Raw genomic sequence first — 60,948 nt, forward strand, 5'->3', positions numbered from 1 at the left:
AGTCAGAGAGAGAGTCCCGTGGAGAGTAGTAAAGGGCAGTTAGAGGTCAGATCAGACAGTCAGAGAGAGTGTCCCGGGTAGAGGAGTAAAGGGCAGTTAGAGGTCAGATCAGACAGTCAGAGAGAGTGTCCCTGGGAGAGGAGTAAAGGACAGTTAGAGGTCAGATCTGACAGTCAGAGAGAGTGTCCCGGGGAGAGGAGTAAAGGGCAGTTAGAGCGCAGATCAGACAGTCAGAGAGAGTGTCCCTGGGAGAGGAGTAAAGGACAGTGAGAGGTCAGATCTGACAGTCAGAGAGAGTGTCCCGGGGAGAGGAGTAAAGGGCAGTTAGAGGGCAGATCAGACAGTCAGAGAGAGTGTCCCGGGAGAGGAGTAAAGGCAGTTAAGGTCAGATCAGACAGTCAGTGAGAGGTTAGAGGTCAGATCTGACAGTCAGAGAGAGTGTCCCGGGGAGAGGAGTAAAGGACAGTTAGAGGTCAGATCAGACAGTCAGAGAGAGTGTCCGGGGGAGAGGAGTAAAGGCCAGTTAGAGGTCAGATCAGACAGTCAGAGAGAGTGTCCTGGAGAAAGGAGTAAAGGGCAGTTAGAGGTCAGATCAGACAGTCAGAGAGAGTGTCCCGGGGAGAGGAGTAAAGGGCAGTTAGAGGGCAGATCAGACAGTCAGAGAGAGTGTCCCGGGGAGAGGAGTAAAGGACAGTGAGAGGTCAGATCTGACAGTCAGAGAGAGTGTCCCGGGGAGAGGAGTAAAGGACAGTTAGAGGTCAGATCAGACAGTCAGAGAGAGTGTCCCGGGGAGAGGAGTAAAGTAAAAGGAGAGACAGTCAGAGAGAGTGTCAGTTAGAGGTCAGATCAGACAGTCAGAGAGAGTGTCCCGGGAGAGTAGTAAAGGGCAGTTAGAGGTCAGATCAGACAGTCAGAGAGAGTGTCCCGGGAGAGGAGTAAAGGGCAGTTAGAGGTCAGATCAGACAGTCAGAGAGAGTGTCCCGGGGAGAGTAGTAAAGGCAGTTAGAGGTCAGATCAGACAGTCAGAGAGAGTGTCCCGGGAGAGAGGAGTAAAGGACAGTTAGAGGTCAGATCAGACAGTCAGAGAGAGTGTCCCGGGGAGAGGAGTAAAGGACAGTTAGAGGTCAGATCAGACAGTCAGAGAGAGTGTCCCAGGGGAGAGGAGAAAGGACAGTTAGAGGTCAGATCAGACAGTCAGAGAGAGTGTCCCGGGAGAGGAGGGCAGTTAAAGGGCAGTTAGAGGGCAGTCAGACAGTCAGAGAGAGTGTCCCGGGAGAGGAGTAAAGGACAGTTAGAGGTCAGATCAGACAGTCAGAGAGAGTGTCCCGGGGAGAGGAGTAAAGGACAGTTAGAGGTCAGATCAGACAGTCAGAGAGAGTGTCCCGGGGAGAGGAGTAAAGGACAGTTAGAGGTCAGATCAGACAGTCAGAGAGAGTGTCCCGGGAGAGAGGACAGTTAGAGGTCAGATCAGACAGTCAGAGAGAGTGTCCCGGGGAGAGGAGTAAAGGACAGTCAGACAGTCAGAGGTCAGATCAGACAGTCAGAGAGAGTGTCCCGGGGAGAGGAGTAAAGGACAGTTAGAGGTCAGATCAGACAGTCAGAGAGAGTGTCCCGGGGAGAGGAGTAAAGGACAGTTAGAGGTCAGATCAGACAGTCAGACAGTCAGAGAGTGTCCCGGGGAGAGGAGTAAAGGACAGTTAGAGGTCAGATCAGACAGTCAGAGAGAGTGTCCCGGGGAGAGGAGTAAAGGACAGTTAGAGGTCAGATCAGACAGTCAGAGAGAGTGTCCCGGGGAGGAGTAAAGGAGTAGATCAGAGAGGTCAGATCAGACAGTCAGAGTGTCCCGGGGAGAGGAGTAAAGGGCAGTTAGAGGTCAGATCAGACAGTCAGAGAGAGTGTCCCGGGAGAGGAGTAAAGGGCAGTTAGAGGTCAGATCAGACAGTCAGAGAGAGTGTCCCGGGAGAGGAGTAAAGGGCAGTTAGAGGTCAGATCAGACAGTCAGAAGAGTGTCCCAGGGAGAGGAGTAAAGGGCAGTTAGAGGTCAGATCAGACAGTCAGAGAGAGTGTCCCGGGGAGAGGAGTAAAGGACAGTTAGAGGTCAGATCAGACAGTCAGAGAGAGTGTCCCGGGGAGAGGAGTAAAGGACAGTTAGAGGTCAGATCAGACAGTCAGAGAGAGTGTCCCGGGGAGAGGAGTAAAGGACAGTTAGAGGTCAGATCAGACAGTCAGAGAGAGTGTCCCGGGGAGAGTTAGAGTAAAGAGGAGTTAGAGGTCAGATCAGACAGTCAGAGAGAGTGTCCCGGGGAGAGGTAAAGGACAGTTAGAGGGCAGATCAGACAGTCAGAGAGAGTGTCCCGGGGAGGGAGTAAGGACAGTTAGAGGTCAGATCAGACAGTCAGTTAGAGGTCAGATCAGACAGTCAGAGAGGAGTAAAGGACAGTTAGAGGTCAGATCAGACAGTCAGAGAGAGTGTCCCGGGGAGAGGAGTAAAGGGCAGTTAGAGGTCAGATCAGACAGTCAGAGAGAGTGTCCCGGGGAGAGGAGTAAAGTTAGGGCAGTTAGAGGTCAGATCAGACAGTCAGAGAGAGTGTCCCTGGAGAGGAGTAAAGGTTAGAGAGGACAGTAAAGGGCAGTTAGAGGTCAGATCAGACAGTCAGAGAGAGTGTCCCGGGGAGAGGAGTAAAGGACAGTTAGAGGTCAGATCAGACAGTCAGAGAGAGTGTCCCGAGAGGAGTAAAGGACAGTTAGAGGTCAGATCAGACAGTCAGAGAGAGTGTCCCGGGGAGATCAGAGGAGTAAAGGACAGTGAGAGGTCAGATCAGACAGTCAGAGAGAGTGTCCCGGGGAGAGGAGTAAAGGACAGTTAGAGGTCAGATCAGACAGTCAGAGAGAGTGTCCCGGGGAGAGGAGTAAAGGACAGTTAGAGGTCAGATCAGACAGTCAGAGAGAGTGTCCCGGGGAGAGGAGTAAAGGACAGTTAGAGGTCAGATCAGACAGTCAGAGAGAGAGTGTCCCGGGGGAGAGGAGTAAAGGACAGTTAGAGGTCAGATCAGACAGTCAGAGAGAGTGTCCCGGGGAGAGTAGTAAAGGACAGTTAGAGGTCAGATCAGACAGTCAGAGAGAGTGTCCCGGGAAAGGAGTAAAGGACAGTTAGAGGTCAGATCAGACAGTCAGAAGAGTGTCCCAGGGAGAGAGTCCCGTGTAAAGGGCAGTTAGAGGTCAGATCAGACAGTCAGAGAGAGTGTCCCGGGGAGAAAAGGAGTTAGAGGATCAGTGAGAGGTCAGATCAGACAGTCAGAGAGTGTCCCGGGGAGAGGAGTAAAGGACAGTTAGAGGTCAGATCAGACAGTCAGAGAGAGTGTCCCAGGGGAGAGGAGTAAAGGACAGTTAGAGGTCAGATCAGACAGTCAGAGAGAGTGTCCCGGGGAGAGGAGTAAAGGACAGTTAGAGGTCAGATCAGACAGTCAGTTAGAGAGATGTCCCGGGGAGAGGAGTAAAGGACAGTTAGAGGTCAGATCAGACAGTCAGAGAGAGTGTCCCGGGAGAGGAGTAAAGGGCAGTTAGAGGTCAGATCAGACAGTCAGAGAGAGTGTCCCGGGAGAGGAGTAAAGGGCAGTTAGAGGTCAGATCAGACAGTCAGAGAGAGTGTCCCCGGGGAGAGGAGTAAAGGGCAGTTAGAGGTCAGATCAGACAGTCAGAGAGAGTGTCCCGGGGAGAGGAGTAAAGGACAGTTAGAGGTCAGATCAGACAGTCAGAGAGTGTCCCGGGAGAGGAGAAAAAGGACAGTTAGAGGTCAGATCAGACAGTCAGAGAGAGTGTCCCGGGAGTAGAGGAGGTCAATCAGACGAGAGAGAGTGTCCCAGGGAGTTAAAGGGCAGTTAGAGGTCAGATCAGACAGTCAGAAGAGTGTCCCGGGGAGAGGAGTAAAGGGCAGTTAGAGGTCAGATCAGACAGTCAGAGAGAGTGTCCCGGGGAGAGGAGTAAAGGGATCAGACAGTTAGAGGTCAGATCAGACAGTCAGAGAGAGTGTCCCGGGAGAGGAGTAAAGGGCAGTTAGAGGTCAGATCAGACAGTCAGAGAGTGTCCCGGGAGAGGAGTAAAGGGCAGTTAGAGGGCAGATCAGACAGTCAGAGAGAGTGTCCCGGGGAGAGGAGTAAGGTCAGATTAGAGGTGTCCCGGGGAGATCAGACAGTCAGAGAGAGTGTCCCCGGGGAGAGGAGTAAAGGGCAGTTAGAGGTCAGATCAGACAGTCAGAGAGAGTGTCCCGGGAGAGGAGTAAAGGGCAGTTAGAGGTCAGATCAGACAGTCAGAGAGGTCCCCGTGAGAGGAGTCAGTTAGAGGTCAGATCAGACAGTCAGAGAGAGTGTCCCGGGAGAGGAGTAAAGGACAGTTAGAGGTCAGATCAGACAGTCAGAGAGAGTGTCAGGGGCAGTGAGGGCAGATCAGACAGTCAGAGAGAGTGTCCCAGGGAGAGGAGTAAAGGACAGTTAGATCAGATAGGTCAGATCAGACAGTCAGACAGTCAGAGAGTGTCCCGGGGAGAGGAGTAAAGGACAGTTAGAGGTCAGATCAGACAGTCAGAGAGAGTGTCCCGGGGAGACAGTCAGTCAGAGAGAGTGTCCCGGGGAGAGGAGTAAAGGACAGTTAGAGGTCAGATCAGACAGTCAGAGAGAGTGTCCCGGGAGAGAGTAAAGGGCAGTTAGAGGGCAGATCAGACAGTCAGAGAGTGTCCCGGGAGAGGTAAAGGACAGTTAGAGGTCAGATCAGACAGTGTCAGGGAGAGAGTGTTAGAGGTCAGATCCAGTCAGAGAGAGTGTCCCGGGGAGGAGTAAAGGGCAGTTAGAGGTCAGATCAGACAGTCAGAGAGAGTGTCCCGGGAGAGTAGTAAAGGGCAGTTAGAGGTCAGATCAGACAGTCAGAGAGAGTGTCCCGGGGAGAGGAGTAAAGGACAGTTAGAGGTCAGATCAGACAGTCAGAGAGTGTCCCGGGGAGAGGAGTAAAGGACAGTTAGAGGTCAGATTCAGAGGAGTGTCCTGGGGAGAGGAGTAAAGGGCAGTTAGTCAGATCAGACAGTCAGAAAGAGTGTCCCGGGAAGGGAGTAGTAAAGGGCAGTTAGAGGGCAGATCAGATCAGTCAGAGTGTCCCGGAGAGGAGGTAAGGGCAGTTAAGGGCAGATCAGACAGTCAGAGAGAGTGTCCCGGGGAGAGGAGTAGACAGTTAGAGGTCAGATCAGACAGTCAGAGAGAGTGTCCCGGGGAGAGGAGTAAAGGACAGTTAGAGGTCAGATCAGACAGTCAGAGAGAGTGTCCCGGGAGAGGGTAAAGGACAGTTAGAGGTCAGATCAGACAGTCAGAGAGAGTGTCCCGGGGAGAGGAGTAAAGGACAGTTAGAGGTCAGATCAGACAGTCAGAGAGAGTGTCCCGGGGAGAGGAGTAAAGGGCAGTTAGAGGTCAGATCAGACAGTCAGAGAGAGTGTCCCTGGGAGAGGAGTAAAGGACAGTTAGAGGTCAGATCAGACAGTCAGAGAGTGTCAGAGGAGTCAGTTAGAGGTCAGATCAGACAGTCAGAGAGTGTCCCGGGGAGAGGAGTAAAGGACAGTGAGAGGTCAGATCAGACAGTCAGAGAGAGTGTCCCCAGGGAGAGGAGTAAAGGACAGTTAGAGGTCAGATCAGACAGTCAGAGAGAGTGTCCCGGGGAGAGGAGTAAAGGACAGTTAGAGGTCAGATCAGACAGTCAGAGAGAGTGTCAGAGGAGTAAAGGGCAGTTAGAGGGCAGATCAGACAGTCAGAGAGAGTGTCCCGGGAGAGGAGTAAAGGACAGTTAGAGGTCAGATCAGACAGTCAGAGAGAGTGTCCCGGGGAGAGTCAGTTAGAGGTCAGTCAGACAGTCAGAGTGTCCCGGGGAGAGGAGTAAAGGACAGTTAGAGGTCAGATCAGACAGTCAGAGAGTGTCCCGGGGAGAGTAGTAAAGGGCAGTTAGAGGTCAGATCAGACAGTCAGAGAGAGTGTCCTGGGGGAAGGAGTAAAGGGCAGTTAGAGGTCAGATCAGACAGTCAGAGAGAGTGTCCCAGGGAGAGGAGTAAAGGGCAGTTAGAGGTCAGATCAGACAGTCAGAGAGAGTGTCCCGGGGAGAGGAGTAAAGGGCAGTTAGAGGTCAGATCAGACAGTCAGAGAGTGTCCCGTGGGAGAGGAGTAAAGGACAGTGAGAGGTCAGATCAGACAGTCAGAGAGAGTGTCCCGGGGAGAGGAGTAAGGGACAGTTAGAGGTCAGATCAGACAGTCAACAGGACCGGGGAGAGGAGTTTAGAGGTCAGATCAGACAGTCAGAGAGAGTGTCCCGGGAGAGTAGTAAAGACAGGTTAGGACAGTTAGGGTCAGATCAGACAGTCAGAGAGAGTGTCCCGGGGAGAGTCAGTTAGAGGGCAGATCAGACAGTCAGAGAGAGTGTCCCGGGGAGAGGAAAAGGGCAGTTAGAGGTCAGATCAGACAGTCAGAGAGAGTGTCCCGGGGAGAGGAGTAAAGGGCAGTTAGAGGTCAGATCAGACAGTCAGAGAGTGTCCCGGGGAGAGGAGTGTCCCTGGGAGTAAAGGGCAGTAAGGGCAGATCAGTTGTCCCGGGGAGAGGAGTCAGATCAGACAGTCAGAGAGAGTGTCCCGGGAGAGGAGTGTCAGAGAGAGTGTCGGGGGAGGAGTCAGATCAGACAGTCAGAGAGAGTGTCCCGGAGAGGAGTAAAGGACAGTGAGAGGTCAGTTCAGAGAGAGTGTCCCGGGAGAGGAGTCAGATCAGACAGAGTAAAGGACAGTTGAGAGTCAGATCAGACAGTTAGAGGTCAGAGACAGTCAGAGGATGTAAAGGGCCAGATCAGACAGTCAGAGAGAGTGTCCCAGGGAGGGAGAGGAGTAAAGGACAGTTAGAGGTCAGATCAGACAGTCAGAGAGTGTCCCCGGGAGAGTAAAGGACAGTAAAGGACAGTTAGAGGTCAGATCAGACAGTCAGAGAGTGTCCCGGGGAGAGGAGTAAAGGGCAGTTAGAGGTCAGATCAGACAGTCAGAGAGAGTGTCCCCCGGGGAGAGGAGTAAAGGACAGTTAGAGGTCAACAGTCAGAGAGAGTGTCAGTTAAAGGCCAGTTAGAGGTCAGATCAGACAGTCAGAGAGAGTGTCCAGTTAGAGGTCAGATCAGACAGTCAGAGAGTGTCCCAGTTAGGGAGAGGACAGTAAAGGGCAGTTAGAGGTCAGATCAGACAGTCAGAGAGAGTGTCCCGGGAGAGGAGTAAAGGACAGTTACAGAGGTCAGATCAGACAGTCAGTTAGAGGTCAGATCAGACAGTCAGAGAGGTAAAGGACAGTGATCTGACAGTCAGAGAGAGTGTCCCGGGAGGGAGAGAGGTCAGGACAGTCAGTCCCGGGAGAGGTTAGAGGTCAGATCAGACAGTCAGTGTCCCGGGGAGAGTAGTAAAGGACAGTTAGAGGTCAGATCAGACAGTCAGAGAGAGTGTCCCGGGAGAGGAGTAAAGGACAGTTAGGGCCAGATTCAGAGAGTCAGATCAGTCAGAGAGTGTCCCTGGGAGGAGTAAAGGCAGTCAGATCAGACAGTCAGAGAGAGTGTCCCGGGGAGAGGGAGTAAAGGGCAGTTAGAGGTCAGATCAGACAGTCAGAGAGAGTGTCCCGGGGAGAGGAGTAAAGGACAGTTAGAGGTCAGATCAGACAGTCAGAGAGAGTGTCCCGGGGAGAGAGGAGAGAGGTAAAGAGTTCAGACAGTCAGAGAGAGTGTCCCAGGGAGAGGTCAGATCAGACAGTCAGAGGAGTGTCCCGGGAGAGGAGTAAAGGACAGTTAGAGGTCAGATCAGACAGTCAGAGAGAGTGTCCCGGGAGAGGAGTAAAGTCAGACAGTCAGAGAGAGTGTCCCAGACAGGAGAGGTCAGATCAGACAGTCAGACCCGGGGAGTTAGTTAGAGGGCAGATCAGACAGTCAGAGAGAGTGTCCCTGGGAGAGGAGTAAAGGACAGTTAGAGGTCAGATCAGACAGTCAGAGAGAGTGTCCCGGGAGAGGAGTAAGGACAGTTAGAGGTCAGATCAGACAGTCAGAGAGAGTGTCCCGGGGAGAGGTAAAGAAGACAGTCAGAGAGAGTGTCCCGGGGAGATCAGTTAGAGGTCAGATCAGACAGTCAGAGAGAGTGTCCCGGGGAGAGGAGTAAAGGGCAGTTAGAGGTCAGATCAGACAGTCAGAGAGAGTGTCCCGGGAGAGGAGTAAAGGGCAGTTAGAGGTCAGATCAGACAGTCAGAGAGAGTGTCCCTGGGAGGAGGGACAGTAGAGGTCAGATCAGACAGTCAGAGAGAGTGTCCCGGGGAGAGGTAAAGGACAGTTAGATCAGATCAGTCAGAGAGTGTCCCGGGGAGAGGAGTAAAGTTAGAGGTCAGGACAGTCAGAGAGAGTAGAGGTAAAGGGCAGATCAGACAGTCAGAGAGAGTGTCCCGGGAGAGGAGTAAAGGACAGTTAGAGGTCAGATCAGACAGTCAGAGAGAGTGTCCCGGGGAGAGTGTCAGATCAGGTCAGAGAGAGTGTCAAGGGGGAGGAGTAAAGGGCAGTTAGAGGGTCAGATCAGACAGTCAGAGTAAAGGACAGTTAGTCCAGGTCAGATCAGACAGATCAGACAGTCAGAGTGAGTGTCCCGGGAAGGAGTAAAGGACAGTTAGAGGTCAGATCAGACAGTCAGAGAGAGTGTCCCAGGGAGAGGAAAGCAGTTAGAGGTCAGATCAGACAGTCAGAGAGAGTGTCCCGGGGAGAGGAGTAAAGGGCAGTTAGAGGTCAGATCAGACAGTCAGAGAGAGTGTCCCGGGAGAGAGTAAAGTCCAGACAGTCAGAGAGAGGTCCCAGGGAGTAAGGGCAGTTAGAGGTCAGATCAGACAGTCAGAGAGAGTGTCCCGGGAGAGGAGTAAAGGACAGTTAGAGGTCAGATCAGACAGTCAGAGAGAGTGTCCCGGGGAGAGGAGTCAGTTACAGATCAGACAGTCAGAGAGTGTGTCAGATCAGACAGTCAGGAGTGTCCCGGGAGAGGAGTAAAGGACAGTTAGAGGTCAGATCAGACAGTCAGAGAGAGTCAGACAGTCAGAGTAGTGTCAGATCAGACAGTCAGGAGAGTGTCCCGGGGAAAGGACAGTTAGAGGTCAGATCAGACAGTCAGAGAGAGTGTCCGGGGAGAGTAGTAAAGGACAGTTAGAGGTCAGATCAGACAGTCAGAGAGAGTGTCCCGGGAGAGGAGTAAAGGACAGTTAGAGGTCAGATCAGACAGTCAGAGAGTGTCCCGGGGAGAGTAGTAAAGGGCAGTTAGAGGGCAGATCAGACAGTCAGAGAGAGTGTCCTGGGAAAGGAGTAAAGGGCAGTTAGAGGTCAGATCAGACAGTCAGAGAGAGTTAGGGAGATCAGACAGTAAAGGGCAGATCAGACAGTCAGAGAGAGTGTCCCGGGGAGAGGAGTAAAGTCAGTTAGAGGGCAGATCAGACAGTCAGAGAGAGTGTCCCGGGGAGAGGAGTAAAGGACAGTTAGAGGTCAGATCAGACAGTCAGAGAGAGTGTCCCGGGAGAGGAGTAAAGGACAGTTAGAGGTCAGATCAGACAGTCAGAGAGAGTGTCCGGGGGAGAGGAGTAAAGGCCAGTTAGAGGTCAGATCAGACAGTCAGAGAGTGTCCCGGGGAGAGTAGTAAAGAGCAGTTAGAGGTCAGATCAGACAGTCAGAGAGAGTGTCCCGGGGAGAGGAGTAAAGGACAGTTAGAGGTCAGATCAGACAGTCAGTGAGAGTGTCCCGGGAGAGTAGTAAAGGGCAGTTAGAGGGCAGATCAGACAGTCAGAGAGAGTGTCCTGGAGAAAGGAGTAAAGGGCAGACAGATCAGACAGTCAGAGAGTGTCCCAGGGAGAGGAGTAAAGGACAGTTAGAGGTCAGATCAGACAGTCAGAGAGAGTGTCCCGGGGAGAGGAGTAAAGGACAGTTAGAGGTCAGTTAGACAGTCAGTGAGAGTGTCCCGGGAGAGTAGTAAAGGACAGTTAGAGGTCAGATCAGACAGTCAGAGAGAGTGTCCCTGGAGAGGAGTAAAGGACAGTTAGCAGATCAGACAGTCAGAGAGAGTGTCCCGGGAGAGGAGTAAAGGACAGTTAGAGGTCAGATCAGACAGTCAGAGAGAGTGTCCCGGGAGACAGTTAGAGGTCAGATCAGACAGTCAGAGAGTGTCCCGGGGAGAGGAGTAAAGGACAGTTAGAGGTCAGATCAGACAGTCAGAGAGAGTGTCCCGGGAGAGTAGTAAAGGGCAGTTAGAGGGCAGATCAGACAGTCAGAGAGAGTGTCCCGGAGAAAGGTAAAGGGCAGTTAGAGGTCAGATCAGACAGTCAGAGAGTGTCCCGGGGAGAGAGTAAAGTGCAGTTAGAGGTCAGATCAGACAGTCAGAGAGAGTGTCCCGGGAGTTTAGAGGTCAGATCAGACAGTCAGAGAGAGTGTCCCGGGGAGAGGGTAAAGGACAGTTAGAGGTCAGATCAGACAGTCAGAGAGTGTCCCTGGAGAGGTAAAGGACAGTTAGAGGTCAGATCAGACAGTCAGAGAGAGTGTCCCGGGGAGAGGAGTAAAGGACAGTTAGAGGTCAGATCAGACAGTCAGAGAGAGTGTCCCAGGGGAGAGGAGTAAAGGACAGTTAGAGGGCAGATCAGACAGTCAGAGAGAGTGTCCCGGGAGAGGAGTAAAGACAGTCAGACAGTTAGAGGTCAGATCAGACAGTCAGAGAGAGTGTCCCGGGGAGAGGAGTAAAGGACAGTCAGATCAGACAGTCAGAGAGAGTGTCCCGGGGAGAGGAGTAAAGGACAGTTAGAGGTCAGATCAGACAGTCAGAGAGAGTGTCCCGGGGAGAGGAAAGGGACAGTTAGAGGTCAGATCAGACAGTCAGAGAGAGTGTCCAGATCAGACAGTCAGAGAGTGTCCCGGGGAGAGGTAAAGGGCAGTTAGGGGCAGATCAGACAGTCAGAGAGAGTGTCCCGGGAGAGGAGTAAAGGTCCCGCAGTTAGAGGTCAGATTCAGAGAGTGTCCCAGGGAGATAAAGGGCAGTTACAGTCAGACAGTCAGAGAGAGTGTCCCGGGGAGAGGAGTAAAGGACAGTTAGAGGTCAGATCAGACAGTCAGAGAGAGTGTCCCGGGAGAGGAGTAAAGGACAGTTAGAGGTCAGATCAGACAGTCAGAGAGAGTGTCCCGGGAGAGGAGTAAAGGGCAGTTAGAGGTCAGATCAGACAGTCAGAGAGAGTGTCCCGGGAGAGGAGAGGCAGTTAGGAGGCAGATCAGACAGTCAGAGTCCTGGTAGAGTGTAAAGGGCAGTTAGAGGTCAGATCAGGGAGAGTGTCCCGGGAGTAAAGGCAGTTAGAGGTCAGATCAGACAGTCAGAGAGTGTCCCGGGGAGAGTAGTAAAGGGCAGTTAGAGGTCAGATCAGACAGTCAGAGAGAGTGTCCCTGGAGAGATCAGACAGTCAGGCAGTGTCCCGGGAGGTAAGGCAGTTAGATCAGATCAGACAGTCAGAGGTGTCCCCGGGAGAGGAAGTAAAGGGCAGAGGTCCCAGATCAGGTGTCCCGGGGTAAAGGGAGTTAGGGGTCGATCAGATCAGACAGTCAGAGAGAGTGTCCCGGGAGAGGAGTAAAGGACAGTTAGAGGTCAGATCAGACAGTCAGAGAGAGTGTCCCGGGAGAGGAGTAAAGGACAGTTAGAGGTCAGATCAGACAGTCAGAGAGAGTGTCCCGGGAGAGTAAAGGAAAGTAAAGGACAGTTAGAGGTCAGATCAGACAGTCAGAGAGAGTGTCCCGGGAGAGGAGTAAGGACAGTTAAGGTCAGATCAGACAGTCAGTTCCCGGGAGAGGTCAGATCAGATCAGACAGTCAGAGAGTGTCCCGGGGAGTTAGGACAGTCAGAGAGAGTGTCCCGGGGAGAGGAGTAAGGACAGTAAAGGTCAGAGAGAGTGTCCCGGGAGTAAAGGACAGTTAGAGGTCAGATCAGACAGTCAGACCCGGGGAGAGGAGTAAAGGGCAGTTAGAGGTCAGATCAGACAGTCAGAGAGAGTGTCCCGGGAGAGAGTAAAGGGCAGTTAGAGGTCAGATCAGACAGTCAGAGGAGAGAGGAGTAAAGGGCAGTTAGAGGTCAGATCAGACAGTCAGAGAGAGTGTCCCGGGGAGAGGAGTAAAGGACAGTTAGGAGGTCAGATCAGACAGTCAGAGAGAGTGTCCCGGGAGAGAGTAAAGGACAGTTAGAGGTCAAAGACAGTCAGAGAGTGTCCCGGGGAGTTTAGAGGTCAGATCAGACAGTCAGAGAGAGTGTCCCGGGGAGAGGAGTAAAGGACAGTTAGAGGTCAGATCAGACAGTCAGAGAGAGTGTCCCGGGAGAGGAGTAAAGGAGTTAGAGGTCAGATCAGACAGACAGTCAGAGAGAGTGTCCCGGGAGTATAAAGGACAGTTAGAGGTCAGATCAGACAGTCAGAGAGAGTGTCCCGGGGAGAGGAGTAAAGGACAGTTAGAGGTCAGATCAGACAGTCAGAGAGAGTGTCCCGGGAGAGTAGTAAAGGGCAGTTAGAGAGATCAGACAGTCAGAGAGAGTGTCCCGGGGAGAGGAGTAAAGGGCAGTTAGAGGTCAGATCAGACAGTCAGAGAGAGTGTCCCAGGGAGAGGAGTAAAGGACAGTTAGAGGTCAGATCAGACAGTCAGAGAGAGTGTCCCGGGAGAGGAGTAAAGGGCAGTTAGAGGTCAGATCAGACAGTCAGAGAGAGTGTCCCGGGAGAGGAGTAAAGGACAGTTAGAGGTCAGATCAGACAGTCAGAGAGAGTGTCCCGGGGAGTAGAGGAGACAGTCAAAGGTGTCAGTTTAGAGGTCAGATCAGACAGTCAGAGAGAGTGTCCCGGGAGAGGAGTAAAGGACAGTTAGAGGTCAGATCAGACAGTCAGAGAGAGTGTCCCTGGGAGAGGAGTAAAGGGCAGTTAGAGGGCAGATCAGACAGTCAGAGAGAGTGTCCTGGGAGAGGGACAGTTAGAAGATCAGACAGTCAGTGTCCCGGGAGAGGTCAGATCAGACAGTCAGAGAGAGTGTCCTGGGAGAGGAGTAAAGGGTTAGAGGTCAGATCAGACAGTCAGAGAGAGTGTCCCGGGGAGAGGAGTAAAGGACAGTTAGAGGTCAGATCAGACAGTCAGAGAGAGTGTCCCGGGGAGAGGAGTAAAGGACAGTTAGAGGTCAGATCAGACAGTCAGAGAGAGTGTCCCGGGGAGAGTAGTAAAGGGCAGTTAGAAACAGTCAGAGAGAGTGTCCCTGTGAGAGGAGTAAAGGACAGTTAGAGGTCAGATCAGACAGTCAGAGAGAGTGTCCCGGGGAGAGGAGTAAAGGGCAGTTAGAGGTCAGATCAGACAGTCAGAGAGAGTGTCCCGGGGAGAGTAGTAAAGTGCAGTTAGAGGTCAGATCAGACAGTCAGAGAGAGTGTCCCGGGGAGAGGAGTAAAGGACAGTTAGAGGTCAGATCAGACAGTCAGAGAGAGTGTCCCGGGGAGAGGAGTAAAGGACAGTTAGAGGTCAGATCAGACAGTCAGAGAGAGTGTCCCTGGGAGAGGAGTAAAGGACAGTTAGAGGTCAGATCAGACAGTCAGAGAGAGTGTCCCGGGGAGAGGAGTAAAGGACAGTTAGAGGTCAGATCAGACAGTCAGAGAGAGTGTCCCGGGAGAGGAGAAAGGAGTTAGAGATCAGACAGTCAGAGAGGGGAGAGGAGTAAAGGACAGTTAGAGGGGAGATCAGATCAGACAGTCAGAGAGAGTGTCCCTGTGAGAGGAGTAAAGGACAGTTAGAGGTCAGATCAGACAGTCAGAGAGAGTGTCCCGGGAGAGGAGTAAAGGGCAGTTAGAGGTCAGATCAGACAGTCAGAGAGAGTGTCCCGGGAGAGGAGTAAAGGACAGTGAGAGGTCAGATCAGACAGTCAGAGAGAGTGTCCCGGGAGAGGAGTAAAGGACAGTTAGAGGTCAGATCAGACAGTCAGAGAGAGTGTCCCGGGAGAGGAGTAAAGGACAGTGAGAGGTCAGATCAGACAGTCAGAGAGAGTGTCCCGGGGAGAGGAGTAAAGGACAGTTAGAGGTCAGATCAGACAGTCAGAGAGAGTGTCCCGGGAGAGGAGTAAAGGACAGTTAGAGGTTAGATCAGACAGTCAGAGAGAGTGTCCCGGGGAGAGTAGTAAAGGACAGTTAGAGGTCAGATCAGACAGTCAGAGAGAGTGTCCCGGGGAGAGGAGTAAAGGACAGTTAGAGGTCAGATCAGACAGTCAGTGAGAGTGTCCCGGGGAGAGTAGTAAAGGGCAGTTAGAGGGCAGATCAGACAGTCAGAGAGAGTGTCCTGGAGAAAGGAGTAAAGGGCAGTTAGAGGTCAGATCAGACAGTCAGAGAGAGTGTCCCAGGGAGAGGAGTAAAGGGCAGTTAGAGGTCAGATCAGAGAGTCAGAGAGAGTGTCCCGGGGAGAGGAGTAAAGGGCAGTTAGAGGGCAGATCAGACAGTCAGAGAGAGTGTCCCGGGGAGAGGAGTAAAGGACAGTGAGAGGTCAGATCTGACAGTCAGAGAGAGTGTCCCGGGGAGAGGAGTAAAGGACAGTTAGAGGTCAGATCAGACAGTCAGAGAGAGTGTCCGGGGGAGAGGAGTAAAGGCCAGTTAGAGGTCAGATCAGACAGTCAGAGAGAGTGTCCCGGGGAGAGTAGTAAAGAGCAGTTAGAGGGCAGATCAGACAGTCAGAGAGAGTGTCCTGGGGAGAGTAGTAAAGGGCAGTTAGAGGGCAGATCAGACAGTCAGAGAGAGTGTCCCGGGGAGAGGAGTAAAGGGCAGTTAGAGGTCAGATCAGACAGTCAGAGAGAGTGTCCCGGGGAGAGAAAGGGCAGTTAGAGGGCAGATCAGACAGTCAGAGAGAGTGTCCCTGTGAGAGGAGTAAAGGACAGTTAGAGGTCAGATCAGACAGTCAGAGAGAGTGTCCCGGGAGAGAGAGTAAAGGGCAGTTAGAGGTCAGATCAGACAGTCAGAGAGAGTGTCCCGGGAGAGGAGTAAAGGACAGTGAGAGGTCAGATCAGACAGTCAGAGAGAGTGTCCCGGGGAGAGGAGTAAAGGACAGTTAGAGGTCAGATTCAGAGAGAGTGTCAGATCAGATCAGACAGTCAGAGAGAGTGTCCCGGGGAGACAGTTAGAGGTCAGATCAGACAGTCAGAGAGAGTGTCCCGGGGAGAGGAGTAAAGGACAGTTAGAGGTCAGATCAGACAGTCAGAGAGAGTGTCCCGGGGAGAGGAGTAAAGGACAGTTAGAGGTCAGATCAGACAGTCAGAGAGAGTGTCCCGGGAGAGGAGTAAAGGACAGTTAGAGGTCAGATCAGACAGTCAGAGAGAGTGTCCCGGGGAGAGGAGTAAAGGACAGTTAGAGGTCAGATCAGACAGTCAGAGAGAGTGTCCCGGGGAGAGTAGTAAAGGACAGTTAGAGGTCAGATCAGACAGTCAGAGAGAGTGTCCCGGGAGAGGAGTAAAGGACAGTTAGAGGTCAGATCAGACAGTCAGTGAGAGTGTCCCGGGAGAGTAGTAAAGGGCAGTTAGAGGGCAGATCAGACAGTCAGAGAGAGTGTCCTGGAGAAAGGAGTAAAGGACAGTTAGAGGTCAGATCAGACAGTCAGAGAGAGTGTCCCGGGGAGAGGAGTAAAGGACAGTTAGAGGTCAGATCAGACAGTCAGAGAGAGTGTCCCGGGAGAGGAGTAAAGGACAGTTATAGGTCAGATCAGACAGTCAGAGAGAGTGTCCCGGGGAGAGGAGTAAAGGACGGACAGTGAGAGGTCAGATCTGACAGTCAGAGAGAGTGTCCCGGGGAGAGGAGTAAAGGACAGTTAGAGGTCAGATCAGACAGTCAGAGAGAGTGTCCGGGGGAGAGGAGTAAAGGCCAGTTAGAGGTCAGATCAGACAGTCAGAGAGAGTGTCCCGGGGAGAGTAGTAAAGAGCAGTTAGAGGGCAGATCAGACAGTCAGAGAGAGTGTCCCGGGGAGAGTAGTAAAGGGCAGTTAGAGGGCAGATCAGACAGTCAGAGAGAGTGTCCCAGACAGGGAGAGGAGTAAAGGGCAGTTAGAGGTCAGTTAGAGGTCAGATCAGACAGTCAGAGAGAGAGTGTCCCGGGAGAGGAGTAAAGGGCAGTTAGAGGTCAGATCAGATAGTCAGAGAGAGTGTCCCGGGGAGAGTAGTAAAGGGCAGTTAGAGGGCAGATCAGACAGTCAGAGAGAGTGTCCCGGGAGAGGAGTAAAGGACAGTTAGAGGTCAGATCAGACAGTCAGAGAGAGTGTCCCGGGGAGAGGAGTAAAGGACAGTTAGAGGTCAGATCAGACAGTCAGAGAGAGTGTCGAGGGGGGAGGAGTAAAGGGCAGTTAGAGGGCAGATCAGACAGTCAGAAAGAGTGTCAAGGGGGGAGGAGTAAAGGGCAGTTAGAGGTCAGATCAGATAGTCAGAGAAAGTGTCCCGGTGAGAGGAGTAAAGGGCAGTTAGAGGGCAGATCAGACAGTCAGAGAGAGTGTCCCGGGAGAGGAGTAAAGGACAGTTAGAGGTCAGATCAGACAGTCAGAGAGAGTGTCCCGGGAAGAGGAGTAAAGGACAGTTAGAGGTCAGATCAGACAGTCAGTGAGAGTGTCCCGGGAGAGTAGTAAAGGGCAGTTAGAGGTCAGATCAGACAGTCAGAGAGAGTGTCCCAGGGAGAGGAGTAAAGGACAGTTATAGGTCAGATCAGACAGTCAGAGAGAGTGTCCCGGGGAGAGGAGTAAAGGACAGTTAGAGGGCAGATCAGACAGTCAGAGAGAGTGTCCCGGGGAGAGTAGTAAAGGGCAGTTAGAGGTCAGATCAGACAGTCAGAGAGAGTGTCCCGGGGAGAGGAGTAAAGGGCAGTTAGAGGTCAGATCAGACAGTCAGAGAGAGTGTCCCGGGGAGAGGAGTAAAGGGCAGTTAGAGGGCAGATCAGACAGTCAGAGAGAGTGTCCCGGGGAGAGGAGTAAAGGGCAGTTAGAGGGCAGATCAGACAGTCAGATAGAGTGTCCCGGGGAGAGGAGTAAAGGGCAGTTAGAGGGCAGATCAGACAGTCAGATAGAGTGTCCCGGGGAGAGGAGTAAAGGACAGTTAGAGGTCAGATCAGACATCTTATGGAACAGCTCCTCCCCTTCCCCCACTCCACACCCACCTTCCTTACACCCCCACATCCTGTTTGCCGTACTTGGCTGCATATGATACCTGTTCTTGGCTCAAGGACTGGGGGACTGACGTGGGCACAGTCAGGGCTTTGTTGGTCCCGGCCGTACTTCTCACAGACCTCCCATTGTAACAGCTGGGCACTGCTGCCATGCATACCAACCCCCCTCACCTGCCCAGCGCGCCCACCCAGGTTGGGCCTGTGCCAGCCAAACTCTGGCTCTAGATCTAGGCCATGTCTCAGTTTGCCTGGGCCCAGTCAACATACAAGGGTCTGGGCCCCAACTCTCCTTCTTCCCCTTAAACCTACGACAGGGACGGAGTGTCCCCTTTCACATACAATCCTGATGTCTGACTGAGAGGGGCTTCAAAGAGAACTAGGTAAAGGCCTATAGGAGTATAAGCTCTTATTGTGTGGGGAGGCCGGGCTGGAATGAGGATATTGATTTCAGAGAGTTGGCACCGCTGGCACTCAGAGGTTTATCTGCTCAGAGGGTGACTCTTCCACCACATCAGACAGAGAGAAAGAGAGAGAAAGATGGAAGATGTAGGGAAGGAGAGAGGAGAGAGAGGGGGATAGGCAAAGAGAGATGGAGGGAAGCTGAGACACTCTAGACCTGACACATGGGCACCCACAGACAGGCCGTGATAGATGAAATCATCAGAGCACCCTATTGGCTGTACTGTGTGTGTGTATGTGGGTGTGTGTGGTGGTGGTGGTGGTGGGGGGGGGGGGGTACAGAGTAAGAGAGCTTGGATCCCTTTGATGTTGTTGGAATGGAATGGTTGTCTAAGGTTACTAATAGATAAAGATTCCTGGAACCCTGGCTACTGTTCCCAACTCTGTTTTCAACTCAGACCCAGGGTGTGTGTGTTTGTTTGTGTGTGTGAGTGTGTGTGGGTGTTCATGCATGTTTGTATACTATATGGTTGTGATTTAAAGGCCTAGTGCAACTGATGAAACTAACACTGTAAAAGTGTGAACAAATGTATCAGTGTTATCTCCTGATAGTTGCTGAATTAAAATACAATCTTCCACACAGGACCTTATAATTAGCAGGTTTTGTATGGGCGGGAGTTTGGGCTTTCCATGGTGGCATCACCGTGCAATAAATTGGTTAATAGACCAATTAAATTCTTGCTTGAGAAATAGTTTAGAATTTTTGCCCATTATAATGGAAATCTATTACAGTAATGTTCTTAAGTGTTACCCAGAAATGATTTGATATTGATATTAAAAAAAACAGTTACATTGGACCTTTAATGTATCTGTGTGGGGTCTGAGACTGATTGAAAAGAGGATAAGAGTGGGGTCAGGGTGTAGGGTTTGTATTCAGGACAGGAGGAGGTGTGGGTGAGATACAGGTAGTCCTGGGTGGGCAGAGACAAGCGGGTTAGGAGGGGGTGAGGAGAGGAGAGGTGTGGAGGGGGTCAGAGAGGATATAGGAACTGACTCATCACCACATCAGCTTTGTTCCTCCCCTGGGGAACGACAGCATTGTGATTTTTTTCCTTTCTCTTTCTGTCCCTTCCTTTCATCAAGACAGAAAGGGAGAGATATACAGACAGAGTGAAGAACAGTGAGGGGTCTCTTTCAGAGCAGAAATAGAGTCTCACTGTGAATTGCCTGCTATTGATACCACTCTATTCAGCCATCATTCTCTCTTCCTCTATCTCTCTTTATCATTTCCCCCTGTCCCTCTGTGTGCAATCGCATTTTGGGATCCTCACCCCCCCTGTGGTCCCCTAGTGGTTCTCAGCCAGGTCAGGGGAGTCCCTCCTCGTCTCTCTCTCAGCCCATTATGGTGACTCCGAGGTGGGACTGGGTTCAGTGTGTTGGTGCCGGTTTGTCTGAGGCACACTCTCACGTCCTGATCTGTTTAATCTGTCCCTGTGATTGTCTCCACCCCCTCCAGGTGTCGCTTATTTTCCAGTGTATTTATCCCTGTGTTTCCTGTCTCTCATTGCCAGTTCGTCTTGTATATTTAGTCAAGTCAACAGTGTGTTTTTCCCCGTATTCCTTTTCTATTCTCTTTTGCTTGTCTTCCCAGTTTTGACCCCTGCCTGACTCTGGACTACTTTCCCGCCTGCCTGATCATCCTGCCTGTCCTGACCTTGAATCTGCCCTTCGGTACCTATTGGACTCCAAACTGCTTTGACCTTTTCCCTGTATACGACCATTCTCTTGCCTATCCCTTTTTGGATTAATAAACATTATAAGACTCCAACCATCTACCTCCTGTGTCTGCATCTGGGTCTCGCCTTGTGCCTTGATACACACTGCCAGGCTCTGCGTGGCTGCACCGGGCTGGTTAACCCCTCACACTCTACACTTATATCAGTGCCTATATAAAGTACACTCACTGTGCTGTGGTCATTGCAGGGTGCTCTATGTTGAGGGAGCTGTGATGTGGGATATCTTATACACTACTGGTCATTTATTGTGTAAGAATTTGTGTGTATGCGTTCTCACACCACTACTCACATGAATCTTGTTCGTGTGTGTCCATGGCATTGGCCCTACGTGTTGTGTGGTGTGGTGTTAACCAGGGTTTTCATGTCCGTCCAGATGATAGAGTGCAGAGTGTGGGGAAGGTTTGTGGGCAGCCTGAGACAGGGGTGAAACATTTCATCAGCATCCTCTACAACCCACGCCACAACAACACCAGCCGAATCTACAGTACATCTCCTCGCACGCACGCACTCACGCGCACACACACACACACGCACACGCACACACACACACGCACACGCACACGCATGTACCCCTAAGCATTGTGTAAAAGAGCATTTCAATTTGTCATATCTCATTAAGTAACAATATACACTGTGTTATACTGTAAGGCTCTAGTAGCTCTTTGAGCAGAGTGTCTTTGTCTGTCTGTCTGCTGGACAGTGTATCTCTGTACAGCCATGCCTGATGTCTTCCTCAGACCTGCACTACTCATACTGTACATCATACTCCTGTTTCAGCCTCTATGACGGACAGATCATCTACAGGTCACAGTTCAAGGCAAGCCCCTTATACAGTCCTGTGCAGAGACACAAGTATATAGGAAAAGTAAATAATGAAACCCTAGAAATCATACAGTAGTGTTTTGATTAAATGTTTAATAGTGCTTTCTCAGATAAATAAAAAGCAGTTCACGAACAGGGGTTTACAACACCTTCAGAATAAATATATCAAAACAAGTTGAACACAAGACCAGGAAATATAGGATTGTCAATGTGTAGCGTCATGTCTTCTCATCTTACAGATATTGATTGTCACTGTCATATGTTGGATGTAAAACAATTAGTTAAGGACTTCAGCTCATATTTACATACCCAGCTCTCTCTCACTCTCTCAGCTTCAGTGAGGAAACATTCAATCTCCACCACAAGTGGCCATTTTCTCCTTTTCATGTCTCTGACCCTAATTTCTCACCTCCCTAAACCTTACCTGAACCATTCCCTTTCTGTCATCATAATTGATACAACTCTACCAAATGCATCCGTTCCTGCCATACCTGTATGTCTCGACTAAACTTCCCTCTCCTTTTAGTCCTTCTTTGTTCCTTGGTACTTCGTGCCTCACCCCTCCCAGCCCTATCCGCTGCCACACTCCCTCCTCCCTCTCTTCATTCCACCCTCTAAATCCCTCCCTTTCTCTCTCCCTCTCTAGAACTCGTACTGGGAGATGAACATGGTGATCTTGGTGATGTACCGCCCCAGCTGGACCCCTTTCTCCAGCTCAGTCATCTCCACCTCTGCCTCCAGTATAGCAGGGCCTTGCACCGGGCTCCCCAGCACCAGCTGGCCTGTCTGTCGGTCTGACCGCTGCACCGTGAAGTGGCGTCGGGCCTGCCCGCGGCCCAGCAGGGAGAAACGCAGTGTGTCGCCCATGAGGCGGAGGGCCGACACACGGAACATGGTGCGTGGTGCTGACAGGTTGGATACGACAGACAGGTAGTGGTTGGAGACGGAGTTAGGGGCCTGAGAGCACAGCTTGTTGTCCACAGAGCAGGGGTTACGCTCGCAACGCCTGGGGAACAGGGAAAGAGAAGATTATATAGGCATTGAGAGGTGTATTATTGCAAGAGAGTGATAAAGAGTTACATGTTATCAAATCTATTCTTGATTAACTATAAGAGAAGGTACTCACAGGGGTGAGGTTTTGCTGTAGGTGGCGTTTCGTATGCGGGGGCAGTCCACACGTACACACTGGAACCCTCCGTAGGTGTTTATACACATCTGGTCCCGGGTGCAGTTATTCAGTCTGGTGGCACACTCATCTATGTCTACAGGCCATGGAGAGAGAGGGAGAATAATGTGTGTAAAAGTGAGGGAGGGACAGATAGAAAAAGACAGAGAGAAAATAGAGAGAGCGAGACAGAGAAATAACTGATTTATTTTAGTTGCCTACAAAAACAAACATTTATTCAGACCAGATGTAGGGTTTGTTTAATTATTCAGCCAGTAGATAACAGAATTGCATGGAATTACAGATACAACGGATAGGAAATAATAGGAAACATTCATTATCATTCAGCCAAGTTATCTTCTTTCTCTTTGTGGTAGACTATTCAAATGTTTAGTATTCATCTGGCATAACTGGCATGTTTGGAGGCAGAGGATATGATGGTGTGTGTGTGTGTGTGTGTTCAGCATTTGAGACTTTGGTACAGTGTGTGTGTGTGTGTGTGTGTGTGGGTGGTCTCCTTTCACCTTTGCAGTTGCGTCCGTCGCGGGTGACATTGTATCCAGCAGGACAGGTACAGCGGTAGCCTCCAGGGGTGTTAACACAGGCATGTAAACACAGCCGGCCAGCCTGACCCATGTGGAACAACTCACACTCATCAATGTCTGAAACACACACACACACACACACACACACACACACACACACACACACACACACACACACACACACACACACACACACACACACACACACACACACACACACACACACACACACACACACACACACACACACACACACACACACACACACACACACACACACACACACACACACACACACACACATCAATTGCCATTGATGTCAGTTACAGTATATAACATTATGTGGTCAGACAGTGTGTCTTTTTATGTTACCATAGCAATGGTAGCTGATTGTGGTGTACCTGTGCAAGTGGTGCTGTCACGCCCAGAGATGGTGTATCCGGGGTCACAGGTGCAGTGGGTGGTGCCCTGGACCTGCGTACAGCGAGACGGACGGACAAATGGACCAACAGTCACAGCCGGGGGAGAGATGGCAGCAGCCGCAGAGGAGGTGGCAGATGAGGTGTTCGTCATGGTGACAAAGACTGGAGAAAAAAGAAAGAGGGAGAAAAAGAGAGGAATGAGGAGAAGAGTGAAAATAAGGATGATTCTCATTGATATGGAGGTTTCTGACTGCAGTCTGAGGGCCTGGCCATCTAAACATCTCCATCTTCAAATCAGTACAGTGCAGCTTATTTCTTTATAAAACACTATGGTTACCATGTGAACAAAGAGTTACAAATTAACTATTTGTTCCCAGGGTAACCACAGTGTTTGGAACAGTGTTGTGTTTGAGACCACCTAAAGCGAGACCAATTCATGACCAAGACCGGAGCAAATCTCGTCCGAGTCAAGCCCGAGACCGGAGGGGGACACGGTTACGAGACCGAGTCAAGACCAAGCCGGGAGGGGGACAAGGGTACGAGACCAAGTCAAGCCCAAGACCGGAGGGGGACAAGGGGTACGAGACCGAGTCCAGACTGAGACCAGAGGGGGACAAGGGGTACGAGACCGAGTCCAGACCAAGACCAGAGGGGGACAAGGGGTACGAGACCGAGTCCAGACCAAGACCAGAGGGGGACAAGGGGTACGAGACCGAGTCAAGACCAAGACTGGAGGGGGACAAGGGGTACGAGACCGAGTCCAGACCGAGTCCAGACCGAGACCAGAGGGGGACAAGGGGTACGAGACCGAGTCCAGACCGAGACCAGAGGGGGACAAGGGGTACGAGACCGAGTCAAGACCAAGACTGGAGGGGGACAAGGGGTACGAGACCGAGTCCAGACCGAGTCCAGACCGAGACCAGAGGGGGACAAGGGGTACGAGACCGAGTCCAGACCGAGACCAGAGGGGGACAAGGGGTACGAGACCGAGTCCAGACCGAGACCGGAGGGGGACAAGGGGTACGAAACCGAGTCCAGACCGAGACCAGACCGAGACCGGAGGGGGACAAGGGGTACGAGAACGAGTCCAGACCGAGACCAGAGGGGGACAAGGGGTACGAGACCGAGTCCAGACCGAGACCGGAGGGATACAAGGGGTACGAGACCGAGTCCAGACCAAGACCGGAGGGGGACAAGGGGTACGAGACCGAGTCAAGACCAAGACCGGAGGGGGACAAGGGGTACGAGACCGAGTCAAGACCAAGACCGGAGGGGGACAAGGGGTACGAGACCGAGTCCAGACCGAGTCCAGACCGAGACCAGAGGGGGACAAGGGGTACGAGACCGAAGTCCAGACCGAGTCCAGACCGAGACCAGAGGGGGACAAGGGGTACGAGACTGAGTCAAGACCAAGACCGGAGGGGGATAAGGGGTACGAGACCGAGTCAAGCCCGAGACCGGAGGGGGACAAGGGGTACGAGACCGAGTCCAGACTGAGTCCAGACCGAGACCAGAGGGGGACAAGGGGTACGAGACCGAGTCAAGACCAAGACCGGAGGGGGACAAGGGGTACGAGACCGAGTCAAGACCAAGACCGGAGAGGGACAAGGGGTACGAGACCGAGTCAAGACCAAAACCGGAGAGGGACAAGGGGTTCGAGACCGAGTCAAGACCAAGACCGGAGGGGGACAAGGGGTACGAGACCGAGACCAGAAAAATGGGAGTCCAATTCAAGACCATGATTGTAATTTTGTCAAATTGCCACAATAATAGCAGTTCAAAATGTCCAGTATTTCTGTGTTCATATTTCAGAAGAACATATGGATTCTTTATACATCTTTATACATACATTCTTTATACATACACACTGAGTGATAATAGAGCCACTCTACAATTTGTGAATAACCCAAACACAATGTGAAATAATGAGGGCCTTCTACGCCTTCAGAGAAGGGCTCAGGATTTATAAAATAACTATAATTAATTATATTATTATTTTTCAATTAAGTTCTTATTTAATCACTTCAGTTTTCGTTGGAAAGGAAACGAACACTGGAGAGAAAAAAATATCCAATCAGGATTTTTCTTTGCTGGTCTCTGGGGAGATACATCTAGCTCGCTAAGTCAGCCAATGGCTTGGCCATCAGATGCTAGATAGCCTCCAACACTCTACTCAACAAATTGGATGCAGTCTATCACAGTGCCATCCGTTTTGTCACCAAAGCCCCATATGCTACCCAACACTGCGACCTGTATGCTTTCGTTGGCTGGCCCTCGCTTCCTACTCGTCACCAAACCCACTGGCTCCAGGTCATCTACAAGTCATTGCTAGGTAAAGCCCCACCTTATCTCAGCTCACTGGTCACCATAGCAGCACCCACCCATAGCACGCGCTCCAGCAGGTATATTTCACTGGTCACCCACAAAGCCAATTCCTCTTTTGGCCACCTTTCCTTCCAGTTCTCTGCTGCCAATGACTGGAACAAACTGCAAAAATCACTGAAGCTGGAGACTCATATCTCCCTCACTAACTTTAAGCACCAGCTGTCAGAGCAGCTCACAGATCAATGCACCTGTACACAGCCCATCTGTAAATAGCCCATCCCTATACTGTATTTATTTATTTATTTATCTTGCTCCTTTGCACCCCAGTATCTCTACTTGCACATTCATCTTCTGCACATCTATCACTCCAGTGTTTAATTGCTATATTGTAATTACTTCGCCACCATGGCCTATTTATTGCCTTACCTCCCTTATCTTACCTCATTTGCACACAATGTATGTATAATTTTTTTCACTGTATTATTGACTGTATGTTTGTTTATTCCATGTGTAACTCTGTGTTGATGTATGTGTCGAACTGCTTTGCTTTATCTTGGCCAGGTCGCAGTTGTAAATGAGAACTTGTTCTCAACTAGCCTACCTGGTTAAATAAAGGTGAAATTAAAATCAAATAAAATAGATAGAAGGCATCTGCCATTCAACTGAATCAAGGCAACATTTTGGAGTGACAGTGGAATCAACCGATCACATTTTGACTTGTAATGGGTGGACCGTTTTTTACAAAACAAATCTGGAAACCTCTGCTTTCTGAAAGGTTGACAGGTCACTGCGCAATAGCAAGCAGTAGTTTTCCTATGATGTAACTTTTCCTATGATGTAAGTTGATGTAAGTTTTCCTATGCTAACTATCTTTTGTTGTAGGCTAGTTTTTAGCGGCTGCAGAAGGTGTTATAGAAGAGGATGTTGCTAATTTATTAGCTTCTCCCATTTCAAGAATAACTTCTTGAATAAGTTAACATTTATCCTCATCTTTTGAGTGGAACTGTTTATTTTATTTCAGCTCCCTTGCTGTTGTTAACCATCTCTTTGAAAATAACTTGTGTGTGAAACGTTGTTGCATTTAAACTTTAGGTCAACGGTTACTTTGTGTGCTAAACGTGAAATATTTTTTGCAATGAAAAGTAATAGTTGTACATTTTGATTAAGAAATGCTGAGCCTAATGGTTGTGTTTTAGTATTCTTATGATTGGAACCCACTGGCTTACTATGTCAGAGTGCTTATTCTTTAACATCATGCTGTGTGTGACTGCTGTCTTTCCATTGGCCCTATGCCGTGGTGTAGTGGAGCCTGGAGAAGTAGGTATCCTCATGGCCTGCCAAGCGAAGGAAAAATCTTATGTTTTTTAGATTTGCAATCTCTAAATCACACCGTTTTTCAAATAGAAAAACAACTCAAATGTGACGTTCTAAGTCCACAAATATGCTTTCGGAGGTCTGACAATATAAATAATATATATTTTTGTCATAATCATGTATTATTTTTCTGTTTTTGCTCAAACTTGATTGGGTGTCCACCCAGGCCCACCAATGCCTACGCCACTGATGCAAACAGGGTATGATGACTGAATGCTCATCACAATAGCCTACTGACCTTATTTGCATACTCATTGTTGCCTTAGTTAGCATTTACTGGTAGATCTCATACATTGAAAAGTATTTCCTACCTACCCTACTGGCTACCAATATCATTTTTCTTTGAGCTGCTCTTGACAAAAAAACAGTTGAGAGCTGTGCATTCTTGCTGCCTGCAGACGACATTCCGTTGAAACTAGGCTGTGTGTGCTGCGCACATGTGAATATACAGCTCTGGAAAAAATGAAGAGACCACTGCAAAATGATCAGTTTCTCTGGTTTGACTATTTATAGGTATGTGTTTGGGTGACTGAAAATCAGGGTTATTCCAACTTATTTTCTTTGCATTATTCAAGGTCTATTCAAGGTCTGACAACACTGCATATTTTATGTTATTTTGACCAGTTGTCATTTTCTGCAAATAAATGCTCTAAATTACAATATTTGTATTTGGAATTTGGGAGAAATGTTGACAGTAGTTTAGAGAAAACCCCCCAAAATGATCATTTTACCCAAACACATACGTATAAATAGTAAAACCAGAGAAACTGATCATTTTACCCCATCATACACCTATAAATAGTAAAACCATAGAAACGGATCATTTTACCCAAACACATACCTATAAATAGTCAAACCAGAGAAACTCATCATTTTGCAGTGATCTCAAAATTTTCCAGAGTTGTATGTCACGTACTTTGCGATTGTGTAGACTACTTTATGCATGGCTTCTTTATTGTTCTACATATTTGATAAGCCGTATATCTCCACTACACTAGTTTGATACGCATCACTGGGGATTAAGTGAGTATTACACAATGCCCATAAAAACATATAGCCTCCACTACGCCACTGGGGATTAAGAAGTGAGTATTACACAATGCCCATAAAAACATATAGCCTCCACTACTCCACTGGGGATTGAGTAGTGAGTATTACACAATGCCCATAAAAACATATAGCCTCCACTACTCCACTGGGGATTAAGAAGTGAGTATTACACAATGCCCATAAAAACATATAGCCTCCACTACTCCACTGGGGATTAAGAAGTGAGTATTACACAATGCCCATAAAAACATATAGCCTCCACTACGCCACTGGGGATTAAGAAGTGAGTATTACACAATGCCCATAAAAACATATAGCCTCCACTACGCCACTGGGGATTAAGAAGTGAGTATTACACAATGCCCCATAAAAACATATAGCCTCCACTACGCCACTGGGGATTAAGTAGTGAGTATTACACAATGCCCATAAAAACATATAGCCTCCACTACTCCACTGGGGATTAAGAAGTGAGTATTACACAATGCCCATAAAAACATATAGCCTCCACTATGCCACTGGGGATTAAGTAGTGAGTATTACACAATGCCCATAAAAACATATAGCCTCCACTACGCCACTGGGGATTAAGAAGTGAGTATTACACAATGCATATAAAAACATGTAGCCTCCACTACGCCACTGGGGATTAAGAAGTGAGTATTACACAATGCCCATAAAAACATATAGCCTCCACTACGCCACTGGGGATTAAGAAGTGAGTATTACACAATGCCCATAAATACATATAGCCTCCACTACGCCACTGGGGATTAAGAAGTGAGTATTACACAATGCCCATAAAAACATATAGCCTCCACTACGCCACTGGGGATTAAGAAGTGAGTATTACACAATGCCCATAAAAACATATAGCCTCCACTACTCCACTGGGGATTAAGTAGTGAGTATTACACAATGCCCATAAAAACATATAGCCTCCCCTACGCCACTGGGGATTAAGAAGTGAGTATTACACAATGCCCATAAAAACATAAAGCCTCCACTACTCCACTGGGGATTAAGTAGTGAGTATTACACAATGCCCATAAAAACATATAGCCTCCACTACCCCACTGGGGATTAAGAAGTGAGTATTACACAATGCCCATAAAAACATATAGCCTCCACTACGCCACTGGGGATTAAGAAGTGAGCATTACACAATGCCCATAAAAACATATAGCCTCCACTACGCCACTGGGGATTAAGTAGTGAGTATTACACAATGCCCATAAAAACATATAGCCTCCACTACTCCACTGGGGATTAAGAAGTGAGTATTACACAATGCCCATAAAAACATATAGCCTCCACTACGCCACTGGGGATTAAGTAGTGAGTATTACACAATGCCCATAAAAACATATAGCCTCCACTACGCCACTGGGGATTAAGAAGTGAGTATTACACAATGCCCATAAAAACATATAGCCTCCACTACGCCACTGGGGATTAAGAAGTGAGTATTACACAATGCCCATAAAAACATATAGCCTCCACTACGCCACTGGGGATTAAGAAGTGAGTATTACACAATGCCCATAAATACATATAGCCTCCACTACGCCACTGGGGATTAAGAAGTGAGTATTACACAATGCCCATAAAAACATATAGCCTCCACTACGCCACTGGGGATTAAGAAGTGAGTATTACACAATGCCCATAAAAACATATAGCCTCCACTACTCCACTGGGGATTAAGTAGTGAGTATTACACAATGCCCATAAAAACATATAGCCTCCACTATGCCACTGGGGATTAAGAAGTGAGTATTACACAATGCCCATAAAAACATATAGCCTCCACTACGCCACTGGGGATTAAGAAGTGAGTATTACACAATGCCCATAAAAACATATAGCCTCCACTACTCCACTGGGGATTAAGTAGTGAGTATTACACAATGCCCATAAAAACATATAGCCTCCACTACGCCACTGGGGATTAAGAAGTGAGTATTACACAATGCCCATAAAAACATATAGCCTCCACTACGCCACTGGGGATTAAGAAGTGAGTATTACACAATGCCCATAAAAACATATAGCCTCCACTACTCCACTGGGGATTAAGAAGTGAGTATTTCACAATGCCCATAAAAACATATAGCCTCCACTACGCCACTGGGGATTAAGAAGTGAGTATTACACAATGCCCATAAAAACATATAGCCTCCACTACTCCACTGGGGATTAAGTAGTGAGTATTACACAATGCCCATAAAAACATATAGCCTCCACTACCCCACTGGGGATTAAGAAGTGAGTATTACACAATGCCCATAAAAACATATAGCCTCCACTACGCCACTGGGGATTAAGAAGTGAGTATTACACAATGCCCATAAAAACATATAGCCTCCACTACTCCACTGGGGATTAAGTAGTGAGTATTACACAATGCCCATAAAAACATATAGCCTCCACTACCCCACTGGGGATTAAGAAGTGAGTATTACACAATGCCCATAAAAACATATAGCCTCCACTACGCCACTGGGGATTAAGAAGTGAGTATTACACAATGCCCATAAAAACATATATTAAGCCTCCACTACTCCACTGGGGATTAAGAAGTGAGTATTACACAATGCCCATAAAAACATATAGCCTCCACTACGCCACTGGGGATTAAGAAGTGAGTATTACACAATGCCCATAAAAACATATATTAAGCCTCCACTACTCCACTGGGGATTAAGTAGTGAGTATTACACAATGCCCATAAAAACATATAGCCTCCCCTACGCCACTGGGGATTAAGAAGTGAGTATTACACAATGCCCATAAAAACATATAGCCTCCACTACTCCACTGGGGATTAAGTAGTGAGTATTACACAATGCCCATAAAAACATATAGCCTCCACTACCCCACTGGGGATTAAGAAGTGAGTATTACACAATGCCCATAAAAACATATAGCCTCCACTACGCCACTGGGGATTAAGAAGTGAGTATTACACAATGCCCATAAAAACATATAGCCTCCACTACGCCACTGGGGATTAAGTAGTGAGTATTACACAATGCCCATAAAAACATATAGCCTCCACTACTCCACTGGGGATTAAGAAGTGAGTATTACACAATGCCCATAAAAACATATAGCCTCCACTACGCCACTGGGGATTAAGTAGTGAGTATTACACAATGCCCATAAAAACATATAGCCTCCACTACGCCACTGGGGATTAAGAAGTGAGTATTACACAATGCCCATAAAAACATATAGCCTCCACTACGCCACTGGGGATTAAGAAGTGAGTATTACACAATGCCCATAAAAACATATAGCCTCCACTACGCCACTGGGGATTAAGAAGTGAGTATTACACAATGCCCATAAATACACATATCCACTACGCCTCCAATGCCCATAAAAACGCCACTGGGGATTAAGAAGTGAGTATTACACAATGCCCATAAAAACATATAGCCTCCACTACGCCACTGGGGATTAAGAAGTGAGTATTACACAATGCCCATAAAAACATATAGCCTCCACTACTCCACTGGGGATTAAGTAGTGAGTATTACACCATGCCCATAAAAACATATAGCCTCCTCTACGCCACTGGGGATTAAGAAGTGAGTATTACACAATGCCCATAAAAACATATAGCCTCCACTACTCCACTGGGGATTAAGTAGTGAGTATTACACAATGCCCATAAAAACATATAGCCTCCACTACCCACTGGGGATTAAGAAGTGAGTATTACACAATGCCCATAAAAACATATAGCCTCCACTACGCCACTGGGGATTAAGAAGTGAGTATTACACAATGCCCATAAAAACATATAGCCTCCACTACTCCACTGGGGATTAAGTAGTGAGTATTACACAATGCCCATAAAAACATATAGCCTCCACTACCCCACTGGGGATTAAGAAGTGAGTATTACACAATGCCCATAAAAACATATAGCCTCCACTACTCCACTGGGGATTAAGTAGTGAGTATTACACAATGCCCATAAAAACATATAGCCTCCACTACGCCACTGGGGATTAAGAAGTGAGTATTACACAATGCCCATAAAAACATATAGCCTCCACTACGCCACTGGGGATTAAGAAGTGAGTATTACACAATGCCCATAAAAACATATAGCCTCCACTACGCCACTGGGGATTAAGAAGTGAGTATTACACAATGCCCATAAAAACATATAGCCTCCACTACGCCACTGGGGATTAAGAAGTGAGTATTACACAATGCCCATAAAAACATATAGCCTCCACTACGCCACTGGGGATTAAGAAGTGAGTATTACACAATGCCCATAAAAACATATAGCCTCCACTACGCCACTGGGGATTAAGAAGTGAGTATTACACAATGCCCATAAAAACATATAGCCTCCACTACTCCACTGGGGATTAAGTAGTGAGTATTACACAATGCCCATAAAAACATATAGCCTCCACTACGCCACTGGGGATTAAGAAGTGAGTATTACACAATGCCCATAAAAACATATAGCCTCCACTACGCCACTGGGGATTAAGAAGTGAGTATTACACAATGCCCATAAAAACATATAGCCTCCACTACGCCACTGGGGATTAAGAAGTGAGTATTACACAATGCCCATAAAAACATATAGCCTCCACTACGCCACTGGGGATTAAGAAGTGAGTATTACACAATGCCCATAAAAACATATAGCCTCCACTACTCCACTGGGGATTAAGTAGTGAGTATTACACAATGCCCATAAAAACATATAGCCTCCACTACGCCACTGGGGATTAAGAAGTGAGTATTACACAATGCCCATAAAAACATATAGCCTCCACTACGCCACTGGGGATTAAGAAGTGAGTATTACACAATGCCCATAAAAACATATAGCCTCCACTACGCCACTGGGGACTAAGAAGTGAGTATTACACAATGCCCATAAAAACATATAGCCTCCACTACCCCACTGGGGATTAAGAAGTGAGTATTACACAATGCCCATAAAAACATATAGCCTCCACTACGCCACTGGGGATTAAGAAGTGAGTATTACACAATGCCCATAAAAACATATAGCCTCCACTACGCCACTGGGGATTAAGAAGTGAGTATTACACAATGCCCATAAAAACATATAGCCTCCACTACTCCACTGGGGATTAAGTAGTGAGTATTACACAATGCCCATAAAAACATATAGCCTCCACTACGCCACTGGGGATTAAGAAGTGAGTATTACACAATGCCCATAAAAACATATAGCCTCCACTACGCCACTGGGGATTAAGAAGTGAGTATTACACAATGCCCATAAAAACATATAGCCTCCACTACCCCACTGGGGATTAAGAAGTGAGTATTACACAATGCCCATAAAAACATATAGCCTCCACTACGCCACTGGGGATTAAGAAGTGAGTATTACACAATGCCCATAAAAACATATAGCCTCCACTACTCCACTGGGGATTAAGTAGTGAGTATTACACAATGCCCATAAAAACATATAGCCTCCACTACCCCACTGGGGATTAAGAAGTGAGTATTACACAATGCCCATAAAAACATATAGCCTCCACTACGCCACTGGGGATTAAGAAGTGAGTATTACACAATGCCCATAAAAACATATAGCCTCCACTACTCCACTGGGGATTAAGAAGTGAGTATTACACAATGCCCATAAAAACATATAGCCTCCACTACTCCACTGGGGATTAAGAAGTGAGTATTACACAATGCCCATAAAAACATATAGCCTCCACTACTCCACTGGGGATTAAGTAGTGAGTATTACACAATGCCCATAAAAACATATAGCCTCCACTACGCCACTGGGGATTAAGAAGTGAGTATTACACAATGCCCATAAAAACATATAGCCTCCACTACGCCACTGGGGATTAAGTAGTGAGTATTACACAATGCCCATAAAAACATATAGCCCCCACTACGCCACTGGGGATTAAGTAGTGAGTATTACACAATGCCCATAAAAACATATAGCCTCCACTACTCCACTGGGGATTAAGAAGTGAGTATTACACAATGCCCATAAAAACATATAGCCTCCACTACTCCACTGGGGATTAAGAAGTGAGTATTTCACAATGCCCATAAAAACATATAGCCTCCACTACCCCACTGGGGATTAAGAAGTGAGTATTACACAATGCCCATAAAAACATATAGCCTCCACTACGCCACTGGGGATTAAGAAGTGAGTATTACACAATGCCCATAAAAACATATAGCCTCCACTACTCCACTGGGGATTAAGTAGTGAGTATTACACAATGCCCATAAAAACATATAGCCTCCACTACCCACTGGGGATTAAGAAGTGAGTATTACACAATGCCCATAAAAACATATAGCCTCCACTACGCCACTGGGGATTAAGAAGTGAGTATTACACAATGCCCATAAAAACATATAGCCTCCACTACGCCACTGGGGATTAAGAAGTGAGTATTACACAATGCCCATAAAAACATATAGCCTCCACTACTCCACTGGGGATTAAGAAGTGAGTATTACACAATGCCCATAAAAACATATAGCCTCCACTACTCCACTGGGGATTAAGTAGTGAGTATTACACAATGCCCATAAAAACATATAGCCTCCACTACGCCACTGGGGATTAAGAAGTGAGTATTACACAATGCCCATAAAAACATATAGCCTCCACTACGCCACTGGGGATTAAGTAGTGAGTATTACACAATGCCCATAAAAACATATAGCCCCCACTACGCCACTGGGGATTAAGTAGTGAGTATTACACAATGCCCATAAAAACATATAGCCTCCACTACTCCACTGGGGATTAAGAAGTGAGTATTACACAATGCCCATAAAAACATATAGCCTCCACTACTCCACTGGGGATTAAGAAGTGAGTATTTCACAATGCCCATAAAAACATATAGCCTCCACTACGCCACTGGGGATTAAGTAGTGAGTATTACACAATGCCCATAAAAACATATAGCCCCCACTACGCCACTGGGGATTAAGTAGTGAGTATTACACAATGCCCATAAAAACATATAGCCTCCACTACTCCACTGGGGATTAAGAAGTGAGTATTACACAATGCCCATAAAAACATATAGCCTCCACTACGCCACTGGGGATTAAGTAGTGAGTATTACACAATGCCCATAAAAACATATAGCCTCCTCTACGCCACTGGGGATTAAGTAGTGAGTATTACACAATGCCCATAAAAACATATAGCCTCCACTACTCCACTGGGGATTAAGAAGTGAGTATTACACAATGCCCATAAAAACATATAGCCTCCACTACGCCACTGGGGATTAAGAATTGAGTATTACACAATGCCCATAAAAACATATAGCCTCCACTACTCCACTGGGGATTAAGAAGTAAGTATTACACAATGCCCATAAAAACATATAGCCTCCACTACGCCACTGGGGATTAAGTAGTGAGTATTACACAATGCCCATAAAAACATATAGCCTCCACTACCCCACTGGGGATTAAGAAGTGAGTATTACACAATGCCCATAAAAACATATAGCCTCCACTACGCCACTGGGGATTAAGAAGTGAGTATTACACAATGCCCATAAAAACATATAGCCTCCACTACTCCACTGGGGATTAAGTAGTGAGTATTACACAATGCCCATAAAAACATATAGCCTCCACTACCCCACTGGGGATTAAGAAGTGAGTATTACACAATGCCCATAAAAACATATAGCCTCCACTACGCCACTGGGGATTAAGAAGTGAGTATTACACAATGCCCATAAAAACATATAGCCTCCACTACGCCACTGGGGATTAAGAAGTGAGTATTACACAATGCCCATAAAAACATATAGCCTCCACTACGCCACTGGGGATTAAGAAGTGAGTATTACACAATGCCCATAAAAACATATAGCCTCCACTACTCCACTGGGGATTAAGAAGTGAGTATTACACAATGCCCATAAAAACATATAGCCTCCACTACGCCACTGGGGATTAAGTAGTGAGTATTACACAATGCCCATAAAAACATATAGCCTCCACTACCCCACTGGGGATTAAGAAGTGAGTATTACACAATGCCCATAAAAACATATAGCCTCCACTACGCCACTGGGGATTAAGAAGTGAGTATTACACAATGCCCATAAAAACATATAGCCTCCACTACGCCACTGGGGATTAAGTAGTGAGTATTACACAATGCCCATAAAAACATATAGCCTCCACTACCCCACTGGGGATTAAGAAGTGAGTATTACACAATGCCCATAAAAACATATAGCCTCCACTACGCCACTGGGGATTAAGAAGTGAGTATTACACAATGCCCATAAAAACATATAGCCTCCACTACGCCACTGGGGATTAAGAAGTGAGTATTACACAATGCCCATAAAAACATATAGCCTCCACTACGCCACTGGGGATTAAGAAGTGAGTATTACACAATGCCCATAAAAACATATAGCCTCCACTACTCCACTGGGGATTAAGAAGTGAGTATTACACAATGCCCATAAAAACATATAGCCTCCACTACGCCACTGGGGATTAAGAAGTGAGTATTACACAATGCCCATAAAAACATATAGCCTCCACTACGCCACTGGGGATTAAGTAGTGAGTATTACACAATGCCCATAAAAACATATAGCCTCCACTACGCCACTGGGGATTAAGAAGTGAGTATTACACAATGCCCATAAAAACATATAGCCTCCACTACGCCACTGGGGATTAAGAAGTGAGTATTACACAATGCCCATAAAAACATATAGCCTCCACTACGCCACTGGGGATTAGGTAGTGAGTATTACACAATGCCCATAAAAACATATAGCCTCCACTACGCCACTGGGGATTAAGCAGTGAGTATTACACAATGCCCATAAAAACATATAGCCTCCACTACGCCACTGGGGATTAAGAAGTGAGTATTACACAATGCCCATAAAAACATATAGCCTCCACTACGCCACTGGGGATTAAGAAATGAGTATTACACAATGCCCATAAAAACATATAGCCTCCACAACGCCACTGGGGATTAAGAAGTGAGTATTACACAATGCCCATAAAAACATATAGCCTCCACTACGCCACTGGGGATTAAGAAGTGAGTATTACACAATGCCCATAAAAACATATAGCCTCCACTACGCCACTGGGGATTAAGAAGTGAGTATTACACAATGCCCATAAAAACATATAGCCTCCACTACTCCACTGGGGATTAAGTAGTGAGTATTACACAATGCCCATAAAAACATAAAGCCTCCACTACGCCACTGGGGATTAAGAAGTGAGTATTACACAATGCCCATAAAAACATATAGCCTCCACTACGCCACTGGGGATTAAGAAGTGAGTATTACACAATGCCCATAAAAACATATAGCCTCCACTACGCCACTGAGGATTAAGAAGTGAGTATTACACAATGCCCATAAAAACATATAGCCTCCACTACGCCACTGGGGATTAAGAAGTGAGTATTACACAATGCCCATAAAAACATATAGCCTCCTCTACGACACTGGGAATTAAGAAGTGAGTATTACACAATGCCCATAAAAACATATAGCCTCCACTACGCCACTGGGGATTAAGAAGTGAGTATTACACAATGCCCATAAAAACATATAGCCTCCACTACGCCACTGGGGATTAAGTAGTGAGTATTACACAATGCCCATAAAAACATATAGCCTCCACTACGCCACTGGGGATTAAGAAGTGAGTATTACACAATGCCCATAAAAACATATAGCCTCCACTACGCCACTGGGGATTAAGAAGTGAGTATTACACAATGCCCATAAAAACATATAGCCTCCACTACGCCACTGGGGATTAAGTAGTGAGTATTACACAATGCCCATAAAAACATATAGCCTCCACTACGCCACTGGGGATTAAGAAGTGAGTATTACACAATGCCCATAAAAACATATAGCCTCCACTACGCCACTGGGGATTAAGAAGTGAGTATTACACAATGCCCATAAAAACATATAGCCTCCACTACGCCACTGGGGATTAGGTAGTGAGTATTACACAATGCCCATAAAAACATATAGCCTCCACTACGCCACTGGGGATTAAGCAGTGAGTATTACACAATGCCCATAAAAACATATAGCCTCCACTACGCCACTGGGGATTAAGAAGTGAGTATTACACAATGCCCATAAAAACATATAGCCTCCACTACGCCACTGGGGATTAAGAAGTGAGTATTACACAATGCCCATAAAAACATATAGCCTCCACTACGCCACTGGGGATTAAGAAGTGAGTATTACACAATGCCCATAAAAACATATAGCCTCCTCTACGCCACTGGGGATTAAGAAGTGAGTATTACACAATGCCCATAAAAACATATAGCCTCCACTACGCCACTGGGGATTAAGAAGTGAGTATTACACAATGCCCATAAAAACAAATAGCCTCCACTACTCCACTGGGGATTAAGTAGTGAGTATTACACAATGCCCATAAAAACATATAGCCTCCACTACGCCACTGGGGATTAAGAAGTGAGTATTACACAATGCCCATAAAAACATATAGCCTCCACTACGCCACTGGGGATTAAGAAGTGAGTATTACACAATGCCCATAAAAACATATAGCCTCCACTACGCCACTGGGGATTAAGAAGTGAGTATTACACAATGCCCATAAAAACATATAGCCTCCACTACGCCACTGGGGATTAAGTAGTGAGTATTACACAATGCCCATAAAAACATATAGCCTCCACTACCCCACTGGGGATTAAGAAGTGAGTATTACACAATGCCCATAAAAACATATAGCCTCCACTACGCCACTGGGGATTAAGAAGTGAGTATTACACAATGCCCATAAAAACATATAGCCTCCACTACTCCACTGGGGATTAAGTAGTGAGTATTACACAATGCCCATAAAAACATATAGCCTCCACTACCCCACTGGGGATTAAGAAGTGAGTATTACACAATGCCCATAAAAACATATAGCCTCCACTACGCCACTGGGGATTAAGAAGTGAGTATTACACAATGCACATAAAAACATATAGCCTCCACTACGCCACTGGGGATTAAGAAGTGAGTATTACACAATGCCCATAAAAACATATAGCCTCCACTACGCCACTGGGGATTAAGAAGTGAGTATTACACAATGCCCATAAAAACATATAGCCTCCACTACTCCACTGGGGATTAAGAAGTAAGTATTACACAATGCCCATAAAAACATATAGCCTCCACTACGCCACTGGGGATTAAGTAGTGAGTATTACACAATGCCCATAAAAACATATAGCCTCCACTACCCCACTGGGGATTAAGAAGTGAGTATTACACAATGCCCATAAAAACATATAGCTTCCACTACGCCACTGGGGATTAAGAAGTGAGTATTACACAATGCCCATAAAAACATATAGCCTCCACTACTCCACTGGGGATTAAGTAGTGAGTATTACACAATGCCCATAAAAACATATAGCCTCCACTACCCCACTGGGGATTAAGAAGTGAGTATTACACAATGCCCATAAAAACATATAGCCTCCACTACGCCACTGGGGATTAAGAAGTGAGTATTACACAATGCCCATAAAAACATATAGCCTCCACTACGCCACTGGGGATTAAGAAGTGAGTATTACACAATGCCCATAAAAACATATAGCCTCCACTACGCCACTGGGGATTAAGAAGTGAGTATTACACAATGCCCATAAAAACATATAGCCTCCACTACGCCACTGGGGATTAGGTAGTGAGTATTACACAATGCCCATAAAAACATATAGCCTCCACTACGCCACTGGGGATTAAGCAGTGAGTATTACACAATGCCCATAAAAACATATAGCCTCCACTACGCCACTGGGGATTAAGAAGTGAGTATTACACAATGCCCATAAAAACATATAGCCTCCACTACGCCACTGGGGATTAAGAAGTGAGTATTACACAATGCCCATAAAAACATATAGCCTCCACAACGCCACTGGGGATTAAGAAGTGAGTATTACACAATGCCCATAAAAACATATAGCCTCCTCTACGCCACTGGGGATTAAGAAGTGAGTATTACACAATGCCCATAAAAACATATAGCCTCCACTACGCCACTGGGGATTAAGAAGTGAGTATTACACAATGCCCATAAAAACATATAGCCTCCACTACGCCACTGGGGATTAAGAAGTGAGTATTACACAATGCCCATAAAAACATATAGCCTCCTCTACGCCACTGAGGATTAAGAAGTGAGTATTACACAATGCCCATAAAAACATATAGCCTCCACTACGCCACTGGGGATTAAGAAGTGAGTATTACACAATGCCCATAAAAACATATAGCCTCCTCTACGCCACTGGGAATTAAGAAGTGAGTATTACACAATGCCCATAAAAACATATAGCCTCCACTACGCCACTGGGGATTAAGAAGTGAGTATTACACAATGCCCATAAAAACATATAGCCTCCACTACGCCACTGGGGATTAAGTAGTGAGTATTACACAATGCCCATAAAAACATATAGCCTCCACTACGCCACTGGGGATTAAGAAGTGAGTATTACACAATGCCCATAAAAACATATAGCCTCCACTACGCCACTGGGGATTAAGAAGTGAGTATTACACAATGCCCATAAAAACATATAGCCTCCACTACGCCACTGGGGATTAGGTAGTGAGTATTACACAATGCCCATAAAAACATATAGCCTCCACTACTTCACTGGGGATTAAGAAGTGAGTATTACACAATGCCCATAAAAACATATAGCCTCCACTACGCCACTGGGGATTAAGAAGTGAGTATTACACAATGCCCATAAAAACATATAGCCTCCACTACGCCACTGGGGATTAGGTAGTGAGTATTACACAATGCCCATAAAAACATATAGCCTCCACTACGCCACTGGGGATTAAGCAGTGAGTATTACACAATGCCCATAAAAACATATAGCCTCCACTACGCCACTGGGGATTAAGAAGTGAGTATTACACAATGCCCATAAAAACATATAGCCTCCACTACGCCACTGGGGATTAAGAAGTGAGTATTACACAATGCCCATAAAAACATATAGCCTCCACTACGCCACTGGGGATTAAGAAGTGAGTATTACACAATGCCCATAAAAACATATAGCCTCCTCTACGCCACTGGGGATTAAGAAGTGAGTATTACACAATGCCCATAAAAACATATAGCCTCCACTACGCCACTGGGGATTAAGAAGTGAGTATTACACAATGCCCATAAAAACATATAGCCTCCACTACGCCACTGGGGATTAAGAATTGAGTATTACACAATGCCCATAAAAACATATAGCCTCCACTACTCCACTGGGGATTAAGAAGTAAGTATTACACAATGCCCATAAAAACATATAGCCTCCACTACGCCACTGGGGATTAAGTAGTGAGTATTACACAATGCCCATAAAAACATATAGCCTCCACTACCCCACTGGGGATTAAGAAGTGAGTATTACACAATGCCCATAAAAACATATAGCTTCCACTACGCCACTGGGGATTAAGAAGTGAGTATTACACAATGCCCATAAAAACATATAGCCTCCACTACTCCACTGGGGATTAAGTAGTGAGTATTACACAATGCCCATAAAAACATATAGCCTCCACTACCCCACTGGGGATTAAGAAGTGAGTATTACACAATGCCCATAAAAACATATAGCCTCCACTACGCCACTGGGGATTAAGAAGTGAGTATTACACAATGCCCATAAAAACATATAGCCTCCACTACGCCACTGGGGATTAAGAAGTGAGTATTACACAATGCCCATAAAAACATATAGCCTCCACTACGCCACTGGGGATTAAGAAGTGAGTATTACACAATGCCCATAAAAACATATAGCCTCCACTACTCCACTGGGGATTAAGAAGTGAGTATTACACAATGCCCATAAAAACATATAGCCTCCACTACGCCACTGGGGATTAAGAAGTGAGTATTACACAATGCCCATAAAAACATATAGCCTCCACTACGCCACTGGGGATTAAGTAGTGAGTATTACACAATGCCCATAAAAACATATAGCCTCCACTACGCCACTGGGGATTAAGAAGTGAGTATTACACAATGCCCATAAAAACATATAGCCTCCACTACGCCACTGGGGATTAAGAAGTGAGTATTACACAATGCCCATAAAAACATATAGCCTCCACTACGCTACTGGGGATTAGGTAGTGAGTATTACACAATGCCCATAAAAACATATAGCCTCCACTACGCCACTGGGGATTAAGCAGTGAGTATTACACAATGCCCATAAAAACATATAGCCTCCACTACGCCACTGGGGATTAAGAAGTGAGTATTACACAATGCCCATAAAAACATATAGCCTCCACTACGCCACTGGGGATTAAGAAATGAGTATTACACAATGCCCATAAAAACATATAGCCTCCACAACGCCACTGGGGATTAAGAAGTGAGTATTACACAATGCCCATAAAAACATATAGCCTCCTCTACGCCACTGGGGATTAAGAAGTGAGTATTACACAATGCCCATAAAAACATATAGCCTCCACTACGCCACTGGGGATTAAGAAGTGAGTATTACACAATGCCCATAAAAACATATAGCCTCCACTACTCCACTGGGGATTAAGTAGTGAGTATTACACAATGCCCATAAAAACATAAAGCCTCCACTACGCCACTGGGGATTAAGAAGTGAGTATTACACAATGCCCATAAAAACATATAGCCTCCACTACGCCACTGGGGATTAAGAAGTGAGTATTACACAATGCCCATAAAAACATATAGCCTCCTCTACGCCACTGAGGATTAAGAAGTGAGTATTACACAATGCCCATAAAAACATATAGCCTCCACTACGCCACTGGGGATTAAGAAGTGAGTATTACACAATGCCCATAAAAACATATAGCCTCCTCTACGACACTGGGAATTAAGAAGTGAGTATTACACAATGCCCATAAAAACATATAGCCTCCACTACGCCACTGGGGATTAAGAAGTGAGTATTACACAATGCCCATAAAAACATATAGCCTCCACTACGCCACTGGGGATTAAGTAGTGAGTATTACACAATGCCCATAAAAACATATAGCCTCCACTACGCCACTGGGGATTAAGAAGTGAGTATTACACAATGCCCATAAAAACATATAGCCTCCACTACGCCACTGGGGATTAAGAAGTGAGTATTACACAATGCCCATAAAAACATATAGCCTCCACTACGCCACTGGGGATTAAGTAGTGAGTATTACACAATGCCCATAAAAACATATAGCCTCCACTACGCCACTGGGGATTAAGAAGTGAGTATTACACAATGCCCATAAAAACATATAGCCTCCACTACGCCACTGGGGATTAAGAAGTGAGTATTACACAATGCCCATAAAAACATATAGCCTCCACTACGCCACTGGGGATTAGGTAGTGAGTATTACACAATGCCCATAAAAACATATAGCCTCCACTACGCCACTGGGGATTAAGCAGTGAGTATTACACAATGCCCATAAAAACATATAGCCTCCACTACGCCACTGGGGATTAAGAAGTGAGTATTACACAATGCCCATAAAAACATATAGCCTCCACTACGCCACTGGGGATTAAGAAGTGAGTATTACACAATGCCCATAAAAACATATAGCCTCCACTACGCCACTGGGGATTAAGAAGTGAGTATTACACAATGCCCATAAAAACATATAGCCTCCTCTACGCCACTGGGGATTAAGAAGTGAGTATTACACAATGCCCATAAAAACATATAGCCTCCACTACGCCACTGGGGATTAAGAAGTGAGTATTACACAATGCCCATAAAAACAAATAGCCTCCACTACTCCACTGGGGATTAAGTAGTGAGTATTACACAATGCCCATAAAAACATATAGCCTCCACTACGCCACTGGGGATTAAGAAGTGAGTATTACACAATGCCCATAAAAACATATAGCCTCCACTACGCCACTGGGGATTAAGAAGTGAGTATTACACAATGCCCATAAAAACATATAGCCTCCTCTACGCCACTGGGGATTAAGAAGTGAGTATTACACAATGCCCATAAAAACATATAGCCTCCACTACGCCACTGGGGATTAAGTAGTGAGTATTACACAATGCCCATAAAAACATATAGCCTCCACTACCCCACTGGGGATTAAGAAGTGAGTATTACACAATGCCCATAAAAACATATAGCCTCCACTACGCCACTGGGGATTAAGAAGTGAGTATTACACAATGCCCATAAAAACATATAGCCTCCACTACTCCACTGGGGATTAAGTAGTGAGTATTACACAATGCCCATAAAAACATATAGCCTCCACTACCCCACTGGGGATTAAGAAGTGAGTATTACACAATGCCCATAAAAACATATAGCCTCCACTACGCCACTGGGGATTAAGAAGTGAGTATTACACAATGCACATAAAAACATATAGCCTCCACTACGCCACCGGGGATTAAGAAGTGAGTATTACACAATGCCCATAAAAACATATAGCCTCCACTACGCCACTGGGGATTAAGAATTGAGTATTACACAATGCCCATAAAAACATATAGCCTCCACTACTCCACTGGGGATTAAGAAGTAAGTATTACACAATGCCCATAAAAACATATAGCCTCCACTACGCCACTGGGGATTAAGTAGTGAGTATTACACAATGCCCATAAAAACATATAGCCTCCACTACCCCACTGGGGATTAAGAAGTGAGTATTACACAATGCCCATAAAAACATATAGCTTCCACTACGCCACTGGGGATTAAGAAGTGAGTATTACACAATGCCCATAAAAACATATAGCCTCCACTACTCCACTGGGGATTAAGTAGTGAGTATTACACAATGCCCATAAAAACATATAGCCTCCACTACCCCACTGGGGATTAAGAAGTGAGTATTACACAATGCCCATAAAAACATATAGCCTCCACTACGCCACTGGGGATTAAGAAGTGAGTATTACACAATGCCCATAAAAACATATAGCCTCCACTACGCCACTGGGGATTAAGAAGTGAGTATTACACAATGCCCATAAAAACATATAGCCTCCACTACGCCACTGGGGATTAAGAAGTGAGTATTACACAATGCCCATAAAAACATATAGCCTCCACTACGCCACTGGGGATTAGGTAGTGAGTATTACACAATGCCCATAAAAACATATAGCCTCCACTACGCCACTGGGGATTAAGCAGTGAGTATTACACAATGCCCATAAAAACATATAGCCTCCACTACGCCACTGGGGATTAAGAAGTGAGTATTACACAATGCCCATAAAAACATATAGCCTCCACTACGCCACTGGGGATTAAGAAGTGAGTATTACACAATGCCCATAAAAACATATAGCCTCCACAACGCCACTGGGGATTAAGAAGTGAGTATTACACAATGCCCATAAAAACATATAGCCTCCTCTACGCCACTGGGGATTAAGAAGTGAGTATTACACAATGCCCATAAAAACATATAGCCTCCACTACGCCACTGGGGATTAAGAAGTGAGTATTACACAATGCCCATAAAAACATATAGCCTCCACTACGCCACTGGGGATTAAGAAGTGAGTATTACACAATGCCCATAAAAACATATAGCCTCCTCTACGCCACTGAGGATTAAGAAGTGAGTATTACACAATGCCCATAAAAACATATAGCCTCCACTACGCCACTGGGGATTAAGAAGTGAGTATTACACAATGCCCATAAAAACATATAGCCTCCTCTACGCCACTGGGAATTAAGAAGTGAGTATTACACAATGCCCATAAAAACATATAGCCTCCACTACGCCACTGGGGATTAAGAAGTGAGTATTACACAATGCCCATAAAAACATATAGCCTCCACTACGCCACTGGGGATTAAGTAGTGAGTATTACACAATGCCCATAAAAACATATAGCCTCCACTACGCCACTGGGGATTAAGAAGTGAGTATTACACAATGCCCATAAAAACATATAGCCTCCACTACGCCACTGGGGATTAAGAAGTGAGTATTACACAATGCCCATAAAAACATATAGCCTCCACTACGCCACTGGGGATTAGGTAGTGAGTATTACACAATGCCCATAAAAACATATAGCCTCCACTACTTCACTGGGGATTAAGAAGTGAGTATTACACAATGCCCATAAAAACATATAGCCTCCACTACGCCACTGGGGATTAAGAAGTGAGTATTACACAATGCCCATAAAAACATATAGCCTCCACTACGCCACTGGGGATTAGGTAGTGAGTATTACACAATGCCCATAAAAACATATAGCCTCCACTACGCCACTGGGGATTAAGCAGTGAGTATTACACAATGCCCATAAAAACATATAGCCTCCACTACGCCACTGGGGATTAAGAAGTGAGTATTACACAATGCCCATAAAAACATATAGCCTCCACTACGCCACTGGGGATTAAGAAGTGAGTATTACACAATGCCCATAAAAACATATAGCCTCCACAACGCCACTGGGGATTAAGAAGTGAGTATTACACAATGCCCATAAAAACATATAGCCTCCTCTACGCCACTGGGGATTAAGAAGTGAGTATTACACAATGCCCATAAAAACATATAGCCTCCACTACGCCACTGGGGATTAAGAAGTGAGTATTACACAATGCCCATAAAAACATATAGCCTCCACTACGCCACTGGGGATTAAGAAGTGAGTATTACACAATGCCCATAAAAACATATAGCCTCCTCTACGCCACTGAGGATTAAGAAGTGAGTATTACACAATGCCCATAAAAACATATAGCCTCCACTACGCCACTGGGGATTAAGAAGTGAGTATTACACAATGCCCATAAAAACATATAGCCTCCTCTACGCCACTGGGAATTAAGAAGTGAGTATTACACAATGCCCATAAAAACATATAGCCTCCACTACGCCACTGGGGATTAAGAAGTGAGTATTACACAATGCCCATAAAAACATATAGCCTCCACTACGCCACTGGGGATTAAGTAGTGAGTATTACACAATGCCCATAAAAACATATAGCCTCCACTACGCCACTGGGGATTAAGAAGTGAGTATTACACAATGCCCATAAAAACATATAGCCTCCACTACGCCACTGGGGATTAAGAAGTGAGTATTACACAATGCCCATAAAAACATATAGCCTCCACTACGCCACTGGGGATTAGGTAGTGAGTATTACACAATGCCCATAAAAACATATAGCCTCCACTACTTCACTGGGGATTAAGAAGTGAGTATTACACAATGCCCATAAAAACATATAGCCTCCACTACGCCACTGGGGATTAAGAAGTGAGTATTACACAATGCCCATAAAAACATATAGGCTCCACTACGCCACTGGGGATTAAGAAGTGAGTATTACACAATGCCCATAAAAACATATAGCCTCCACTACGCCACTGGGGATTAAGTAGTGAGTATTACACAATGCCCATAAAAACATATAGCCTCCACTACGCCACTGGGGATTAAGAAGTGAGTATTACACAATGCCCATAAAAACATATAGCCTCCACTACGCCACTGGGGATTAAGGAGTGAGTATTACACAATGCCCATAAAAACATATAGCCTCCACTACGCCACTGGGGATTAAGAAGTGAGTATTACACAATGCCCATAAAAACATATAGCCTCCACTACGCCGCTGGGGATTAAGAAGTGAGTATTACACAATGCCCATAAAAACATATAGCCTCCACTACGCCACTGGGGATTAAGAAGTGAGTATTACACAATGCCCATAAAAACATATAGCCTCCACTACTCCACTGGGGATTAAGAAGTGAGTATTACACAATGCCCATAAAAACATATAGCCTCCACTACTCCACTGGGGATTAAGTAGTGAGTATTACACAATGCCCATAAAAACATATAGCCTCCACTACGCCACTGGGGATTAAGTAGTGAGTATTACACAATGCCCATAAAAACATATAGCCTCCACTACTTCACTGGGGATTAAGAAGTGAGTATTACACAATGCCCATAAAAACATATAGCCTCCACTACGCCACTGGGGATTAAGAAGTGAGTATTACACAATGCCCATAAAAACATATAGGCTCCACTACGCCACTGGGGATTAAGAAGTGAGTATTACACAATGCCCATAAAAACATATAGCCTCCACTACGCCACTGGGGATTAAGTAGTGAGTATTACACAATGCCCATAAAAACATATAGCCTCCACTACGCCACTGGGGATTAAGAAGTGAGTATTACACAATGCCCATAAAAACATATAGCCTCCACTACGCCACTGGGGATTAAGGAGTGAGTATTACACAATGCCCATAAAAACATATAGCCTCCACTACGCCACTGGGGATTAAGAAGTGAGTATTACACAATGCCCATAAAAACATATAGCCTCCACTACGCCGCTGGGGATTAAGAAGTGAGTATTACACAATGCCCATAAAAACATATAGCCTCCACTACGCCACTGGGGATTAAGAAGTGAGTATTACACAATGCCCATAAAAACATATAGCCTCCAATACTCCACTGGGGATTAAGAAGTGAGTATTACACAATGCCCATAAAAACATATAGCCTCCACTACTCCACTGGGGATTAAGTAGTGAGTATTACACAATGCCCATAAAAACATATAGCCTCCACTACGCCACTGGGGATTAAGAAGTGAGTATTACACAATGCCCATAAAAACATATAGCCTCCACTACGCCACTGGGGATTAAGAAGTGAGTATTACACAATGCCCATAAAAACATATAGCCTCCACTACTCCACTGGGGATTAAGAAGTGAGTATTACACAATGCCCATAAAAACATATAGCCTCCACTACGCCACTGGGGATTAAGAAGTGAGTATTACACAATGCCCATAAAAACATATAGCCTCCACTACGCCACTGGGGATTAAGTAGTGAGTATTACACAATGCCCATAAAAACATATAGCCTCCACTACGCAACTGGGGATTAAGAAGTGAGTATTACACAATGCCCATAAAAACATATAGGCTCCACTACGCCACTGGGGATTAAGAAGTGAGTATTACACAATGCCCATAAAAACATATAGCCTCCACTACGCCACTGGGGATTAAGAAGTGAGTATTACACAATGCCCATAAAAACATATAGCCTCCACTACTCCACTGGGGATTAAGTAGTGAGTATTACACAATGCCCATAAAAACATATAGCCTCCACTACGCCACTGGGGATTAAGAAGTGAGTATTACACAATGCCCATAAAAACATATAGCCTCCACTACGCCACTGGGGATTAAGTAGTGAGTATTACACAATGCCCATAAAAACATATAGCCTCCACTACGCCACTGCGGATTAAGAAGTGAGTATTACACAATGCCCATAAAAACATATAGCCTCCACTACGCCACTGGGGATTAAGTAGTGAGTATTACACAATGCCCATAAAAACATATAGCCTCCACTACGCCACTGGGGATTAAGAAGTGAGTATTACACAATGCCCATAAAAACATATAGCCTCCACTACGCCACTGGGGATTAAGTAGTGAGTATTACACAATGCCCATAAAAACATATAGCCTCCACTACGCCACTGGGGATTAAGTAGTGAGTATTACACAATGCCCATAAAAACATATAGCCTCCACTACGCCACTGGGGATTAAGTAGTGAGTATTACACAATGCCCATAAAAACATATAGCCTCCACTACGCCACTGGGGATTAAGTAGTGAGTATTACACAATGCCCATAAAAACATATAGCCTCCACTACGCCACTGGCCCTTTGTTTAAAAAAAGTGCAGTCCTAAATGAGTCTGCTGGTATGACGATTGCTGTCCTTTCAGCGTCAAGAACCTGTCACACACTGAAGGTCTAGGTCCAAAAGGTTCGCCACTGAAGGCCTAGGTCCAATAGGTTTGCCACTGTGCAAACATGTCTATACTAGATATAAAGACTGCAGGTATTAATGTTTCAAGGAAGGAGTGTATATATTTGGCAAGGCAGAGCGGTTTTATGTGAATGGAAGCTGATAATTAGGAGTTTTTTACTGCGCTGGTCTCCAGAAGAAATTACCAGTTGTCACTATCCAAGATTGAGTCAAGACTGAGCACAAATGTATTGGACACAGAGATGAGATACTCAAAATGTTGTCTGGCGACCAGACGGGCGGTCGTCTCGACTTACTTGCAACTGAAGTTAGGCTACATTAAACTTTTTAATATTAAACATTCATGCAACACTGTAGTTTCCCAAAATTTCCTGACCTCAGTGTTCACATCCATTGCACCATGCAGCCCTCTATCAGTGGTGTGTGTGTGAGTGGGATGATAGACTTATAGAAGGCTCCCACACAGTGCAAGCAGTGTTACTCATGGTCAAAGTCCATCTAAATCCCCATTAGTCTGTGTGTGGTTCTCACTTACAGCAGTGTACTGTACACAGGGGGGAGAAATGAAAACAAATAGACAGAGAGAAACAAAACCTAACTGTGCCGTATTGATTCGCTGGCTCTGCCTGGAGCCCTGAGTTTGTATGATAGCCCAGCCAGCCAGAACCAGCGAGAGGGAGTGGACCTGGGTCTCCCTCGGTGTCTGGCCCTTGTGTGTTGTTGTTACTAGTTAGCCATAGCATAGAGATATATAGGACTGTAAGTCCTGGTTCCAGTTTATAATATCAATAAGGCACCTCAATGGTTTTGTTGTATATATTAGCCGTGGCCAATATTCCACGGCTAAGGGCTGAGTCCAGGCACTTTGCGTCATGCATAAGGACAGCCCTTAGCCGTGGTATATTGGCCAATATACCACACCCCTTTGGGCCTTATTGCATCTCTACCTACATGTTGGCACAGGGCTCTGGCAGGTGGCTCCGGCCCAGCCTTTGGTACACGTGCAGGAGAACTGGTTCATCTCGTCCACACATGTCCCCCCGTTCAGACAGGGAGAAGAGGCACACTCATTTATGTCTGAGGAAAGACAGGAAGAGTAAGGGATTAGTCAAGAGAGGAGAATAAAGTAATATTAGCCCTGATGTAAATGTTGGCTAGCTAACTCACTGACAAGCACAGGTGGAACCTTATAGCTCTGATGCATGAACTAAAAGAGAAAAGCTCCATCTCTGTGTGTGTGTGTGTGTGTGTGTGTGTGTGTGTGTGTGTGTGTGTGTGTGTGTGTGTGTGTGTGTGTGTGTGTGTGTGTGTGTGTGTGTGTGTGTGTGTGTGCACACACTTGCGTGCGTGAGCGTGAATGTGCATGCGTGTGAGTACTCAACATAACCGGAGCAAAGGGGATGGCCTGACTTTTAGTCTCACAGAACGTCTTTGAAGCATTATCTAAATGTTAGCAAGCTGTCAAGACAGAGGGCTGCTATAACTATGTGTCACAGTCACTGGATTCAATAACCCATTCTGGATGGCCATGAAAATACATAAAAAGGAAATTTGATAATGAAACTCATATGGATGCAAGCTATCTTATCTAGATAAATGTTAGTAATATGCATGAAGTTTAAAATGGGGGAAAGGGAGATAAAGAAAAGAGAGGGGGACACAAAGAGGATGCTGACAAGGACTTGAGAGAGATGGAAGAGCAGATAAAGAGATGAGTGACGGGACAGAGAAGAGGAAAGGAGAAGAGAAGAGAAAAGGGTGGGGGGGAAGAGACGCCAGAGAAAGAGAAGAAGTAGATAGTAGTGACAAAAGATAGTGATTTCACGTCAGATGTGTGTCTCCCTAATGGTGAACGTTAAGATTAGGGGTAGGGTAATCTGTAGCAGATGGTAGGGTCACTCACTGCGGCAGGTGGGCTGCTGGCCGCTCCAGGTGAGGCTCTCCTGACACATCCTGCTCTCTGCTCCCACCAACTCATAACCCGCATCACACAGAAAGTGAACCTCGTGACCGGGGGTCTGCGCCTTCCCCAACTTCCTGCTGTTGGCAGGCGTGTCCAGCTTTAGACAGGTATCTGTAAAGTGGTGGGGGGCAGTTGGTAGGGGGACATAAGCCAAGACTTAACTCTCCACCCATAGGTCCATAGGAGCTCAATTTAACATTTCTACCTACCGCTAACCACCAAATGTCAAATGACATACCAGTAGTAGCAAAGGAATAACAATCCACCAGAGTAAACATTTTTAGAACGCAGCGTGACACTGCATTTTTACAGCTAATTAGCATTTTTACCAGGACTAGTCGGTTTGGCTGGTGCTGTGTGTAGGCCTACACAACTTACTGAATCACGATTGGTTCTCGTTCATGAGGTTGACAACAATAGCAAAAACATTAGTAATATAAAACTTCTTCACATTCTTGCAACTGGTGGTTTTTGCATTATAAAATAAAAAGCAGCAGGCCTACTAAAAGCCATTTTAGGCATTTCAGTGTACTTAAAAAAACATGAAGAAATTGAATTTAAGCCTATGGCTAAAATTGTAGGCTACATGTTGCTTCTTCAAACGATGTTTGGGCTGTGTGCAGACTTACCATTGTTTGCTTTGCCAGTCTGTTTGGTGGCTGTGTTCTGTAGCAAGTTGAGTTTCTTCCTCAGGGTGCGGAGGCTCTGAAGGTATGCAGCCTCGTGGGTCGACAGCAGCTTCTGGACCTGCTTTAGGGAGCTCTGCATGTCCTGCCTGCTGGGACAGTCCTACAGGGACAGGGCATGGTAAGCAGGTGAACACTTTTTTGTCCAACAGAAACAGGGGAAGTCAGGGGCAGTGGAAGAGTTCAAAAGTGTTATACAGGGAAAAACTTGACAAGAGAGTCATCCCCAAAAAGGCAATTCATTTGCAGAGTTACTGTATTTTAAAAAGCCGTAATTGTCAGGATTTGGCCAGGGTTGTTCCGGTTGTTGGTCACTAGATGCCCCCATTGTGCTTTTTGTCCTTATGTTTTTCCCTTGATCCCCATTATTATTTGCACCTGTGTCTCGTTTTTCCCCTGATTGTATTTAAACCCTTTGTTTCCCTCAGTTCTGTGCTCTGTGTTTGTATGTTAGCACCCAGCCCTAGTGTTCTGTGTATTCTTGTCGTTTCCAGTGGATGCTCTTGTGGATTTCTGTTTTTTTGTTTTTTGAGTATCTTTTGAGGCTTTTTGTGCTATACCTACCACCTTTTGGATTTGCCATTTTTGTATTGTAGGACTTCTCCTTTTTTCTTTATTAAATACACCATCTTAAGTACTGCTGTGTCTGCCTCATCTTCTGGGTTCTGCTGACTATTTGTGGCTCAGTTGGTTAAGTGACTGTTTCTCACTCCGGAGACCCAGGTTCGAAACCGGGTCCTGACAGAAACACAGAGCCAAAAATGAACCCAGAGGCAGCCAGTTCCCAGGACCTTTTTGCCACGCTGTCCCACCACCAGGAGACTGTCCAACGCCACGAAGCCGCCCTGGTTCAGCAAGAGGCCTTAATGGCTAGACATTCTCATCTTCTGTCGGAGATGCTGACTTCCATTAAGCAAATATCTGATCGACTTACCCCGGCAACAGTTCCCGTCCCAGTACCTCAGATTCACGTACCCATGGCAGTTAACCCCCTGGCTGAACCTCGTCTTCCACCTCCCCAACGGTTCTCAGGTGATCCAAGTGCTTGTAAAGGGTTTCTCACTCAATGTTCTCTCTCCTTTGAGCTGCAACCCTCGTCGTTTCCCACCGACCGGTCTAAGATCGCATATATCATCACCCTGCTGTCGGAAAAAGCCCTGGCCTGGGCTACTGCTGTGTGGGATGCCCATAGTTCCTGCTGTGCCAGCTACTCTGCCTTTGCTGAGGAATTCAAACGAGTGTTTCAAGGCCCAAGCAGTGGTTCCGACTCAGCCAAACAGCTCCTGACTCTCCATCAAGGTTGGCGCAGCGTGACGGACTATGCCATCCAGTTCCGCACGGTGGCAGCAGCGAGTGGCTGGAACAACGAGGCGCTCACGGTGTGCTTTCTGAAAGGCCTTTCCGACACTATCCAAGATGAACTGGCTACTCGGGAACCACCGGACAATCTCGAGTCCCTGATCAAGTTGGCCTCACGCATTGACCAGCGTCTGAGAGAGAGAGAACTCAACCGTAGACCTCTAGCCCCTATCAGTCCCAGCTCCGAGTCCCCACCTTTATCATCGCTGGCTCCACCGGAACCCATGCAGATTGGACGCATCTCCCAGGCTGAGAGAGACCGCCGGATGAGGGAGCGACGCTGTCTATATTGCGGCAAACCGGGCCATTTCCGTTCCACGTGTCCCGGGCTCCAGGGAAACGCTCTGTCCCGTACAGACCGGGGGGAACTGTAACGGGAAACATAACCTCCTCCCATCCGTCCAACTCCCGTCTGCTCATTCCAGTCACCCTCTCCTGGGACAACCACAAGCTTCACCTTCAAGCCTTGGTAGACTCTGGAGCCACAGGTAACTTCATGGATGGTGTCTGGGCGAAGGAGAATGGCGTTCCCTCTGAACCTCTAGGTGAACCCATGAGGGTCACTACATTGGATGGAAGCCCTTTGGGATCTGGACTTGTCACTCATGTCACTACCTCCTTGCAACTTTCAGTTTCACAACACCAGGAATTGATGAACTTTCATTTGATCTCCTGTTCCGAGTTCCCTCTCGTCCTTGGATACCCCTGGCTTCACAGCCATAACCCTCACATTGACTGGTCTGTGGTCACTATCAAGCAGTGGGGTCCTACGTGCCAAGCTACTTGTATTTTCCAGAATTCCCCGAGTTCTACTCCCGAGTCTTTAGAATCCATCGACCTGACCCGAGTTCCCGAGTGTTACCATGACCTCAAACTGGTGTTTAGCAAACAGAGGGCCACCATGCTACCACCCCATAGACCTTACGATTGCCCCATCGACCTGTTTCCGGGCACTTGCCCCCCAGGGGTCGGATCTTTTCCCTATCTCCACCCGAACGAGCTGCTATGGATACCTACATCAAGGACGCTCTGGAAGCAGGCCTCATGCGTTCATCCACCTCCCCGGCGGGAGCAGGGTTTTTCTTTGTGGCCAAGAAAGACGGTGGATTACGTCCTTGCATCGACTACCGGGGACTCAATGCCATAACCGTCCGTAACCGTTACCCGCTACCCCTTATGGCCACAGCCTTCGAGCTGCTTCAGGAAGCAGTTGTTTTCACTAAGCTTGACCTGCGGAACGCATACCATCTTGTGCGGATCAGACCTGGTGACGAGTGGAAGACCACTTTCAACACGCCTACTGGTCACTATGAATACTTGGTGATGCCCTTCGGCCTGACCAACGCCCCAGCGGTGTTCCAAGCGCTCATAAACGATGTGCTTAGGGATATGCTTAACATATTTGTGTTCGTTTACTTGGATGACATCCTCATCTTTTCGAGCTCCCTTCAAGAACACACTAAGCATGTCAGACAAGTACTCAAACGCCTCCTGGACAGCCATCTGTACGTTAAGCCGGAAAAATGTGAATTCCATTCATCCCGAGTACAATTCCTGGGATTTGTAGTGGAACCCGGTCGAGTCCAAATGGACCCCAGGAAGGTAGGGGCGGTAGCGGATTGGCCCACCCCCAAATCCGTTAAGGAAGTTCAGCGTTTCCTGGGCTTCACAAACTTCTACCGCAAGTTCATCAAGAACTTCAGCTTGGTGGCAGCCCCTCTCTCAGCTTTAACCAAGGGTGGCAATGCAAGGTTTTTGTGGGGAAGAGAAGCTGAGATGGCCTTCCAAGGACTCAAGCAGCGCGTTCTCTCTGCTCCCATCCTGATACTACCGACTACGGATGAACCATTTGTGGTGGAGGTAGACGCATCAGAGGTTGGTGTTGGAGCTGTCCTGTCTCAGAGGGGTGAAGACAAGAAGCTTCATCCGTGCGCTTTCTTCTCACACCGGCTTACCCCGACTGAGAGGAACTACGATGTGGGGGATCGTGAACTCCTAGCAGTTAAGATGGCATTGAAGGAATGGAGACACTGGCTCGAGGGGGCTTCTCACCCGTTTCAAGTGCTTACGGACCACAAAAATCTGGAGTATATCCAGCAGGCGAAGCGGTTGAACTCTAGACAAGCTAGATGGTCTCTTTTCTTCAATCGATTCCAGTTTATCCTCACCTATCGGCCCGGGTCGAAGAATCTCAAACCGGATGCCCTGTCCCGAGTCTACGCTCCTGCCATTCGAGATGACACGGACATGCCTGTCCTTCCTGCTGCTAAGATTGTGGCTCCGATCTCGTGGCAAGTTGAGGATACCGTGAGACGTGCTCAAGCTAGCGAACCGGACCCGAAAGGAGGTCCTGCCAATCGGTTGTTTGTCCCCAAGGCAGTGAGGACTCAGGTCCTTCTGTGGGGGCACTCCTCTCGCCTCACCTGTCATCCGGGCGTAGGTCGCACCTTGGAGTTCATCCAGCGTAAGTTCTGGTGGCCTACCATAAGAGAAGACGTTGCCACTTTCGTCAATGCCTGTCCCGTGTGCTGCCAGGGCAAATCTTCTCACCTCCGCCCTCAAGGACTCCTTCACCCTTTACCTGTTCCCCACAGACCCTGGTCCCATATCTCATTGGACTTTATTACTGGACTTCCTCCATCCCATGGCAATACTACTATCCTAGTCATAATCGACAGGTTTTCTAAGGCGGCCAGGTTCGTCCCTCTGACTAAGTTACCTTCTGCCAAGGAAACGGCTGAGTTGGTAATTAATCATGTGTTCCGAGTCTTCGGCATTCCTCAAGATATGGTTTCTGACAAAGGTCCCCAGTTCGCCTCAAGGTTTTGGAAGGCCTTCTGCCAACTCATGGGGGCTTCTGCCAGTCTATCTTCAGGGTACCATCCGGAGTCCAACGGCCAAACAGAGAGGATGAATCAAGAGCTGGAAACCACCCTCCGATGTATGACTCGTGACAACCCGTCCACATGGTCATCCTTTATTGTTTGGGCCGAATACGCGCACAACACCTTGCGCTCCTCCTCCACTGGTATGTCCCCGCACGAGTGTCAGTTTGGCTATGCTCCTCCATTGTTCCCGGACCAGGAGGCAGAAGTCAGAGTGCCTTCAGCCTTGAAGTTCGTCAGACGCTGTCGGCTTATGTGGAGGAAGACCCGTCTTAATCTTATGCGTTCCTCACAGAGGTATCAACAACAAGCCAACAGACGTCGCCGTCCCGGGCCTACCCTGCGCCCCGGCCAGAGAGTCTGGCTCTCCACAAGAGACTTACCTCTACGGGTGGAGTCTCGCAAGCTGTCCCAAAAATACATCGGTCCCTTCAAGGTTGCCAGGAGAGTTAACCCAGTTTCTTATCGCCTACACTTACCCAGATCCCTTAAGATTAATCCCACATTTCACGTTTCATTGTTAAAACCTGTTGTTTTTTCTCCCCTTGTCCCGGCAGACAGACCTCCCCCTCCGCCTCGTGTCATTGGAGGCCAGCCGGCTTATACCGTCCACCGGATACTGGATTCCCGTCGGGTGCAGCGGTCCTGGCAGTATCTGGTGGACTGGGAAGGCTACGGTCCTGAGGAGCGCTCCTGGGTTCCTGCCAAAGACATACTGGACCCTGACCTCATTCGTCAGTTCAGGGTCCTCCACCCTGAGAGAGCTGGTAGGAACGTCAGGAGCCGTTCCTAGGGGGGGGGATTCTGTCAGGATTTGGCCAGGGTTGTTCCGGTTGTTGGTCACTAGATGCCCCCATTGTGCTTTTTGTCCTTATGTTTTTCCCTTGATCCCCATTATTATTTGCACCTGTGTCTCGTTTCCCCTGATTGTATTTAAACCCTTTGTTTCCCTCAGTTCTGTGCTCTGTGTTTGTATGTTAGCACCCAGCCCTAGTGTTCTGTGTATTCTTGTCGTTTCCAGTGGATGCTCTTGTGGATTTCTGTTTTTTTGTTTTTTAAGTATCTTTTGAGGCTTTTTGTGCTATACCTACCACCTTTTGGATTTGCCATTTTTGTATTGTAGGACTTCTCCTTTTTTCTTAAATACACCGTCTTAAGTACTGCTGTGTCTGCCTCATCTTCTGGGTTCTGCTGACTATTCGTGGCTCAGTTGGTTAAGTGACTGTTTCTCACTCCGGAAACCCAGGTTCGAAACCGGGTCCTGACAGTAATACAGGAAGATCTTAATTGTATTTTAGCGAAGGGGCACGTTACAAACATGGGTTGAGGAACACAAGGAACATGCACGTTTATTTTTCCTATGCTAACATAGGCTACACAGAGCACATTCATTGCCTAATGAAGTGCAGTTACAGTTGATAGATGACTGCCTAATTTAAACTCAAGTCAGGGACTGTGAGACACAGGTGACTTGGTCAGAAGATGGAGGCAGAACTCTTTCTCACATTAGCTTCCTAGAATTTGACATCACTCAATTATACAAACCACATTCACTGCAAAAGCTAATGTCCTCACTACTTAATCACTGGAAAGAACAGAGAAATGACCTCACCAACAAGTTAATGTTGGAATAACAGGACAGAAGTACAGCAGCTACTGTACATTGGCTTGAATTACGAATTATAAACTAGCATCTGGTGAGCCACATGAAGTGGTTTGTTACTGCAATTAGAAAGTATTTTCGGGGTTTTCCTAAGATAGCACTGAAAGTTAAAGAATGTAGTGTACAGTACCTAGAAGTTACTCAAAAGAGATATGGTCACTGGTCTGGGTTTCTAGGGAGACCAGAGAAGAGACATCAGAGTAGACATACCTGCTTCAACACTACATCAGCACTCAGATGGTCATGTTTTTAATCTCACTGTACACAGTAGGCAGCCTAGTCGATGTGGTGAATGAATGAATTGAGCCGGCGACATCATCCCCCTGGTTGTCTGACCTACTGTACAAGTGAACCAAGAGTTCTGAGCACTCATGGGCATCTCAACAACCCCTACCACCAGCTGGGGAGCTTGAAGTCAGAGGTGGCTGTAGTGTTGGTAGGCTGGTAGGCTTTTGCCTTTGTGCAAAGTGAGTTGTTCTCTAGTGGTAGTAGTTTTATGTTTTGGAGGTTGCGTGCTTATGCCCCTGGTGGTGTTACTTGATGGTGCTAGAGAGAAGTCCTGTAGGCCTCCTGTACGGTCTAAGGGGGTTGCTGTGAAACACTAAAGACACACTCCATGAGAGAAAGAGTGGCTCCAATCCTATCTGGACTCATTCTCACAACAGATTCCCATCACACGAAAGCCCCTCCCAGTCTGTCTTCTCTCATATCCCAGCCTATCTCGGCTGTTCTATCTTTTTCTCCCATAAGTCTCTGAAAGTTCTGACAGTCAGTGGAATGATCTCCTTGGAGGCATAAAAAATGTTGCTTGCTCATAGCGTTCATTGTTTGATGCAGGGGTGGGTGTACTGTAGGTGTTGATGAAGGGGTGGGTGTACTGTAGGTTTTGATGAAGGAGTGGGTGTACTGGTGGTTTTGATAAAGGGTAGGGAGGTTGTTTGGGGTCAGATGGTGTGGAATAAACACCCAGAGGGTAAACATCACCTGTGTATGAGGCACAGCCTCTCCTCCCATTGGCTGAGAAAATAAGGGAGTGTTAGTAGTATATTTTTCCTAAACTCTCACTCTCTCTTTCAACTCTCTCCCTCCTCCTCTCTGTCCTCTCATGAATGTTTTCAGAGAGCCAATTAGTGTTTTCATCTGGCAGAAGTTATGTAAGAAAAGTAAATATTTGGTCATCCTGTGAAAACACCTGGCTGATTGAAACTGGAGCAGGGAGCTGGGCTGCTGGAGCGACATCAGTCAGGACGGAGGGAGGGAAAGGCTGCTGTTTGTGTGCCCCAGCGATAATGTCCTCTTTCTGCCTCTTCTGCAAAACATTTCATGTGTCTGTGACATTATCTTGGTGTGCCTAGGTAACATACAGTACCTATAGCCTCCGTCAGTAACTTCTGAGCTGCTCTTTGAATCGAGAGGTGTGCAGTGCAATGATGAAGGCCAAAGTAGCATGGAGATCTAATCCAAGGATTCTAAATTGTTCTAAGTGAATTCTGTGATGCAGAAAGGTTTTGCATAAAAGGAAAAGTGTCCTGTAGCTAATAATACTCTGTCTGACCTTGTTCAATTATGTAATCACTGCATGGCTTCAGTTCTGCAGTGTGAGTTGTGCCATGACAAGAACAAACCAAATATCACCAACGAAACCTGAACAGACTCCTCATAAACACAGCTCATTACCACACAGTACATCATGATCTTAACTAAATGTGGACAAAAACTAAATTGAGTCCAAATTTGACATTCCACATGAATTTCTAACTGAACAAGAGAAAGAGTTAAGCATAGCACACACACACACACACACACACACACACACACCAACCTGCTGTAATATAGACCCTTGTCCTTGGACAAAGTAGAGAGGTTTAGCAGATTTGTGCTGAAACACATCAGAGGTGTTGGGTCTATTCATGGTGATGGGCCTCTCGGTGTCTGGACATGCATGCAAGGGGCCTTAGTAATCGTTTGTGCAGCTTGCCTGGGAATTGAGTTCGACCAAACACCAGTTCTATCAATGGGTGTCTGTCCATGTCATGATGCATGGATAATGACCTTATAGTTGGACTTGCAGGCTCCTGACTTTGACAAGAGATTGTCACTTCAGCTTGATGCGTTTGGACCTTCAACAACACCCAGACATCACTGCTGCATCCCTCAGTGTTAGATGTTGAATTAAAGCCTGTCCACGAAAAGGGCATTCAGACAACCTTTCTCTCAGGTCTATTTTCTCAGTTGTAAATCTGTGTGATATTTACCCACAGTCTTTTCAGGTCATTACAGATAATGGCAAGAAATTTAACTATGTACTGAGGCTATATGTGATAGTTAATTGGTCTGGAAATGTTTTCTGAGTTTATTACATTAATGGACTACCTAAAGCATGTCAGAAACCACAATAGACTACATTAAATCGTAACACACTCATAGAGATTATAATGGTAACCCATGATCATATAAAATTCAGTAATTTACATAGATTTGACGTTTTACTCTGTGATATGTAGTGTGATATGTGCTTTTAAATCAGCTACATTTTTGATTGGACCAACCAGCTGTGCAAAATAAATCCAAGAAACACCAGATGTTGTCTCTTAATAGTGGCCAAGGTGCCCTCGTGACACTGACAACCGCAGGAAACACTCACCTGCCCAAATGCAGCGAGGATTGGACAAAGACACAGGAACACAATGACAGCGTGCATCCAAATCATTTTCAGTTAATCCTGTACTGCGCTTACACTCAGTCCCGAAGCGCGCTGGGTTGGGTATCTTCTGGGTACAGTGAATTTCCAGTGTGTAAAATGTGCTTATAAGCACCTCAGTGGTATTTGTGAGAAATGCTATTAATTCATTCACATGTCAGACAAGATGCCAAAGCAAAACTTTATGGAATGTAGGGTTTACTCGTCGAGAACCAATCAGGTTATGGGACTAGAAGACCTGTTGACCACATTTGACAAAATAACCATTGCGTAGGCATGTGTATTTTTTTCTAACTCTTTTCCTTTTTTTGGAAGGCACATGGCAAATTTCCTCCCTCCTGAAAGCCTCTCAGATGTGGAATTTGTAAACTGAAGAGAAAAACAAATTTATCAGGAAGCTTGGATGGATTGAGGCAAGCTCCACTGGGCAGTGGGCACTGTGGGAAGGTGACAAGCAGGGTGATGTGAGACACAACTCATACAGGTTGCATCTTCTCATGATTTACGAGGAAATGTAAACCAATCTTTCATTAGGGAAATAACTATGTAACACAGGAATACATATAACCTACTTGAGCAGCACACA

At 46.6% G+C, this 60,948-nt stretch overlaps 1 protein-coding gene across 1 annotated transcript; it reads right to left on the reverse strand.

Moving 5' to 3' along the window:
- Positions 1-20,345: 20,345 nt before the first annotated feature.
- Positions 20,346-60,566, reverse strand: LOC135559088 (fibulin-7-like). Its single transcript, XM_064993464.1, has 8 exons — positions 60,306-60,566; positions 51,698-51,857; positions 51,009-51,179; positions 50,057-50,182; positions 22,353-22,535; positions 21,931-22,068; positions 21,368-21,503; positions 20,346-21,247 (listed from the first exon to the last, which is right to left on the reverse strand). The coding sequence occupies exons 1-8, from the start codon at positions 60,369-60,371 to the stop codon at positions 20,884-20,886; spliced, it is 1,344 nt and encodes a 447-aa protein (XP_064849536.1). The 5' UTR covers positions 60,372-60,566; the 3' UTR covers positions 20,346-20,883.
- Between the last annotated feature and the right edge of the window lie 382 nt (positions 60,567-60,948).

Source organism: Oncorhynchus masou, chromosome 1, assembly GCF_036934945.1.
Source record: "Oncorhynchus masou masou isolate Uvic2021 chromosome 1, UVic_Omas_1.1, whole genome shotgun sequence".
In the NCBI taxonomy this organism is placed as follows: domain Eukaryota; kingdom Metazoa; phylum Chordata; class Actinopteri; order Salmoniformes; family Salmonidae; genus Oncorhynchus; species Oncorhynchus masou.

Bases quoted from the DNA above. Each gene is read 5' to 3' on its own strand.
- LOC135559088 (XM_064993464.1), bottom strand. From the start codon at position 60,371: ATGATTTGGATGCACGCTGTCATTGTGTTCCTGTGTCTTTGTCCAATC. The intron at 51,180-51,697 runs GTAAGTCTGCAC...ACCACTTTACAG, and splicing joins GACTGGCAAAGCAAACAATG to ATACCTGTCTAAAGCTGGAC. The intron at 50,183-51,008 runs GTGAGTGACCCT...GTCTTTCCTCAG, and splicing joins CCAGCAGCCCACCTGCCGCA to ACATAAATGAGTGTGCCTCT.